Source organism: Loxodonta africana, chromosome 9, assembly GCF_030014295.1.
Source record: "Loxodonta africana isolate mLoxAfr1 chromosome 9, mLoxAfr1.hap2, whole genome shotgun sequence".
Taxonomy (NCBI): domain Eukaryota; kingdom Metazoa; phylum Chordata; class Mammalia; order Proboscidea; family Elephantidae; genus Loxodonta; species Loxodonta africana.
In genome coordinates this window covers 69601832-69673920 of record NC_087350.1, presented here as the reverse complement: position 1 = coordinate 69673920, position 72089 = coordinate 69601832, and the positions used below count along the sequence as shown (strand labels likewise).

At 43.7% G+C, this 72089-nt stretch overlaps 1 protein-coding gene and 1 long non-coding RNA gene across 5 annotated transcripts; one reads left to right on the top strand and one right to left on the bottom strand.

The window, feature by feature from the left end:
- Window positions 1-12305: 12305 nt before the first annotated feature.
- Window positions 12306-24422, top strand: LOC135232459 (uncharacterized). The gene is made up of 3 exons (XR_010323056.1): window positions 12306-12801; window positions 19934-20011; window positions 21944-24422. It is a non-coding gene; the product is annotated as an uncharacterized LOC135232459 (long non-coding RNA).
- Window positions 24423-24628: 206 nt separating this feature from the next.
- Window positions 24629-30228, bottom strand: KLF4 (KLF transcription factor 4). Of its 4 annotated transcripts, XM_010587774.3 has the most exons (5): window positions 30115-30228; window positions 29869-29989; window positions 28256-29246; window positions 27992-28156; window positions 24629-26580 (listed from the first exon to the last, which is right to left on the bottom strand). In XM_010587774.3, the coding sequence occupies exons 1-5, from the start codon at window positions 30117-30119 to the stop codon at window positions 26405-26407; spliced, it is 1458 nt and encodes a 485-aa protein (XP_010586076.1). In that variant the 5' UTR covers window positions 30120-30228; the 3' UTR covers window positions 24629-26404. The 4 variants fall into 4 exon arrangements, with proteins under 4 accessions (XP_010586076.1, XP_010586075.1, XP_023400841.1 ...); XM_010587773.3 differs by having other exon boundaries at window positions 27992-29246; XM_023545073.2 differs by lacking the exon at window positions 24629-26580 and having other exon boundaries at window positions 26616-28156.
- Window positions 30229-72089: the final 41861 nt, after the last annotated feature.

Sequence of the window (72089 nt, the reverse complement as noted above, 5' to 3'; positions counted from 1 at the left end):
CTCCTGATAATATGTCCAAAGCATGCAAGACAATGTCTTGCTATCCTTGCTTCCAAGGAGCATTCTGGCTGTACTTCTTCCCAGGCAGGTTTGTTCGTTCTTCTGGCAGTCCATGGTATATTCAATATTCTTCACCAACACCACAATTCAAAGGCATCGATTTTTCTTCGGTCTTCTTTATTCATTGTCCAGCTTTCACAGGCATATGAGGTGATTGAAAACACCATGGCTTGAGTTAGGAGCACCTTAGTCCTTAAAGTGACATCTTTGCTTTTGAATACTTTAAAGAGTTTGTGCAGCAGATTTGCCCAATGCAATGCATCATTTGATTTCTTGATTGCCGCTTCCCTGGTCGTTGATTGTGGATCCAAGTAAAATGAAATCCTTGACAGCTTCAATCTTTTCTCCATTTTTCATGATGTTGCTTATTGGTCCAGTTGTGAGGATTTTTGTTTTGTTTTCTTTTTTTTTTTAGGTTAAGCTATAATCCGTACTAAAGGCTGTAATCTTTGACCTTCTTCAAAAAGTGCTTCAAGTCCTCTTCATTTTCAGCCAGTAAGGGGAATTAAAGCATACCTGGTAACTATTAGCTAAAATAGAAGATATTGCATAAAGGCCTGGCAAGTGACTGGTTTGACTAGGATTTGCATTCTGCTCAAACCTCGCTGTTCTGTAATGGAGTATTTGTTTGGAAACGTTTACCCTGGAAGCTTACCTATTTGCTTTATAGCTCTCATTTTAGCAGAGAAAAGATTAAGAAGAGGGTTGTGGGTTCCTTGTACCTTACTAGGTTTTGAGTTTTCAATTTTTATTTGGAAATAATTTCAAACTTACACAAAGTTGCAAAAGTAAAAATAGTACAAGTCAACCCAGACACCCTTTGCACAGAATCATCTGCGGCTGCCGTCCCTGGGTAGTGAACACTGTCAGCATACTCAGCTGCTAACCAAAAGATTGGCAGTTCCAGTCCACCCAGAGATGCCTCAGAAGAAAGGCTTGATCGTCTACTTCTGAAAACTCTGGGGAGCACAGTTTTACTCTGACACACATGGGGTTGTCATGAGTCAGAATCTACTTAGAAGCAACTTGTCTTTTTTTTTTTTTTTGAAGTTAAGTTACATGCATGATGGCATTTCACCCTTAAATATTTCAGCTTATATTTCTGAAGGATAGGGATATTCTCTCAGTACAGTTATCAGTCTTATCAATAAATTTACGTTAATGCAGGCCTTTTAGCTCACCTACCATCCAAATTCCAAGTTTGTCAGTCAATTTAATATTAGGTTTTAACTATATGGCATCCTATCTGAAGGTGCCAGATTTGGTCATTGGAATCCTCAATTTGCAGCCATGGTGAGTAAAATAAGTTTCGAGTCTTTCTGCTTTCCAGGCAAGGGATTGAAATAGGATATGAGAAAAATGAAGAATTTGATGATGAGGCCTTCTGAGTTGTAGCTATGACCATACTCAGTGCTTTTAGAGGTCTAGGGCATTGTCTTTAAATGACCACTGGGGGGCTAAGGCCCAAGGGGCAGGTCTCGCCTTAAACTCTAAGGTCACACAGCCAGTGAGTGATTGAGAATGAGAAACCAGGACCACTCCATCAAGCTTCAGAGCCTCTAAGCACTTCCTCCAACAACCTCTTAGAGATGCCATTCATCGGCATCTTTTGGAAACTGAACATCAACTTGTATACCTTTCCCCAGTACCTCGGAAATTCAACCCAGCTAATAATGATTTACCAAGTACTTGCTATGAAGCCGACACTGTGTTAAACACTTTACATGCACTATTCCATTTATTAACAAACTTACTTTTAACAAGCCCTATTCCCATCCCCATTTTACAAATGATGAAACTGAGGCTTAGCTAGGTTAGGTAACCTAACTGAGGTCCTATCTTTTGAAAGTCGATTTGTCAGGACCTCAGTCTAGGCTTCCAGCCTCCCATGTCTTTAGCCACAGTGCCATTGGGAAGGAAGTGAGCATCATGGGCTTTTGGGGGTCAGTGATTTAGAAGAGCTTGGGCGGAGGAGGGGGTCAGGAAAGGCTTCTCAAACATGCTCCAAAGCTCATATTCATATCAGCCAGGTGTGCAGAGACATTGTCCGTTGGTTGTTTCCTTTCTTCCCTCCAACTGCGCAGTTTAATGATGAATGGAAGGCTTAAAGCGATTCACTAAATTAAAGGTTTAAGGGGAATTCTATGACTGAGTTGAGATTTGAACCAGCTTTGCCATGTTATTATTCTGCCATCCATGCAGGCAGATGATATATGATTGGGCATAGAGTGATATACTTAGGGATTTTGGGACGTGTGGTATTTTGTAAAGAAAAGGTCTGCTACCTGCACAAATTTGAAAGCTATCTGTTAGTTTTAACACCTACTTCCTAAATGGCAGAACAGGCCAAGGGTTACCATTGCTCCTAAGTTCTAAAGTTTTCAGATCCCTTCCCATTTCATAGATCGCCTCTGTATTTAATAGTTGCCACCATCAGCAACAATCAGCAGTTGGGGACTAACATTTTAACATCTGGAAGAAACAGCTTTCTAGGTGTGGACTTGGGTGTGACAGAGTAGCTAGAAGGCTGGATTTGGCCAAATTGGGAGCCTGCTGAGTTATCTGATCTCTCCTGTGTTGGTGTCCTTATTCATTCGTTCTTTCCAAATATGTATTAAGCATCTACTATGGCTGCTAACAAAAGGTTGGCAGTTCAGATCCACCAACTGCTCCTTGGAAGCCCTATGGGCAGTTCTACTCTGTCTTATAGGGTCGCTATGAGTCGAAATTGACTCGACAGCAAAGGGTTTGGGTTTGCTATATACTCTTTAAGGAAGTCTGGTGGCATAGTGGTTAAGTAGTGCTGCTAACCAAAAGGTCAGCAGTTTGAATCCACCAGGCACTCCTTGGAAGTCCTTTGTGGCAGTTCTGCTCTGTCCTATGGTGTCTCTATGAGTCGAAATTGACTCAACAACAATGGATTGGGTTTTGGTTTGTACCCTTTAAGGTCCCTGGGTGGTGCAAATGGTTTGCGCTTTTTTTTTTTATTAGGTTAAAAGGAGCCCTGGTGGTGCAGTGGTTATGTATTCAGCTGATAGCTGAGGTTTTTCTAACCCACCAGCTGCTCTGCAGGAGAAAGATATGGCAGTTTGCTTCCATAAAGATTTACAGCCTTGGAAATCCTATGGGGTGATCTATCCTGTTCTATAGGGTACTGTTTTAGGAAACCCTGGTGGCATAGTGGTTAAGAGTTTGGCTGCTAACCAAAAGGTTGGCACTTCAAATCCACCAGGCACTCCTTGGAAACCCTGTGGGGTAGTTCTACTCTGTCTTATAGGGTTGCTATGAGTCAGAATCAACTCAATGGCAACGGCTTTGGTTTTGCTTTTTTTTTTTTTTTAACCTAAAGTTTGGCTGTTCGAACCCAACCAGTGGCCCCACAGAAGAAAAGCCTGCCAATCTGCTTCTGTGAAGATTACAGCCAAGAAAACTCCATGAAGTAATTCTACTGTGTAACACATGGGGTCGCCATGAGTCAGAATCAACTCAAAGTCAACAGATAACATGTATACTCTTTACACAGATTCACTGATATAGATGTTGATACAGCAGCGAACATTCCTGGATGGCACAAATGGCTAAGCGCTTGGCTACTAACTAAAAGGTTGGAGGTTTGAATCCACCCAGGGGTGCTTCGGAAGAAAGGCCTGGCACTTTGCTTCCCAAAAATCAGCTACGGAAAACCCTATGGCGCACACTTCTGCCCTGACACATATCGGGTTGCTATGAGCCCGAGCTGACTGGACAGCAACTGCCCTGGGTTTTTAACAGCAGTGAACTATGTACGGTTATAGGTGCTGATATAGCAGCGAGCCAAATCCCTCTTGTTTTATTTTGTAAAATGCCAAACTCACACAGTTATAAAAAGCAAACAGAGGTAAAAGTTTGGCTTCATTAATTTTTCCATCTTTTGTCTTTCTCCATTCATGCCATTTAAGAGCGAGAAGGGAGGGGAGGGGAAACTGAGCCGCAGTGATCGGAAGGGACCGGTATAGGCCACCCTGCAGAACAGGAGCACAGGTCCCACCTGCAGGAAGGCTGATGGTAAGGCTCACGAGGGAGCCTGGGCTGTCACTTGTTTAGTTTCCCAGGTGATTCCGACACAAAGCAGAGGCTGCCATCTTAGGCCGGCTGTACTGTCTGAGCCTCAGCTGCCTGAGTTCTAGGACAGGGAGAGTCTGCTCATCCAGGGACTTTTGTGAGAATTACCTTATAAACAGCTTTCAGTTTATATTCATTTTTTTATTTGTTAATGTTTTCCTTTGAGAATATTTTTGAGTCTATGCAGTTAGAGGATAAAAGGTAGCACGAGGCCTTCTCCTTATATGTATACATATTTCTTTGTTATAACTTATTTTGTCCCCACAGAACTCAAGATAACTGGTGTATTTGTTTTCTAAATGCAATCAATCCTTTTTGGAGGGAGGGAGGGAAGGCACTTCTTAACTTCCAGGATAAATAGGAATAGAGACTGGAAATCAGATTTCTCTTTCAAGGAACACCATGGAGAAGTGAAATAAAGAGGAGGCCTGGGAAACCACTTGACATGACCTAGAACTCCAATCTACCCCTTGCCTGCCAGTTTGTTGTGCTGTGGTAGCTTCCGTATTACTATGATGCTGAAAGCCATGCTACTGGTATTTCAAATAGCAGCAGGAGCACCCATGGTGGATAGGTTTTGGTGGAGCTTCCAGACTAAGAGAGACTAGGAAGAAAGGACTGGCAATCTACTCCTGAAAATTAGTCAATGAAAACCCCATCAATCATAACAGAACAGTATCTGATATAGAGCTGGAAGCTAAGCCCCCTAGGTTGGAAGGCACTATCCAATAGCCGCAACAGTGGACTCAAACGCATCAGCAGTCATAAAAATGGCTCGGGACTGGACAGTGTTTCATTCTGTTGCACGTGGGGTTGCCATGAGTTAGAGCCAACTTGACAGCAGCTAACAACAACAACAGAACTCCAATTAGCCATAGGGCTAGCATAGGCCTGGGTAAACTTTAATATCCATGGAACAAAGAGATCTAAGGAAAAGATTCTTCAAAGGCTGCAGTGAGGTTCCCTGGCCTGGAAGGGAAAATCAGAAGTTGCTGAAACCCAGTGTAATATAACAGAAAGAGAAGGATCAGTCCTGAATCTGAATCTTGACGGTGCCGTGAACAAGCAAATCTCTTTCCCTCTCAGAACCTGTTTCGTAATCTGAAAACCGGGCTACTGCAACCCCCACCTCTGTGACAGCCTGCCTTTCCACAGCCTGGCCTCACAAGCACCTATGAGCTGCTGGATGACAGAGACCATTAGCATACTCCTTTGCGTGTTACCAAAGCACGGGATTCGGCACACTGCAATTACTCAGTGAAGGCTTGGTGAATAGATTTTTTTTAAAAATAGGCAAGGCATAAAGAAAACCTTAACTTTTCAACAGCCTGCCACTTAGCAGTTTGAAAAGTGGAGCCAACCGCCCTACTCTCAAGGATGACAAACCTTCTCATTTTTAGTTTGGCTACTAAGTGTGACTATCACATGATAGTAACTTATTGTTGCTTTCTGTGAGTCAGAGTACAAAAGACACGTCTTCAAACCACCAGGGCAACCTTTAAACAAACGGCCCCATAATGGGTAGTTTTGGTAAAGTAACAGCTGTCACATACCTTGTCATAATACCTGAAAGCTCTCTAATTTGTCTAGTACTCTGTGTTAATAAAAGTCAAGTCCTATCATTTCTAAAGAGTCGCAGACCGTTCCCTCAGACAGCCGGTGAAAAGTCCCACGTCAGAGCCCAGAGTGAAAAGTCCCACGTCAGAGCCCCAGAGAGGGGAAACTGTCCCACAGCGTGTACATGAGGCAGGACTTGAGAGACAGGCAGCTCTGTGTCTTAGAAATGAGCACTGTGTCCAGAGTCATTACACCTCTCTGAAGTTCATCTGAAAAATGGGCTGTCTTGGGATTAAACGGAGCTAACGTACAAGGAAGGAACCCTGGTGACATAGCAGTTAAGCACTCAGCTCCTAATCAAAAGTTCAGTGGTTCAAACCCACCAGCCGCTCCTCAGGAGAAAGATGTGGCAGTCTGCTTCCATAAAGATTACAGCGTGGAAACACTATGGGGCAGTTCTACCCCGTCCGATAGAGTCACTATGAATCAGAATCGACTCGACAGCACTGGGTTTTTGGGTTTGGTATGTGTGAGAGCAGGAGAAGCCCCAGGAAAAAGGGACCCTGAAATTGCGGGCGTCTCTATCACACATCCACAAAACGTATCACATTTGGATTGCTGGCAGCTAATATGGTTATGCAAATACATAATTCAGAATGACTTTTTTTTTTAATATAATTTTTATTGTGCTTTAAGTGAAAGTTTACAAATCAAGTCATCTCTCACACAAAACCCATGTACACCTTGCTACACACTCCCAATTACCCAGCCCGCTCTCTCCCTCCACTCTCTCTTTTCATGTCCATTTCGGCAGCTTCTAATCCCCTCCACCCTCTCATCTCCCCTCCAGGCAGGAGATGCCAACATAGTCTCAACATAGTCCACCTGATCCAAGAAGCTCACTCCTCACCAGCATCCCTCTCCAACCCATTGTCCAGTCCAATCCATGTCTGGAGAGTTGGCTTTGGGAATGGTTCCTGTCCTGGGCCAACAGAAGGTCTGGGGGCCACGACCACCAGGGTCCTACTAGTCTCAGTCAGACCATTAAGTCTAGTCTTTTTACGAGAATTTGGGGTCTGTATCCCACTGCTCTCCTGTTTCCTCAGGAGTTCTCTGTTGTGTTCCCTGTGATGGCAGTCATCGGTTGTAGCCAGGCACCATCTAGTTCTTCTGGTCTCAGGATGATGTGGTCTCTGGTTCACGTGGCCTTTTCTGTCTCTTGGGCTCGTAATGACCTTGTGTCCTTGGTGTTCTTCATTCTCCTTTGATCCAGGTGGGTTGAGACCAATTGATACATCTTAGATGGCTGCTTGCTAGTGTTTAAGACCCCAGACGCCACTCTTCAAAGTGGAATGCAGAATGTTTTCTTAATAGATTTTATTATGCCAATTGACTTAGGTGTCCCCTGAAATCATGGTCCCCAAACCCCTGCCCCTGCTACACTGGCCTTCGAAGCATTCAGTTTATTCAGGAAACTTCTTTGCTTTTGGTTTAGTCCAGTTGTGCTGACCTCCCCTGTATTGTGTGCTGTCTTTCCCTTCACCTAAAGTAGTTCTTATCTACTATCTAAATATCCTCTTCCACCCTCCCTCCCCCCTCTCGTAACCACAAAAGAATGTTTTCTTCTCAGTTTAAACTATTTCTCAAGTTCTTATAATAGTGGTCTTATACAATATTTGTCCTTTGGCAACTGACTAATTTCACTCAGCATAATGCCTTCCAGGTTCCTCCATGTTATGAAATGTTTCACAGATTCCTCACTGTTCTTTAACGATGCGTAGTATTCCATTGTGCGAATATACCATAATTTATTTATCCATTCATCTGTTGATGGGCACCTTGGTTGCATCCATGTTTTTGCTGTTGTAAGCAGTGCTGCAATAAACATGGGTGTGCATATATCTGTCCGTGTAAAGGCTCTTATTTCTCTAGGATATATTCCAAGGAGTGGGATTGCTGGATCGTATGGTAGTTCTATTTCTAGCTTTTTAAGGAAGCGCCAAATCGATTTCCGAAGTGGTTATACCATTTGACATTCCCACCAGCAGTGTAGAAGTGTTCCAATCTCTCCACGGCCTCTCCAACATTTGTTATTTTGTGTTTTTTGGATTAATGCCAGCCTTGTTGGAGTGAGATGAAATCTCATTGTAGTTTTGATCTGTATTTCTCTAATGGCTAATGATCGTGAACATTTCCTCATGTATCTGTTAGCTGCCTGAATGTCTTCTTTTTTTTTTTTTTTAATTAATTTTTATTAAGCTTCAAGTGAACATTTACCATTCCAATCAGTCTGTCACATGTAGGTTTGCATACATCATACTCCCTTCTCCCACTTGCTCTCCCCCTATTGAGTCAGCCCTTTCAGTCTCTCATTTCGTGCCAATTTTGCCATCTTCCCTCTCTCTCTATCTTCCCATCCCCCCTCCAGTCAAGAGTTGCCAACACACTCTCCAGTGTCCACCTGATTTAATTGGCTCACTCTTCATCAGCATCTCTCTCCCCTCCGCTGACCAGTCCTTTTCATGCCTGATGAGTTGTCTTCGGGGATGGTTCCTGTCCTGTGCCATCAGAAGGTCTGGGGAGCATTGTCTCTGGGATTCCTCTATGAATGTCTTCTTTAGTGACGTCTCTATTCATATCTTTTGCCCATTTTTTAATTTAGTTTTTTGTCTTTTTGCAGTATCGTGTAGATTTTAGAGATCAGGCACTGATCAGAAATGTCATAGCTAAAAACTTTTCCCAGTCTGTAGGTAGTCTTTTTACTCTTTGGGTGAAGTCTTTGGATGAGCATAAGTATTTGATTTTTAGGAGCTCCCAGTTATCTAGTTTTTCTTCTACATTCTTTATAATGTTTTGTATACTGTTTATGCCATGTATTAGGGCTCCTAACGTTGTCCCTATTTTTTCCGCCATGATCTTTATTGTTTTGGATTTTATATTTAGGTCTTTGATCCATTTCAAGTTAGTTTTCGTGCATGGAGTGAGGTATGGGTTTTGTTTCACTTTTATTGCTGATGGGTATCCAGTTATGCCAGCACCATTTGTTAAAAAGACTGTCTTTTCCCCATTTAACTGTTTTGGGGCCTTTTTCAAATGTCAACTGCTCATAGGTGGATGGATTTATGTCTGGATTCTCAGTTCTGTTCCATTGGTCTATGTTTCTGTTGTTGTACCAGTACCAGGCTGTTCTGACTACTGTGGCGGTATAATAGGTTCTAAAATCAGGTAAAGTAAGGCCTCCCACTTTGTTCTTCTTTTTCAGTAATGCCTTATTTATCCAGGGCCTCTTTCCCTTCCATATGAAGTTGGTGATTTGTTTCTCCATCTCATTAAAGAATGTTGTTGGGATTTGGATCGGAATTGCATTAAATGTATAGATCACTTTTGGTAGAATAGACATTTTTGAAATGTTAAGTCTTCCTATCCACGAGCAAGGTATGTTCTTCCACTTATGTAAGTCTCTTTTGGTTTCTTGCAGAAGTGTACTGTAGTTTTCTTTGTATATGTCTTTTACATCTCTGGTAAGATTTATTCCTAAGTATTTTATCTTCTTGGGGGCTACTGTAAATGGCATTGATTTGGTGATTTCCTCTTCGATGTTCTTTTTGTTGGTGTAGAAGAATCCAACTGATTTTTGTATGTTTATCTTGTATCCCAATACTCTGCTGAACTCTTCTATTAGTTTCAGTAGTTTTCTGGAGGATTCCTTAGGGTTTTCTGTGTATAAGATCATGTCATCTGCAAATAGGGATACTTTTACTTCTTATTTGCCAATCTGGATGGCCTTTATTTCTTTATCTAGCCTAATTGCTCTGGCTAGGACTTCCAGCACAATGTTGAATAATAGTGGTGATAAAAGGCATCCTTGTCTGGTTCCTGATCTCAGTGGGAATGTTTTCAGGCTCTCTCCATTTAGGGTAATGTTGGCTGTTGGCTTTGTATAAATGCCTTTATCATGTTGAGGAATTTTCCTTCAATTCCTCTTTTGCTGAGAGTTTTTATCATGAATGAGTGTTGAACTTTGTCAAATGCCTTTTCTGCATCAATTGATAAAATCATGTGATTCTTGTCTTTTGTTTTATTTATGTGGTGGACTACATTAATTGTTTTTCTAATGTTGAACCCTCCCTGCATACCTGGTATGAATCCCACTTGGTCATGGTGAATTATTTTTTTGATATGTTGTTGAAGTCTGTTGGCTAGAATTTTGTTAAGGATTTTTGCACCTACATTTTTTTTTTATTCATGAGGGATATCAGAATGACTTTTAAACAACACTCTGCTCCCCTCTCCTTCCCAAAAAGGGAACACTGGCCACCAAAAAAAAAAAAAAAAAAAAAAAGATCACCATGTTGAATTTTACACCAGTAAATTTTTGAAGTAAATATCCCAGAACAGGTTTAAAGAGACAACACTAGGTCTTTAACTCTGGAAGGATCCATTGCTCTTCCTGTACACAAAGGACCAAATATAGGAAGAAAACGGGAGTGACAGGTCACAGGACATGGCATTGAAGGGCTCTTCACAGACAGAGAGAACATCTGGAAGGAAGTTTTCCTGGGTGCAGAACTCAGCAAAGCGGGGAGCTCAGTTCAATCCAACAAACATTTATTGGTATCTGCTTTGTGCTTGGGACAAATCATAACAAATTTCTATTTACTGAATACCTACTATGTGCCTGGTGGTTTCCTACACACGTATCTATCCATGTTCACACTGGTCCACCCCCAAAGTACATGGCACATATTTTAACAATGCAGTAACCGAGGTTCGGAAAGGTTACAGGATAAAGGTAGCCAGGAGCTGGCAGGGCTGCCCTGACAGCCAGGTCCTCTGACTGCACATTCCAAGGCCTTTCCATTCCTCCATGGGTGGTTGCTCTTATTATTTCTAACCCTACTAACTTCCAGAAAGGATCTGAGAAGGTGTCTGAGGAAGGATTCGTCAAGGGGAAATGATTGAGAAGGACCCCAAAAGTTATGGGCTCCAAGCTGCCTGGTCAGACAGGGAGGGCTACAAGAGGCCCCCCAGGTCAGCTTGGCTCCTGGAGGTAGGTGAGGCTTGCACTGAGCACCTACTAGGTGTTGTAAGAGATTCTGGGCCTGACTGTTGGTGTGCACAGGCAAGGGTCTTGCACTGTACCTACTGGACGCTACAGGCCCAGGTGCTCTGAGACCTGCTGCCTGCCAGTAGGGTGAGGCTTGCTCTGAGTGCCTACTATGTGCCAGGAGCTTTGTGTTTCTTATCTTTCAGCAACTCTGTGAGGCAGTATGATTATTCCTATTTTGCACTGGGGATATTAGGTTCAAAGAGGGGCGCTTCTCAGTCCCAGGTCACAGGTGCAGTTAGAACGCAGCACGGCTGCATTCCAGCCCAATTCCTCAAATAGGCAGAAACCATTCCCTGTTCTCCTCCCTCCAAGTAGCCTGTTCCCTCCCATGGAAGAGCAGAGACTTCAGTGAGACCCCTCCGCCAAAGCCTGTTGTTAGGTGGTGTTCAGTTGGCTCCAACTCACAGGACAACCTTGTATACAAAAGAACAAAGCACTGCCGGGTCCTGCACAATCCTCACAATCATTACTATGTTTGAGCATATTGCTGCAGACACTGTGTCATTCCATCTCGTTGAGGGAGGGTCTTCCTTTTTTTGCTGACCGCCTACTTTACCAAGCATGATGTCCTACTCCAGGGACTGGTCCCTCCTGAAAATACGTACAAAATATGTGAGACAAAGTGTCACCATCCTGGCTTCTAAGGAGCATTCTGGCTGTACTTCTTCCAAGACAGATTTGCTCATTCTTCTGGCAGTTCATGTGTATTCAATATTCTCCGCCAACACCAACACAGGACTCCAGGAGGATCCGCAAAGCCTAGCCTGCTAACAACAACAATAATACTTGCCATTTATCGAGTACCAGTACCAGTGGCCTTGACTCTACTCTGACTCATGGAGGCACCCATGCGTGTCAGAGCAGAACTTAGCTTCTAGGATTTTCAATGTCTGGTTTTTCAGAAGTAGATCGCCAGGGCTTTCTTCCTGGGTGCCTGTGGGTGGACTCCAACCGCCAACCTTTGGGATAGCAGCAAGCGTTTGCATCACCCAGGGACTCCACTTACTACATACCAGGCACTTCATTGAATGCTCTTTTAATTATCACAATGACTCTGTATCTACATCAGGCAAAAGGAGGATTAGAAGTGAATTTTGGTAAAACTGCCCAGAATCACAGAGCTAATAAGTGACAGAGCCAGAATTAGAATCTACACTTTTGCTTGATTTTAAATTTCATAACACTGATTCAGCCTCAGCAGAGAGGAAGAGGAGAGGGACCCGTCTCCCGCCTGCCAGCGGACGTGCGGCGCAGGCGACCCGCGGTCCCGAGCGGTCCTGTACGAGGCCGACCGGCGGGAGGCAGTGCAGACCGCGCGACGTGTGCCGCCTCCAGCTCGCGGCACCGAGGGACGGCCGCGCCCTGGGTTTCCGCGCTCGCTAGTGCTTCGCTTCGTTCCCCGCCCCGCCCCGGGCCGCGCGGCCCCAGCCGTTCCCTGTCGCCGAGAGCGGATCGGCCCGCTTTTCGGGGTGTAGGGCGCGGGCGGGAGTCCGATCTACATATGAGTGCCCTGCATTCGGTTCTGCGCGCGCTCACACACCTCTGCTCTAGGCTGGAGAGGGCTCTAGATACAGGGTCTCCCGCGGAGGGGGACGCGGCTACCCACCCTGGGCTTGTCGGGGGATCTGAGGATTTGCAGTCGTCTGGCCCCGGCCGGGCGGAGGAGGGGAAACCCCGCCTGAGAGCGGGGACTCCGGAAGGATGCCTGTGCGCCCCACTTCCCCACCCCACCCACGCTTTCTCTTTGCTGTGCTTCTGCTTCGCAGATTCCACACCCCACCCTACCCGGCCCGTTCACCGAATCCTGACTTTGAACCCCAAGGTGGCCAGGCGTGTTCTCGGCCCGGCCACAACCAGCTGGCGTTCTCGCCCTGGCCGGAGCCGTCCAACCGGGCTTCGCTGTCCCCGGGGAGGGTGCCCAGCTCGGATCAACCGGGGCGAGGTTACGCTTTCTAAAGTTACTCCCGGGCGAGGTAAGCGGCATGCACTGACCCTCACCCTTCCCTGCAATCACCCAGGACGCAGGCATTCAAGGTGGGCAGTTTAACGAGGTGATAATGAAGCGAAAATGGGCTAGTAGTCCCTTGAATTTCAAGTCCGATTGAGGCTTTTTCTTTAGAAAGAATGTTTTACGAATATATTGTCCTCCTAGAATTCTGTTGTCAGTAATAACCCCCGGGTGCTAATTGCTCTTAATTACCTTGTTAAAAGTCTTGTAGACCCCCGGCAAGTTCCAAGAGGACAAGGGAAAAAAATTTTCTGGGATTTACAGCTGAAGGGGAACATCGTATTACTTTTTGCATTAGGTTTTATACATGAGCAAAGGCACCCTGGTGGCGCAGTGGTTAAGCGGTCGGCTGCTAACCAAAAGGTCGGCAGTTCGAACCCGCCAGGCAATCTGCTTCGGTAAAGATTTACCGCCTTGGAAACCCTATGGGGCAGTTCTACTCTGCCCTACAGGGTCGCTATGAGTCAGAATCCACTCGACGGCAACGGGTTTATATATTAGTATACTTGTTTAATTTTCCCCTTTCTAATATCATTCCAATTTCCAACTAGTCTCTGGAAATTTTTTAAAAGGGGGGTGGGTGGAAGAATCGGGGATGTGTATGCCACAGATGGAGATGGAAAAGCAGTCCAGAACATGCTGACATTTAAAAAAAGTTAACATCCCCCTCCCCCAACACACGTTGAAACTATGATATTAGGAACAGAGTATAATGGCAAAAGTTACTCGGGGAACATCTGTTCCTTCCAACGGGAGGATTTCTTTCCTGCCAAGAATTTATGAATTTTATATAGGCGATCAGTTCTGTTTGGAGAAGGAAGAAGGAAATCGGCCAAAGTGGCCCCTGGGCTGCCCTGAATGCAAGGACACTTTGCTCCTTTCTTCCAGAGGGCTTTCAAGTGCTCCTCAGACTGACAAGGCTGAGAGTTTAAAAAAATATCTGGTGGTTTAGCGTGACTAGAACAGCACAGGAGCCCTGATGGCACAAAGGAAGAGGGACTTTGACCACTAGGTCAAGGCTATCTAGCTCAAGGACCCAGGAGGTTGGTCAAGACTTCCATTCCTGGAAGTCCTAATCCCTTTTGGGGAAGGGAGGAGAAAGTTTATTATAGGGCTAAAGCCTAACCCACTCCTATCAGTTTATTTCCAAGGCTCCTTTGATTTTCACATTGGCCAAGTAGGAGGTCATTCATCCAGCTTAATCTTGTCAGCTACAACTAATTGTCATGGGCAGTTGCTCAATGGAGCTTGGTGATTGGAGAGTTTATCTTTTTAAAAGCACGGTGGGGGGGGGGGCTCAGAAGAGCCACCTGGGTGAATGGAATACTAAGTGGATTAACAGTTGAAATGTTCATGATTCTCTTTTTGTCTCAAAGCAAGTTTATCTAAGCAGATTTCCAATGGTTTCCTCTTCTGCAATCAGAAGAATGCTTTCTTTGCCTTAGAGAAGGTATGTCCAACAGAGCAGAGAGCAAACTTTTTGCCTTTGTGGAGCGGACCATTTTAGGTTCTTGACCCTTGAGTAGAATGAAATTCTGGCTCCTTTTTACTTACAGGATTTCAGATGAAAAGTGAAAAAAATCCAATCTATTTAAGTGTCAAGAATCTAAATTTTTCCTGGTTGACAGTGAGGGAAAAAAAAGACAACATTAAAAGTTTGGTGCATTCATTCAATGAACAAATATTTATTAAGCACCTACCATATGCCAGGCACTTTATTAGGCATTATTTTTTCCCATTGTTCTAGGGGGAGCCAGATCATAAATAGGTCTGTACCTAAGAAGAAAAAAAAAAAAAGATCTAGTATAGGTTAAATTCCAGGTAATAAGTGCCATGAAGGAAAAAATCAAGTAGGTTAAAGAGATAAATAATAGCCGGGTGGAGGCGGAAGGGCTCCTATAGTTAGGGAAGGCTGTTCCAAACAAGTGATATTTGAAAGGTCCTTCCAGACTGTTCCGCATGCAAATATACCCCAAAACACATAAACATGGATATATTTTAATCAAATTAGATCATACGATATAGGCACCGCTACACACCCCACCTCTCACCCGGTTAACTTCTCCTCAGTGAACATTGTCCTGGTTCTGGATGGTATAATGGCTCACAAATAACAGACAGGCCTATAAAATAAACAAGAACATCCGTGAGAAAAGTGCTCCTTAGAACAATCAACCGTACAAGCAACTAAAAGGTGGCAAAATTTGCCCAAACGCAAAGATGAGGAGGCAGGAAGGCAGAGGGAAACCAAAAGAATGGAAACAGGGAACTCAGGGTGGAAATAGGGAGAGTGCTGACACGTTTTAGGGATTGCAGCCAATGTCACAGAACACTTTGTGCATAAATTATTGAATGGGAACTAATATGCTCTGTAAATTTTTACCTAAAGCACGCACACACACACAAAATATATATGGCTGAAGAATGTGGGTCTGAGTAGATTCGGATTTACATGCCAGCTTTACCACTCACTGGTTTTGACATTCAAGGCAGGTTACCTAAGCTCTCTATGCCTTGGATTCCTTATTCTTCACATCAGAAGAATAATAATGCCTGCCTCAAAACCCTGGTGGCATAGTGGTTAAGTGCTATGGCTGTTAACCAAGAGGTTGGCAGTTTGAATCTGCCAGGTGCTCCTTGGAAACTCTATGGGGGCAGTTCTACGCTGTCCCGATGACAGTGGGTTTGGTTTTTTTTTGGCCTCATAGGGTGATTGTGGGGACTGCATGAGAAAATACATTTCAAATGCTGAGTATAGGGACAGGCATAGCGCAGCCCTTAATAAATGTGAGCCCTTGGGTATTATTCTCTGCCAGATCATTTAATGATGGTAGTAGTCCGTTCTAGGGATGTGCCAGGACTTACTTAACCCATGCCCTAATATTAGACAAAAGAATTAGATTTAAATTGAACTCAGATTATATGAGTGACCTAAAGGAGAAAAGTAAAACAACAAAACAAACAAACAAAGCCTATGTTTAGAAAATATCCCAGATCAACACATTTTTTAGGAGACCCCCATTTCCCTCCTGCCTTTCCTGAAAGTGAATCACACCCAGGCTTCAATACCTGTCCATTTACCACCTCTGCTTAGGTTAGGGGACCCTCTTGGCCTTGCTAAGCAAGTCATCGTAAGACATCATGTGCAGGCAGAGGACGAGGGTCAGGGAAAGTCGTAGGCTGGAATAAGGCTCTGCGGTGGCATAACCATGAGTGACTTGGGGCCTTGGCTTCCTCATTTGTGCAGGGAGGACTTAGTGGAATGTGCTTCGGAAGCCCTTCCATCTCTGTCATTCCATTGTTCCTTGAGCACTATCTCCCCGACTCTGCTGTCTTGCTCTGAAGAGCCTTCCCTGCTTCTGAGATCTGAAATGGCTCTCTGAGTCATTTGTTGATGCCCAGTGGCATATACCCAGATCTATTTTAGGTTGAGATCCCGATTAGGGGAAAAGGGATTATCTTTAGATATTGCTAGCATTAGGAGAATGTTGGCAGGGTTGTGGCAGACGGGGCAGAGAAACAGGAGTGTTTCCCATAGGACGTAGCTGAGAACATGGGCTCAAAACACGACACTGGAAAGTGCCACTCCTTTCGGCTCAATTCCCCTCCTGCATCCTCCACCGAAGGGGACCTCAGAGTGTTGGGACCTTCTGCAAAAGATGCCTTCGCAGGCTTACCACCAATTTGCCCAACTATAAAATGGGTTGCTTATCTTGTCTTAATAAACTGAATATGTGTGTAAAATGCTTTGAAATTTGTGAATGAAATACCCAGGGAAAAAGGCAACGAGTTGTTTACTCTTGGTGATTTTATAGAGTCCCTGGGTAGTGTAATGGTTAATACTCTCGAGCTGAAAGGTTGGAGGTTTGAGGCCACCCAGAAGCACCTCGGAAGAAAGGCCTGGTGATCTACTTCCAAAAGACACACACACACACACACACAAACCCTTTGCCGTCAAGCCGATTCCTACTCATGGCGTAGAACTGTCCCATAGAGTTTCCAAGGAGTGGCTCTCGAATTCCAACTGCTGACCTTTTGGCTGACAGCCAAGCTCTTAACCACTACGCCATCAAGGCTCTGCCATTGAAAACCCTCTGGAGAGTGGTTCTACTCTGACACACACAGGGTTGAAATGGGATGCTATGGATCTTCCTTGGTTGTGCAATGGTTAACGCACTCGGCTGCTAACTGAAAGGTTGGCAGTTTGAGTCCACTCAGAGGTGCCTTGGAAGAAAGGCCTGGTGATCTACTACCAAAAGATCAGCCCTTGAAAACCCTATGGAACAGAGGTCTACTCTGACACACGTGGGGTCTCCGTGAGCCGGAATCCACTCAGCAGCTACTAGGATGGGGTACTGTGATGAAGAAAGGATGGTCTTTTCTCAAGTCATGTGAATTTTGAGGATGTGGGTATATTTTAACAAAATGACAGATAAGATTACTTGTCTCCATTAGAAAAAAAAGATGAGTTAGGCCAGTCCTGCCATATAGCTTCAGGTACATGAAACATGTAGCCCTTGTTTAGATAGCAAAACACACACACACGCTCCAAGGAGGTAAGGAGAAGATAACCCCCCAGATGAAATTAGCTTTACTTTATCTGAGAGGCAGTGTGATGTAGCTTTGAAGTCATCCAGCTGTGTGACCTTGAGCAAGTCACTTGACTCCTGTGGACCTGTCTCCTCCACTATAAAATGGGGATAATAATAAACTTGGGAGCCTCTGGCAAAGTTCTTGGCATACCATAGCTGCTCAGTAAATGTGAATCTCTTTTCTACTCTCCATCTACCTCCACCCCACTCAACCAGCAATTCCATGTCCAGGTTCCCAGTATATTCACCCCCCCACACAAGAAATGTTTTCTTGTGGTCAATGACGAAGATAAAAAGAGCGAGAAACCAAAGAGTTAAAAAGAAAACAAATAAACAAACCACAGTTCTAAACCCACAATCTGAGAAATTGTCTCTCCTCACGCAGTTCCTATTCCAGGTTTTATGTTGCCAATATGGGAAACTTCTCAAAGCAAATGTTAGTTAAAAACTGTTTACCAAAGGACAGGTAGTTAAACATCTCCTACAGCTGAGAGTATTGTAATCACAAGCCTAAAATAGTTTTTTCCAAACCTTTATTTGTAAAGGAAGACATTGGACAGAAGTGTTCAAATATACCCTGACGGGGTCAGAGGATTTTTCTTCCAGTTCCTTCTGCAAAGCCACTGTCTGACCAAACTTCTGTAGTGCCTTCTGCAAAGTGCCACGCATTCTAATTAATTAAGGAAATAAACGAAAACGCGCGTACCCGCTTCTAAGAGTTATTCATCTGTTGCCAAATGGATTACCGTCTCGCTACTGCTGGAGCTTGGTAGACTCCACCATTCAGAGAAAACCAATCTATCACCCTTCCTTAATCAGTGCAAACATTCGGCCAAGCAGTTTTATCAATTTTTTTTAACATACAGTATCAATTGTATATCAGGACGAGAAAGTAGAATAAAGAATTCTAAACCTGGGAGAGGTTCCGTGTTTCCAAATGCAAATTGAGACACAAACATTAAACAATATGGATCTTCTAATCCTTTGACAAAGGCACAAATTGCAAATCAGACTCCCCGGCCCGAGTAGCTTTGCCTAACAAAGTCTTTAATGCAAAGAATGCCTTAGGCCAAGCCTCCTCTGTTTCTACAAGCTCCCGAACCAGAAGAGTCAGTCCTATGAAGTCAGCTCTGCTCCCCAGCTATAAAGTGATTTGTGCTAAAACAAAATCATCCTGTTACTGCGGTCTGGATATGCCACCATAGAAACCCAAGGTGTCTTCTTTGTGGATTTAGCTCCATTCTGACCGAATCGTTAATTCCAGCAGAAGTTTGTGATTATTTTATTGAATAAGACCAAAACCTTCGTGCTCAACCTGAATAACGCGTTTTAACATGCCTTAACGTGTACCTGATAAACAAGTTGGATCTATCTAAAATAATAAGTGATGAAGAAAATTGTAGGGGAAAAAATGGTACATGTGGTTGCAGTTACCATGATTTAGTCTCTCAGATAACTATCTGATCACTTTTCAAAAAGAGATGACTTTTTTTGCTGGGGTTAGGATCCTGTATTTCATTTAACTTACTCTTTATACTCTTTGGGGAGCAATTATTAGGAAAATATTGGTAAAAATGCATATTTACATACCGTATCCATCTTTGGTTCCTCTGCCCTTTGCACAGTAACTGGAAAGGAAGGTTCTTGAATAGAATATATGTGTTTGAAGGCGAGTACATGGAAATAGAAAGTTAATAGGACAAAGCCAGAGTTATAACACTTTTAGGGAATGGCTTCTGTGGTTGCCTAAAGAGGGGACACAGTGGTGGGTGAGTAGTACTAGGCTTAGCTGAATGGGAACAGAGCACTACAGAAGAGCAAAGCAGCAACAAAATGTTGTTTGGACATCTGAGCATATTACATTGAATTTAGAACTTTCCTTTTAAAAGTATCCTTTTGGCACAGTGTTTTAAAAAAATCTTAATTCCATCTAAGCTTTCCTTGAGTTGTCAGAGTGAAGTAGCCAGATGTTAGCCTGTTAAGTCACATCTAGGCACCAGTTCGTGCTCAGATCCCAACTTGATGTGACCTTGGGCAGGTCCTTGAGTTAAATGGCCTTGAAGACTCTTCCTACTTCAACATCCTGTACTATTTTACATGCTTCAATGCTTGCAATGTGAGACCCGTTCCTCAGGGAGGCAGTAACAGTGCCTCAGAGGTAGGGACATTTATCAAGTTTACGCTTGCACCTCAGAATCAAAAGTATAGATCGAATTCATGGCATAGTGACTGGCTGGCTCAAGAAACGATTCCATACACTGTTTTCTAGAGTCAGTTTATGTAGGCATTTTCAGAAGTCAGAAAACTACTGTCATCTAAGCAGCAAGGATGAGGTGGGTGGCTTCACAACCACTGAAAGATGACCCCCATTTGGGTCAACTCACCAGGACAGTAGCCTTGAGTGGAAAGTAACTTCTTTAAGACTTTAAAGTGCAATTTTTTGTTTTTGTTTTTAATTTCTTTGTCATACGTTCATACTAATGTCCTTACCCTTGCCCTTGACAGGGGAGCACAATGGGTCATCCAGGGAAAAGAAAAAAATATCTCCACCCTCCTTCTGGCTTCATGGAGGACCTGCGCTTGGTATGTTCAGCCCAGTGGCTCCCTAATGGCTTCCTGTGGGTCACCTGACACTCAGCTGTCTCTCCCAACATACAACAAACTCCTAAATGAACAAAACTCTTTCTAGAATCGGTGCAGAGAATCACCTGACGAGGAAGAGCCCTCCGAGATGTCATTTTTTTTTTTTTTTTGGCTTTAAATAGTCAATAAATGATTAATTTTACCCACTTAAATCCAGTAGGTATGGATATTCAGGGACAAACAAGGAAAGCTCGCAGTGTCCTCCAAAGGCTCATGTTTGTTTGGGGAATCAGATCCATAAAACTTCGTAATATATAAGGATAAGAGTTTAAGGAAAGATCTAGAGAGAATGGAACGGAGGCGGCCTTTTAAGACCTGAACATTGAGGAATATATAGGCTCTTGCAAGGGCATATGGACCTTCCTACCCAGAAGCAGCAGAGACCAGCACCTATAAGCAGAGGCTCAAAGGTGGGAACATGTGTGATGTATAGTGGGTGGACTGGGGGGTGGCCAAGAGTGGGCTGGCATGGTGGGTACACTTGAGCAGTGACTGAAGAGGACACTGGACAAATATCTGGGGTCCACAAGTGGAGAAGTGACTAAGTTATGTCTTTATCCACTAGGCACTGGGGACAGTGGGAAGTTAATGAATAGGGGAGGAACTTGATGAGGTCTGTTTGACCAGGAGCGCTAAGTCCAGGATAGACTAGGCCAGAGGTGAGGACTGCAAGGAGAGCTCACTCTTCCACCTCAGAACAAAAAGTGTAGATGAAATTTACCGGCTCAAGAAACATCAGCAGGAAGCTTGGGCTTCCCTGGCAGTCTACCTTGACAAAAGAGATAGCACTGTGACTGGGAGACAGAAAGTCTGGGGCTTTTGACTCCTAAACAGGTTTACTGGAAGAACCTGGAGGTTGGCAAATCATTCCATCTTGAGGTGTATCCTTTTTGCCTATAGCCTTACCTGCCCAGCTGACTGAAGACAAAAGTGTTAGAAGAAAAGTGCTTTGAGTATGTCAGCAAGAATGAGAAACAAAACCAAAACACTAACTTATAAAGGGAACCTCAGTTTCCTCATCTGTAAAATGGGAATGGGAGAAGGAAATCCTACCCCTACCTCTTGTGCTGAAGATTAATTGAGCTAATGGAGGGTGTAAATGCTTCAGAAGTAAGGGGTTATTATACACCTGTAAAAATGACCAGAGAAGAGCAGAGCATGCTTGTTTGTCCCCCACTGAGAATATCTCTTTCGCCTGTCGCTGCACTCACATGTCTAAGGGACAGGTCCCTGCATTCATGGTTTGTGCAAATTCACCTCTCTCCCGGGCTGTCAACAGTATATCCGGGGTTCCTTCAGTTTTTCTGTAAAGTTATTTATTTATTTTAGCTTTTCAGTGGGTATGCAGGAGCAGGACCTGGGTACATTCGCTTTGCCTGTGTCGTGGGGATTTGGCCTCTATTCATCGATACGTTGATGCAGTGCCAGTTAGCTAGATCCAAACATTAGTAGGTGAGATAGGTATTCTAACCCCACTAAGCTCCTGGTCTCAGCCACCCTGACAGGAGAGGTTAGACTGCTTACACTTAATTGATTTAACTAGACAATTGTCAGATCTGCACAAGGGACTCTATCTACGTACCTACCCACCTACCTAATCTACCTACCTGTCTATTCATTTATTCATCTATCTATAACAAGCTACTTCTTCCTTGCTCTGTTTAGATAACATGAAATGTAGACATGGGAAGGAACATAAAGAATGACAAATGATCCAACGTTCAGGGGGTATCATTATAATTACTGTGGTATGTCAATGACAAACCTGTTCTGTTAGGTATACTCATAGGAGATGTGGAAGGGATCTTCTCAGTGTGAACTTTTTGTTGTTATTAAGCTGGGTTTCTGTTTATTTCTTCCTTTTCCTTTAAGAACAAGTAGAGAAGGATATTTGGGCGGAACAGTTGCGACATGCTGACTCACCTAGTGTGCTGAGAAGACTGAAGCAATTTGTAAAAATGATATTCTATCAAGGGCCTTGCGGAAGACAAAAGGACAGATTCCAGATGTACGTGATTCTAGAGAATCGGTCTGACTGATGTTCCCACCTCCATGCCTCCTCTTCCCCTAACCCAAATAAGCTAACTGGCTGTGCTACCAGCCCGAAAGATTTTCTGTTTATGCTAAAACTTTAGCAGTTGGTCTCCCTTGTATTTTGACTGTGATCATGGCATTCGAAAAAAAAAAAAACAAAAAACAGGTAATTCATAAGAATTTAAGAATTTATCACTTTCTCAGGGATGGTAAGAAATTTACTCAAAATTCACTTTTATGTTTAAGATAGGCTTCCAAAGGCTGCTTATTTCCAACTTTCATTTTACTTTCACTTAATGTAAAAAGAAATGGCTTTAGTTTATCTTCACACAGCATTCTAATTGTAACAGTAGTTCCTTTGGGTTTTCACGTATAGAACGGTCCATAGTACATTCCACAGCATTCGTTATATAGAGCGATCTTGGTGGCTTTATATGAAATATCGAATGACTGTGTATGTGAACAATGAATGATAGTTTCGTAAATAACCTTCAGGAGACAGACATAGCTTCAGTTGAGCACTATAAAAGCGTGTTGTTATACAACAGCCTGTAGAAGGTGCTAAGAAAATACAAAGAAATTAAATAAATACATAAATTTAGAATAAAATAATAAATGAATAAAATTATTAAAAAATACACAAAATAATAAAAAGGTTTCTGTAGGATTGTGTGGTGTGTATGTATATATGAGAGGGAAAAGGAGGGAGGGAGGAAGGCAGGGAGGGAGGAAGAGAGAATCTGGTCTACAAATCCATTTGCTTGTCTGATGCGTTGAATGGAGCTTCAGAAGCCAGAAGACATAACAGAGCAGGTGGTTGACATAAGCTCCCAAATTTAGATACTCCTGTGTATCCAAGGGAGGTGATAGGTGGCACAGTGGTTAAAATGCTTAGGGCAGTGGTTCGAACCCACCAGCTTCTCTGTGGGAGAAAGATGTGGCATCCTGCTTCCATAAAGATTTCCAGCCTCGGAAACCCTATGGGAACAGTTCTACTCTGTCCTGTAAGGTTGTTAAGAGTAGGAATCAACTCGATGGCAGTGGGTTTGGGTTTGGTGTATCAAAGCACAAGTACTACTGCTTGTTTTAATATTCTTTCTATGTACTTGCTTCCAAAGCGTCAGAATTGCTTCACTTGGACTTTCTTATATATAAAAATTGTTAATCCCCAAATATGAAATAATATGCTTCTAAAAATTGGAACAGTTTTTGAAAGGAAAAGAATTTTCCCCCCAACTATCCTACTCGAGACAGTGGGATAGTTTTGTTTTTACAAACCAAAACAAGATTGAAACGGTCAAACATGGTCTTGGTTGGGAGGAATATTTTGCTGGAAAAGAGGTAGACTAACAGTCTATTGATGTGTAGGAAACACTATTGTTAATCCTTTGTGTGTGCCTGCGTGCAGAAGTTAAAATCTAGGGTATATAAAATTAAACGTCATAAGGAAAATGTAATAAGCAGGCATCTCAATTACTAGGTACTCTTTATTATACAGTATAAATGGCTTTGTAACTCCATAATGACAGTCCACCAAAGAGCTCAGAACTGATAGGCACTAGAGTAAATAGTTTAGCTATGTGTGCGTGTCGGCTAGTGTTTTGTCCTCTTAGATTTTTGGAAAATCTTTTTCATTCAGTATATATATGGAAGCTTTCTTTCTCAGGTTAGAGAAAGTTAATGCAGTGACATTTCCCCATGACTTCAGAAAAATTGGAATAAATGTGAAATCTCAATAGTTTATGAATGAGGTTTTTTCTATTTGAGATAATAGGCACTTAGCAAGTATGAAGATGGCAACCACCATTGAGTAAATCCTTTGTGTGTACCTACTGTGTGCCAGAGGCTCTGTATTAGAAAGGTAGGTTACCAGAGCAACCAACCACAATTTTTTGGGTAAATAGCTTTCACTGCTCTTTTACAAATAAAACCTACTTTCACCTTTGTGCTTGAAGAGAAACGTCTTCATTTTAAATAGATGCTTGTTTTAGAACTTCTGCAAACTGGAGAAAAGAACATTTCAACTGAGAAAACTAGGATTAATATTTTGATATTTCCTTCCGGTCTTTTAATTTCCTATTATTTTCTCTTCCCTTCAATGGGCACACACACATTTAAATGTACACAATGGGAATCAGACTGTTTATAGTCGTATGTCCTGCTTTTTCCACTTAACATACCGTGAGCATTTTTCCATGCCATTAAATATGCTTTGAATATGTTCTTGGCCACATAAAATTCCATCCCATTGATGCACCTGTTTTCTTTTAAGCAAAGACACATGCCATTTTTTTTTTTTTCCAGTCATGCTGGACTCTTATAAGCCAAGGAAAATATTTAGTGTTGATCTACCATGAGCCTCATGAATTTCTATTTTTTTTATTCCGTTTATAATGTGCACCCACAGTGCAAACACACCTCTGGACACTAGATATAGAGGATAGTTACTAACTTTAAAGGACAGCCAGCTTCTGTTCTCTTGATGTTAAATATTAGTCACCCATATCACTATTACACATATATTGGTGTCAACAAATGTCACAAATGCTTTCTCCATTTTGTGACAGCTACAATGAACTTCGAACTCTTGGGTATCCACCTTAAAACACGTAACTGTAATACAGTGTCCCAAAAGTCTCAGGGCTATTTTAAGCTTTAATAAGCTCAAGTACAAATATGCTACAAACTTATTAAAAAAATAATCACTTAAATCTACTTTGCACTTAGTTTTGCGAATTTTGAATGTTTAAATTGTCTGTTTGCCTTCTTCCACCAGACAGACTGATGAAATTTGGTTCTGACATCTTAGGGCTACCTTTAGTAGAAGTAAGGATATCAATAACACGCACAGCACAATGAATCTTCCAGTCCTCAGGAGGGCACTGTGGAACTACACTCTTACAGATGTCTGCCATGGGAAGGTTCTTTACTCAAATTGTTTTGTAAGTGCAAAACCAGGCCTCTGCAGAGACATGATTTTTATATTTTCATTTAATTTTAATTAAGGACAAGCTATAAAGAAGTTTTAACATGTAAAACGGGAATGTGTATGTTTATTTTATGAATATTTTCATACTAAACTGGGCAAATTAAAGAATGATTAAGCTGTTTTGACCCGGAAGATCATTCAGGTAAGGAAACTTTTTGATGTACCTTTAAAATACCAATTAACAAGTATTTGTCTGGGAAGAACAGACATGAACCAGGTTAAGTTTCAGATAATTCTGTAATTTCTAGAAAGACTTTTTAGCACTCTATTTTACACTTCCCTTCCAAAGTCTTTTAAGCTCTGTTGACAGAAAGTAAGCTTTTCACATCCCTTCCCCCAGTGTTTAAAAATGAAGTTTGTTACATGCTTTTTCAGGGAAAACAAAACAACAAAATCATTGTTCAGATAAAATATTATAGGTTTATTTAAAACTTAATTCTCACCTTGAGTATGCAAAATACAAACTCCACAAAATGTTCATTTTAACTTTGTAGTTTACAAATATACAAAATAGAAGTTCGCTTAAGTTTATATTACATATTTATTAAGGCAGGAAACTATATAGAAAAACACATTTGTTCTGCTTAAGGCATACTTGGGAATAAACCATTGTACAAATTATTGCACATCTGAAACCACAGTGCATAACAGACTGTCTGCATAAAAAAAATGTTAAAGAAGTAAACCAGGTGTATTTACCTGACTTAGGTCATAAATGTAGATCGGAAGACAAAAATAGATTTTCCTTGTCAAAGTATGCAGCAGTTTGAGAACTTTGGCTTCCTCGTTTGGTACCTTTAGAACCAAGACTCACTAAGCACCATCATTTAGGCTATTAAAACACATCTTCTGTACCTGAATTTCTTCCTTTTCTTCTAATATCATAATAATGGCTTTTAGAAGGCAAAAAGAATACAAGGTGATCTTTATACTTATATTGCATCAAACACAATTCAAGGGAATGTGCTCTTCCCTCCCCCCAACACACGGATCTAACTTATACCCTGATATCCACAACTTCCAGTCACCCCCCACCCCGCTGGTGTTTTGTAAGTCCAGGAATATTCAAGTTGGATTTAGTTTGGAATGATAGAAGATCCAGTCACAGACCCCATCTGTTCTTTAATTTTTTTTGTCTTTTGGTTTCCTCATGTCTCCTGATCATCCATTCACAAGTTGACTCTTTTGGGAACTTGACCATGATTGTAGTGCTTTCCAGCCGGGTTCCTCCCCTCACCGGGTAGACAGTGTGAAAGGTAAAAATACTGAATTCTCTTCTGGCAGTGTGGGTCATATCCACTGTTTGGGATTTAAAAGTGCCTCTTCATGTGTAAGGCGAGGTGGTCCGACCTGGAGAATGCCCGGTCACACTTCTGGCACTGGAAGGGGCGGTGCCCGGTGTGTTTGCGGTAGTGTCGCGTCAGTTCATCTGAGCGGGCAAATTTCCACCCACAGCCATCCCAGTCACAGTGGTAAGGTTTCTCACCTATAAAAGGAGGTTTTAAAAAAAGCCGTTGAAGCCATTGCGATAATGAGGAACTGGCCTTTTTAAAACCTAAAGGCCAACCATTAAACCAACTCCCTGTACCCCATTCAGAAAGAATCTAGGAATGTCTTTATACTGTTTAAGGCCGCATTTAATTTTCTAACCGTTAAATAGGAAGAATGCATAATGAGTTTTAAGTTTCTATTGCCCTTGGTATTTTTTAGGGCAGCATTACAGAGTTAAGCAGCCATAACACAAGCACCGCCTAAACCAATACCGTGCCTCTTTATGCCCCAGATTTTCATTCTTTTGAGCAAAGACACCATATTGATGGAAATAAAGTTGGAAATTATGACTGGTAAAGTCTCTCCCTGCCCAAACTGAGCAATGACATCTGATTCCACTACCAAACCTACCAAACCAACCAAACCCGTTGCCGTCGAGTCGATTCTGACTCATTGCAACCCTGGAGGACAGGCTAGAACCGCCCTATAGGGTTTTCAAGGCTGGAATCTTTATAGAAGCAGACCGCCACCTCTTTCTTGGAGTGGCTCGTCGATTCGAACCACTGATCTTTCGGTTACCCGCCAAGCGGTTAACCACTGTGCCATCAGGGCTTCTTTTGATTCCACTACAATCCAACCTAAAATGCTATACCAAACAAAACAAAACAAAACAAAAAAACCCATTGCTGTTGAGTCAATTCTAACTCACAGCAACCCTACAGGACAGAGAACTACCCCATAGGGTTTCCAAGGAGCCACTGGTGGATTCGAACTTGCGGACCTTTCGGTTACTTGCGGACCTTTTGGTTAGCAGCCTAACTCTTAACCATTGTGCCACCAGGGCTCCAGTGTAATGAAAACTACATCTAAATGACCTGATACACCTACTTTCATTAACCAGGAAATACTCTGTAGTGCCAAAATTTCCTTAGTGATCGTAAGCATTAAATTATTAAAACTTAAAATGTAATAAAACCTTACTATTAATACTTTTTTTTTAATTAATACTAGAATTAACAATAAAATGAGGAGTGACTCTGGGAAGGAACAGTCAATGAAAATAGTCTAGGAAACTCAAAAGTGATTTTTAAAAAAGTCATTACGCTTGCGTACTGCAAAGTATAATTTCTTGATTATAAGGGCAACACTTTACTCAAGCCAAGAGGCCCACACAGGGCTTTTTAAAGGCCTAACAAAACTGCACATTCAAGCACTGATACCATCCATCACGCAAAAGGCTCCTGGGCAAAAAAGGAGGCGCCAGCTTGCTGTCCTCGCCTGTGATCCCAGGAGATGAAGGAGATAGAGTGCACCCCACATCTCCAGGGAAGCCTGAGGAGTGTCCACAATTAGCCTGTAGGGCTCCACACCAACCTTCCTCCTTTCAGCACTTTCTGCACACCTACCTGTGTGGGTTCGCAGGTGTGCCTTGAGATGAGAACTCTTGGTATAGGTTTTGCCGCAGCCAGCATAATCACAAGTGTGGGTGGCCGTTCTTTTCCGGGGCCACGACCTTCTTCCCCTCTTTGGCTTGGGCTCCTCTGGCATGCAGGAACCCGGTGGCATGAGCTCTAGGGGTGAAGAGGGTGGGGTCAGCATCACCCCGTGCGCCCCAGAAGGTCGGCGCACGCTGGGCTCCCCAGCCCGAGCCACGAGTCCCCGGGACTGACCTTGGTAATGGAGCGGTGGGACCTGCGTCTGCAGCTGGTCTGGCAGGAAGGGTGGGTAGTTGGGCCCGGGGTGGGGATGAAAGCCAGGGGGGAGCGGCAGGGCGGGGTGACAGTCCCTGCTGCTCAGCAGTTCCTCGGCACCCAGGGTCGGGGTAGTCCTGCTGGGGAGCTGCCGCCCCAAAGGGAAGTCGTGTGTGGGAGGCCGGTGGCCGTTACTGAGTGGGGGTCCGCCGCCCAGGTGTGCCTCCAGGGGCCGGCCGACGGTGCACGAGGAGACCGCCTCCTGCTTGATCTTGGGGCACATGCGCGGCAGTCCGCCGCTGTAGGGCGCCACTACCACCGGGTGGCTCCCGTCGGGGCTGCCTTTGCTAACACTGATAACCGACGGGCTGCCATACTCGCTGCCGGGGGCGTTCAGCGACGACTTCAACACAAACTTGCCGAGCAGCCCGCCCCCTGGCGGAGGCGGCTGTTGCGGCGGAATGTACACTGGGTCCAATTCGGGCCTTAGGAGCTCAGCCACGAAGCCGCCCGAGGGGCTCACGTCGTTGATGTCCGCCAGGTTGAAGGGCGCCGTGGGAGGGGGTGCAGACTCCCGGCCATAGAGTAGGCCGCCGGCTGAGCCGCCTGGCGCCACGCCCGGATCTCCCCCGGCCCGGAGCGGATAGCTGAAGCTGCAGGTGGAGGGTGCACTGGCTGGGCCGCTGCTTGACGGGGAGGACGAGGATGAGGCTGAAGCCGACGAGGATACTGTGGCGGCCACTGACTCCTGATGGGACAGGGAGTTGGAGAGAATAAAGTCCAGGTCCAAGAGATCGTTGAACTCCTCCGTTTCCCTCCGGTGTAGGAGCGCTGGGTTGCTGCCACCGCAAACTGCGCCGGCTCCGCCGCTCTCCAGGTCTGCGGCCACAGTCGCCGCCGCCAGGTCGTACGGGCGGCCGGGAAGCACCGGGGGAAGTCGCTTCATGTGAGAGAGCTCCTCCTGCCAGCGCTGCGGGGACAAGGGGAGAGAGAGACCGTCATTGGCGCGTCCCCTGGCACCACAAGTGCTGGCCAGCCCGGCGCGCCCACATCACTCAGGCCCGGAGAATGGGCAGGCCGACAGCGCCCAGGGACTCCCGGTGGCAGCACGCAATCTCGGCCCACACCCGGCTCTGAGCGGAGATGGGTGCCTTGGTGCCAAGGGTGCTCCCTTGTGTCTGCCCGAAGGCGCGTGAGCTAGTGCGGCTGCTGGCCAATCCCGGTTCCTCCCCCTCCCGACCGCGGGGACGCTCCCACCGCCCCCATAATTGGGACACCGCGGTTCTCCCGGTGTACCCCTGCTACGGACCGCCTACGCGCCAAGTTCACTAGAGCCTAGCTTGTGTCTGGGGACCCAGCCACGTCCGGACGTGTGCTGACCCGGTGTGCTTCTCACCGGCTCGGCAGCGCTAGGACCACACGCACACAGTCGAGCTAAGCGCGGGGAAGCCGTGCGGGTAAAGCCGTGGAGCCCGCGCGGTGGCCACCCCTTCGCCTCCCCCGTGCTCCTCGAGGACCCTAGGGCTCCAATGGCCTTCCACCCAACTCACAAGCCCATGGGGGAATTCCCGGCAGCCTGGGGCGACACTCACGTTATTCGGGGCACCTGCCGGACGCAGTGTCTTCTCCCTTCCCGCTGGGCCGGACGCGAACGTGGAGAAGGACGGGAGTAGCGCGTCGCTGACAGCCATGTCAGATTCGCCAGGTGGCTGCCTGCGGGACCGGAGGGGCGTACACAGAGGACAGGAGTCAGGGGGGCCTGTGCCTGCCGCTGCCTCGGTGCGTCCCCCCACCCGGCCTTCGCCCCTCTCTGCCCCCAGCGCCAGCACCGCACCTACCTCATTAATGTGGGGGCCCAGAAGGTCCTCGGGAGCCCGAAGCAGAGGGGGTACCCGAACCCCAAAGTCAACGAAGAGAAAAAGACTTAAAAACGAAGCCAAAATCAAAAACCCCAAAATTGCCCAAGATTCTTCTTCTTTGATTAAAATAAACTGGAGACGTCTTTTTAGAAAAGTTCCTTTGTATACAAAAGTTCTTAGGAAAATTGTAAACTCTTATAAAAATAGACAATCAACAAGGCGAGTAAGTAGGTCCGGTGGCCGGGCTGCGTCCTCCTCGGCTCAGTGGCGTACCCCGCCGCTGTCGCGGTCGCCGCAGCTGTCGCTGTGGGCACAGGGGCTGTGGCCGGGGCGGCGGCGGCGGGCGGGCGGCGCCACCAGGTGAGACTGGCCGCGGCGGCGCGGAGTTGCGGACTGGGCGGCGGCGCTGGGCGAGGAGTCCAAGGAGCTGCGCGGGGCGCGCGCGGCCATGGGCGCGGGCCGCGGGCGGGTGAATAGGTGGGTGGGGGGCCGGAGGAGGGGCGGGGAGGGGCACTCGGCGGCTTCCTGTGCCACCGCCGCCCGCCGCCGCCTCTGCTCCCCACGCGCCCGCAGCCGCGTCCACTCTCTCGGGCCGGGGAAGTGCCGGCGGTCGCCGCGCGCTTCTTACTTATAACTTCTCTGCTCCCGCCCACCCTGCCTTCTCCCTGCGGCGCGCAGGGGCCCGCCGCCAGGCCCCGCCCCTGCCTTTCTTCTCTCCTCCCTCCCCCGGACCCCCCCGCCCGTTGCCATGGCAGCTAGATAAACAAACTCGGGCGCACGTGGGGGCGGGGGGAGGGAGGGGCGCGGGCGGGGCGGAGCCGGGCTGGGTCGTGACGCCAGCCCGGCAGCTGGCGGACAGGAGCCGTGCTGACGCCGGCGGCGGCGGCGATAGCAGTCCCAGCGCGGGGCGCGGGGTGTAGGGTACGAGCCCAGTCGCCTCACGATGAGGGCCGTTCGCGCTGCCGTGGTTGGCTGCCTGGCTTCGAAGACCCAGACAAAGACGGTGGGAGGTAGGGGGAGGGTGGTGACGTGCCCCTGCGCCTGCCCCTGCTCCCGCACGCGCCCGCCGCGCCGTCTGCGCACTGGAGAAGGCGCGATTATCGGGGTGACTCATCCAGCCCGCCCTCTCACACGCACGCAGGAGCCGGCTCTAGCTCGGGAGCGCCGGTGCGGGCGCTTGGCCTGGCCTCGCACGGCTCCTCGCGGCGTCTTCAGCCTGGGGGAGCAGTAAGAGGGAGAGGGTGGGTGAGGGGACTGGGAACCTGAGAAGGCCAAAGGGACGTTACGCGCCTGGAAAGGGCGGCAAGAGGCCGGAATGGGAAGCGGAGATACCGTTTTGTATTGATATTTAAAGGAGCTTGGAAGGGAGTGAAAAAGCTCAAGATGTACTTAGGAGAGGGAGAGGCGTGGGGGTGGGAATAGAGGGGGCGGGAGAGGGCCTGTGAGGCGCAGAGGTACCTTTCAACCAAGGATCTCAAAGCACTTTACAAGCCAAGCATTCACCTCTCCACTTTGTGGATGAGAAGACAGTCATAAAGAGGCGAATTGGTGAGGTAAAGGTCAAACGGCAGCGCACACCATTCGGCTCAGGCTCCAGGCAGATCCAGCCCACCGAAGGAACTGGGCTGGAGAGTGGTCGCGTGCCTGGAAATGGAGCGATGCAGTGGGAGCCGGACTCCCGAAAAGTGCACCCGGAGCTCGCCACAGCCATCATTGCACACCAGGAGGAGAAAAGGAAACAGCGATCGTTATTTCAGTCTTTCAACGCTGCTTTCCCCACCCCCATCCCCGTTCTCAGTTTGTGATCGGTAATTTTCCAGCCGGGAAATGTTTTTGCCCTCTTCTCTGCAAACAGTACTTCTCCCCCCCCCCCCCCCGCAACGTGAGTGTGGTGTTCGGTATCACTTGCTTAAAAGTAGGCTTGCTAGGTGTTTAGTTTGGATTCAGGCGCGCATAGCGGGGCTTCACCGCCTCCACCGAGCCCCTTCACCAATAAATGCTGCCACTACCCGCGGGATATCAGTCAAGGGGAGAAAAGAAACGAGGGGGACTGGGGAAAAGGTCAAAGCCCTAGGACCAGGCAGAATGTGAGCTGACCGTGCTTGAGCTCTCATTGCCTCGTACTTTCTGTTATTGTCACCTGCTTGTTTGAGTTCTGCGATTCTGATACCTGTTAGGTTTCCTCGGGATATTTGTTACCCCCGATTTTTCACTCCTTTCCAACCACAAAAGCATTCTTGGAATGCATCTCGCCGGAATGAATCGACTTGGCCCCACTCTGCCAATGCCAGAAATCCCTCTAGGTCCAGAGAGTTAGACGTCTTCGAGGATACCTCCTGCAGCTGGGGCCGGTGGGCGGCGGAGTGGGGGGCACTTTGGCAGAGAAACTGGGTCCCTCTCTCCCACAGCCTTGAGGGGCTCAGCCTCACCAGATAGGACCAGGGCAGTTACTTTAACTGTTTGGAAATGTTGCCCTCTTAAAAGGAGAGAACCAAAAAAGGAAGACACCTGCTACCCCTCTCCCCGAAAACATCTTTCACTGTGATGGCAAGAAAACTTCTTGGGTTGCTAGGACTTGAGGGTTGCATGAAAAGTTTCCCACTTTTCCATCAAGGCCAGGGTCCCTAAACCCCAGTGAACTTGAATGAGCCCTTGGTTAGCAGCCATCTCTCTCCACACGTACACAGGTAAGACTTGAAATTTCCAACCCAGGTAGCTAACACGCCAGTTTTTTTTTTTTTTTTTTCTACCTTGCTTTTACATATGGAGACAGTAACCTCTTCCCCACCCCCCCAAAAAAGTAACAACCACCACAATGAAAAAGTATTACACAGATGAATTGGGAAGCCACTATTATTATGTCATATAATCAAGACAAGATTCTGAAACTCAATTTGAAAAGATGACCTTGTAGTTCCCAAACAGCCTTCTGCAGAACAAAAGCCAGTGTCTCTTCGTGGCAGGCAACGATCTGGTTATTCTTCTGCTTGCATCACAAAGAGAAATCTCTATATTCACTCCAGATTTCTAAAAGAGGTAAGGAACTTCACGCTCACAAATCATCTCCTTTCAAGGCAAATGTCTGGTGTGACAACAGGGTTATGACTCTCCCTCTCTGAGGCCTTCAGAACAGGTAGGTCCAGAAGAGTTAAATCCTTGCCCTATATAATTTATAAACATGAGGCTGAGTAAACCTTTGATGACTAAATTGCACTCTAAAATAATAATAGAAGACACCCTTTAAAGAAGAATTAAATACTTACTGGTGACTTTATTTCAGCAAACTGATATTACAAGTTCTGTGGTAGAGAAGTTAATTATTAATGTCTTTGGAGTTATAAAATAGAATTTTTTTTTCACAATGTAAACTGCGTTAGTTGGCAAAAGATGTGATGGCAATCATTATTGCTAGGAATTAATGTGGAGCCGTGCAGGGGAGTGATAGGTTGAAAAGGCTGCGTAAATGTTTCAGGTGGAGGACTCTGCCCAAAGAACCGGGTACAGGAACTGGGCACAGTACACACTCTGGGAAACTGGCTGCCCCCGAGTCTGGGGTATCTGTACCATCCTCCCTGAACTCAGCCAAAGCTGCTTGTTAAAGAAGGTGAAAGCAGGATCTGATTTGAAGTATCTAAATTGCTTTGAAGTTTCATCTGTACTTATAACTGTCAGAGAGGCTTGTAACTTTCATATGGTGGCAAAACTTTTCTCAGCCTCTACTCCCATCTTGCCAAGTCCAGTCTCTTTTTAACCTCATTGTTGTATAGAGATTAAGAAAGCTGGCTTTGGTGCTAGGCTGCTAGGTTTGTAATCTGGCTCTGCTGCTTTCTGCCTGGGCAAGTTACTTGACCTCGCTTTGCCTGTTTCCTCTTTTATAAAATGGGGATAATGATAGTACCTACCTTTTAGAGTGGAGGATCAAATGGGATCATCCAAGTATCAAGCACTGGACTTGACACTCAATATATCGTAGCTATTAATATCACAAGTATTCTCCAGGGCACCATAGCTTCATGAGGATAGGGGTATTGTTTTGTTCACTGTTGTATCCCCAGGTCCTAGTACACTTCCTGCCTGGCACATGGTAATACTCCCTAGGTGTTTATTGAATGAATGAATAATGTACTTTTCCTTTTTGAATCCTCCACTACCAGCAAGCTGATCATTCAGTTCTCACCCGAAGGCTCATTAATTCCCTTAGCAGGAATTCTTACCAGTGCCCCCTCCCACAACAGGTTCCAAACTGAACACCTTCTCTATTCTTGTTCCTCCCAGAGTCTTACCATAATTTTCCCTGAGTTATTTCATCACTCTTCCCCAGCTTCCCAAGCTAGACACTTCGGTTTCCCTCAACTCTTCCCATACTTTCCTGACTCTGGGCATCCAGGTGTCTGCAGAGTTCAGCCATTTCCATTACTAAATAGCTCCATCATTCTTTTCCTGCTACGCAGGCATGCTGCCTTGGTACAAGCCCTTCTCATTTATAGCTTTTAATTATTGCTGTAGCCTCTATCCAACTGCCCTCCCCCACCCCCAGGACCCCACTGGAATTTCCCTGCTCTAGTCCGTTTTGCTTACAGACCACAGTAGTTCTGCTTCTGTTCCCTTCCCACCTGCCAGTCTTTCAATGGCTCCCCTTTGTGCAAAGGAGCAAGACAAAACTCCTTAGCCTGATGTGCCAAACTCTTCCTAGCCTAGCCCCAGATAAACTTTCTAGAATCATCTCTAGAGACTGACTCCATCTCTCTCAATTCCAGCTAACTAGGTGTTCTCTTCATTCTCTAATACACCGTGTGAATTTTCATCAGCTGTTTTTCCTGTCTGACATGCCCTTTCTTTCCTCAAGGCCATCATCACACTCAAGTGCCGAAGGCCCCTTGATTGTCCCCTGGTGTATAGGGGCCCTTTTAAATTAGTCCTCTTTCCTCTAATCTCTAATAAAGCAGTGTAGTGACTGCTGTGACCCTGACTCAGTGGGCTACCCTTATCTTCTCACTTGTTCATGGCTCCAGTTCCACAGTGACATCTTTAGGACAGGTGCTCAGTGACTATTCATTGTGGAATGAATGAAGTGGGCAAACCTGCCTTGATAAAACTATTCTTCCAGTGAACCTTGTCGTTATCTTGTCAGTAATATCCCTCTCTGGCTGAGAGGTCACTGGCTTGGTACCCTGTTTCTACTCTTTTCTTCCTTTATCTTGTTTTCTTTCTTTGAAGTTTTCTGAAGGAGACAGAAAATAAAGTCCCTCATAACTTTGTCTTCACAAAAGAGTTGTACAAAGTGCCTGGCCAAGACACTGTAATAAAACAAACTAGAAGACACAAACAAAAATTACCAAAAGCCAAACCAAAACCAAATGGAGAAAGAGTCAGTTCTTGTCTGTAGCCAATTGTATTGCTTTTCAAAACTCAGACGAGGGGTATTGAAGTTTTTAGAGCAGAAAATGAATCACAGACATTTAAAAATCAATTCTCAGAAGTTTAATTAAAATCTTTCTCATGAACTCTTAGGTTTGATCCCTAGGTTACACTCTTCAGTCCCAAAATCTTAGGCCCAATACAATCTTTAAGCTATTTAAAAAAGAAAATGGAAACTTAATGGGATTATCTTAAGGACCTTTGAACTGTTCTGACGGCATTATTGTTAAATCCGGCTATTCAATGTTTTCAGCTTGTTCTGAGATCTTTAAGAAGATACAAAACCCCCTTTTTGGTGGTGCAGTGGTTAAAACACTTGGGTGCTAACCAAAGGTCGGTGGTTCAAACTCACCAGCCACTCTGTGGGAGAAAGATGTGGCAGTCTGCTTCCTTAAAGATTTCCAGCCTTGGAAAACCTATGGGGCAGTTTACTCTGCCCTATGGGGTTGCTGTGAGTTGGAATTGACTCAATGGCAGTGGAACTTTTTTATTTTTAAATGTCTGTTTAAATAGAAGGTAATATATGGGTATACTTTAAGAGTGAGATAAAACCCAAAAAAACCAAACCCAGTGCCGTCAAGTCGATTCCGACTCATAGATACATATCAATAATATTTATTTTAACAAAACAAAACAAAAAATTAGGGGGTAACATTTGCTACCTTTATCTAGTGTGACTGTTTTTAAGGTCAGGAGAAGAATCCTTTAACTCTATATGCATTCAAAGAGAAATACAACATTGAAAATTAAATAAACCAGCAAAGAAGGCAGGTCAGTAGAGAAAACTTATTGCTGGAATTTTCTACTTGACTTGGCCCACCACATTTTCCCTACTTGGTAAGCACTTCCCCAGGAGAGAATTAGCTCTGAAAGGAGGCCTGAGACGTAATACTCTCAAAAATCCTGCTTTATTTTAAAAGCCTTAGTGTCTCAGATTCTTAAACCAGGACAACGTCACCCCGTCTGAGGAAAACATAGTTCCCTGGCTCGGATCAGAATGGGGGTGAAATTTTTACGTTATGGTAAGTGTAGGGATTTTCGAAGATTTGAAAATGAACACTTCACACCCTGAGAAATGCAAACAAGAAACAAATAATTCTGTGTTTAATTTTCTTCTCAGTTTGTGGGCCGGACAAGAGAGAGGTTATTTTTGCCAATTTGGCATTATGTACTCTGAGCCAGGGAAAGGATTAAAAAAAAAAAAATTACAGTGCATTTGATTATCCTGTGGTTGACTCTGTTTCACAAACATTGTGTTTGTTAATCGATTTGAAATATACTGGTTGCTGGGGAGAGTCCTGGGAGGGGGGCCAGTGCCAATGTAAAAAAGAAAAAAAAAAAGGGGGCCAAAATATTCTGGCAGCACTCAAGTATCTCACATTGTGCTTGATGCATTGTTTCAGTCAGTAACTCATATCTAGAAATGTATGTGCTCCTTGTGTAACCAGGGACAATTAGAAGCTTCTTGGCAATGGGAACCCCTTGAATACCTACCTAATCTTAAAGGAATTCTCATCATCATAATAGATGGTCAAGAAAGTAATCTATTCTACGAGTGAACTCAGTCTATGTCATCAGTTACTGAGGAATTTTTCTGATTACTGCGTTTACCCAACAAAGCTCACTGGGTGAAGTGTTTGTTGGAAACACTAAACTGTTGAATTTCAACATTTTGATGTTTTTTTTTAGCAGTTTTCCATTAAAATAGAAACTCATTTGGATTTCTTTAAAGACAAGACAATATCTTTGAATTACCTGACTACAGATTGAAGCTCTGGTGGTACAGTGGTGAATAGCTCAGCTATTATCCACCAGCTCCTCCAGGGAAACCCTATGGGGCAGTCCTACTCTGTCCTATAGGGTCACTATAAGTCAGAACTGACTTGATGTCAGTGGGTTTGGTTTTTGGTTTGAGCACAGGTCATACATACTCATTGCCATCGAGTTGATTCTGACTCGCAGTGACCCTATAGGACAGAGTAGAACTGCCCCATAGGGTTACCAAGGAGTGGCTGCTGGATTTGAACTGCCCACCTTTTGGTTAGCAGCTGAGCTATTAGCCACTGTGCCACCAGGGCTCCAAGTATAGATTAGAGTGTCATTATCTGAGTTTAATTCCTTAAGCCATCCTACTGTAACTCAATTATAGAGGAAACTAGACAGCATTCACATCAGCAAGGTATCAAAGTATGCTTCCCAGCAATGAGTGTTATGGGGCTATGAGAAGCGAAGGAATGACAGGGAATAAAAGCAGTGTCGAGACTGTGGGGGAGATAGCTGGAACTCTGCCACCCAAAGATTTGAACTCCAGGCCTTGTGTTGCTCCCTACTAGCAGGGTGGCCTTAGGCAAACTATGTCATCTGGCTACACTCTGCTTTCCTTGTCTGTAAAATGGGACTATGAATGTGCTGGCCTCACAAGGCTGTGGTGAGGATTAGGTGAGATAGTGGCTGTTCAAAGTACCAGCAAAAACAGCTATTAGTGTTAGGTCCTCCCCTTTGTCAATGAAATTTGACATAACTAATCCCCATTTTGGAGTCCCTGGGTGGTTCGTACAGTGAAGTGCTCAGTTATTAACTCTAAGGTTGGCAGTTTGAATCCACTCAGAGGCACCTTGAAAGAAACTGCTGGCAGCCTACTTCCAAAAGATCACAGCCATTGAAAAATGGAGTGCAGTTCTACCTTATGTGGGCATCGACTCCAGGGTAACTGATTTTAATCCCCATTTGATAAATTGCAGTTCTACAGTATTTTAGTGATATCCAATATCTTAGATTTTAGATCAGATTACTTTGTCATAGTATTTTCTTTTCTCCCAAATATCCTAGCATCACTGTAGATGCAGTGACCAGGGACCAGGCTCATCTAAGACCCCACACTGTTTCAAATAGGGTGAGAGATAATAAGCTTGGGAACCACACTTCATGCTTTCCCAGCATGACTTGCAAAGACCTTTCTTGGCTGTGCCAAATCTTGAAAGGCAATGCCATTGACACTCCATAAGCCAGTCACCAATTAGACTGGACATAGGGAAATTCCAAAGTCAAGTCCACTACTGAAGAATTATACACTCCTTGACAATGTTGGCAAAATTCTAATCCTGTCTCTCCTAGAAAAATAATAGCACTGGAAGGGACCGCTGTGTTCTCCCTCCAGGAATCAGAGGGAGCAAAGAACATTCTAATAATTGACATCGCAACCATCAGACACTGTACCAAGTACTGTGCTAGGACCTTATATACAATAAGCTATTTCATCCTCCCAACACCCCTGAGGCTGGTGCTGCCATTTTAAGGATCCAGGACTCTACCTGGCTTATTCTTGTTCCAGAATAGAATGCAGTTTGCTGGCACATAATAAATACTCAAAACATATTTGTTTAATAAGTGAACCTCACTTTACAGTTGAAAAAAGTTGCAGTGTGAAGTGAATAGTTAAGCAACTTGCCCAGGGTTGTACAGGTAAGTTTTTGAGGCTATCAGTGTTCTCGGAGCCAACACAGGGAAGGAGGCCTCAGTATCGTTTAATCCTCCTGGCCTGTGCTATGCCTGGCTTCCCTGAGCCTGGAGTTTCTGGTTCAAGTTCTCCAGGGAGTAATCCACTAGTCTTCTACTCAGGTTGAGGGAAAAGCAGTCACCCAGCTGCATGGGGCTATGGAGGGATTTTGCGCCTCACTGCTTGTATGTATGTATGTGTCTTACTTATCTAGTGCTGCTATGAAAGAAATACCACAAGTGGATGGCTTTAACAAAGAGGATTTATTCTCTCACAGTTTAGGAGCCTCCACCACCACCACCCACTGCCTAGAAGTCCAGATTCGGTGTTTCAGCTCTAGAGGAAGGCTTTGTCTGTCGGCTGTGGAGGAAGGTCATTTTCATCAACTTTCCCTGGACTAGGAGCTTCTCAGTGCAGGAACCTCGGGTCCAAAGGATGCGCTCTGCTCCCAGTGCTGCTTTCTTGGTGGTATGAGATCCCCCACCTCTCTGCTCGCTTCTCTCTTTTATATCTTAAAAGGGTTTGGCTCAAGACACAATCCAGTCTTGTAGATTGAGTCCTGCCTCATTAACGTAACTGCCACTAATCCCATCTCATTAACATCATAGAGAGGTTTTACAACACTTAGGAAAATCACATTGGATGACAAAATGGTGGACAACCACGTAATACTGGGAATCATGGCCTAGCCAAGTTAACACATATTTTCGGAGGTCACAGTTCATTCCATGACAGTATGTGTGTATGCATGTATGTATGTATCTTCTAACCACTTCTAATGTAGGCTTTCAATCAGTTATCCTGTTTTCTTCCCCACTTGCACATCACTTTCTGAGTTACCTGCTAACTCTACTTCCTGAACCTTTCAGGGGTCCTGTGTCTTGAATTCAGTCTATTTAATTTTCTCCTTTCTCTGATCTAAGTGTGTGGACATTTGTCCATCTGCTTCGCAGCTCCCCCTCTTTTTGTTCTGTGGGTTTCACCTTTTTAATTCTTTTATCAACACTTTAAGGAGGCTCCAGAAGGGAGCATCTCAAAACATGTTTGTTGAATGCACCATGTGTAACCAGAAATGCCTTGCTCCTTTTATTTTTTAAAAGGTAATTTTTTTTCTCATTTAAAAATTAATGTATGCTTACTTAAAAAAAAAATACATCAATAAATACGTGTTTCAAGTAAAAATCCCATTATGTACAACCAAAAACCTCATGGGATTTTCTTCCTCGGTTTGGAGGTTTAGGGTCATGGTTTCATGGGACATCCCATTTAATTGGCCTAATACTCTAATGTATTTAGTGCTTCTGTTCTACATACTAGTTTACTGAGTAGTGCTTGGGGTCTTAAAAGCTTGCAAGAGGCCATTTAAGTCATGACAATTGGTCACCATTCACCTGGAGCAACAGAGGAAGAAGGAGAGTCTAGAACAGGAGGAAGATATGGACTGTGTGGCTAATTGCCTCCATGAAAAACTACCTCCTTTGTCATGAGACCTGAACTACATGGTGCCAGGCTGTGGTTACTGAACACTTTGATCAAAGATTCTATAGAATAATCCTGATCAAAGGGGGGAATATGCAGAACAGAATTTCAAATTCTCATAGACTCCAGACTTTCTAGAGCCATGGGGGCTGGATGAACCCCTGAAACTACTGCCCTGAGATACTCTTAAAATTTAAACCAAAAATATCCCCTGAAGTTGTCTTAAAAACAAACAGTAGTTTTTAGCTAAACTAGTGGAAAATGTCTGCCTTGAACATTGTGCTCTTTTAAGAACTATCTCATATGGGATCAAAATGACAACATCAACTCAAAATATTAGATAGGAACTTCAGGGGCGGTGGATTTATGTTAGTTGGGGGGAACAACTCAGAAAAGAAAGGTGAGAATGATTGCACAATGAGAATGTGATCAATGTCACTGAAGCGGATGTGTAGAAATGATTGAATTGGTGTATGTTTTGCTGTGTATATCGTCAACAACAATAACAACAAAAAAGACCATATCCTACATCTCCAGAGACAACCATAATTAACAGTTTAGCATATAAACCTCCAGAGTTTTCATGCCTATGTGGCTAAGCAATCGACTGCTAACTAAAAGGTCGATGGTTGGAAGCCACCAGTGGCTCTGCAGGAGAGAGATGTGGCAGTCCGCTTCCATAAAGATTTACGGTCTTACAAAACCTTATGGGGCCGCTATGAGTTGGAATTGACTTAACGGCAGTGGGTTCTGGATGCTTATATGAGAATCTTAAAATTTCTTTTTAAAACAGGTTATCATTTGCACACAGCTTTGTAAATTTGCTTTTATTTTCACTTGGCAATATATCATATTTTGTTGTTGCTGGGTGCCGTAGAGATGATGGTGACCACACGTGACAATGTGGCAGAACAGAACTGGCCAATAGGGTTTCCTAGGCTGTAATCTTTTTTTCTAATCTTTAAGGAAGCAGATCACCAAGTCTTTCTCCCACAGAGCCACTGGGTAGGTTCTAACCCCTAACTTTCAGTTACCAGCCGAGCACTTAATCATTGTGCCACCAGGGCTCCTTGTATCACATCTAATCGTGTTAATAAATATACCTTATATTTTTAATTACATCATAGTATTTCCTAATAGTGGTATATTTATTTGTTTAATCAATCCCCTTTTGATGGGCATTTCAGTTATTTCCAATTTCTCACAATTACAAAATTTCCACGAGTACCCTCTGACATATGTGATTGCTTTCTTAGGTGAAATTTACAAAAATTTATTTACTGGGTCAATGAGTGTGAATATATGTTACTCTCTTAATACCCATTATCAAATTGTTCCTCAAAAAATTTCATCCATTTACGTGCCCATTAGCAAGGTATCAAGCATTGGTTTCCTTATGTGCTCCCCAGCACTGAGTGTTATGGTCTTATTCTTTCACCACTCCTTTTAAATACCTGCACCTGCGTATATCAGCTTTTGGGCTAAACTTTTAGCAGTTAGTTTAGACTTCCTCTAAGCTTTGAAGATGTGGAAATTGTACCATGTTAGATTGTAATTGGAGGCCCTCACTTCGCACATATGGAAATAGAGACCTAGAGCACGGGGGTAACTTACCCATGTCACACCTTGGCAGAGCTGGAATAGGAGCACGTGTGTCTGACTCCTGCCAAGTCCACGCCTCTTTCTCTGCATCAAACTGCACTAACATAGGAACCCCTATAACCTGCCCTTCTGCGATCCCCTTTCCCTTCTGAAACCAGAAGCATGGACCTCATTTTTCTGAGCACATTCTAAAAGTCTGAACCCATGCTAGATGCTGTGCATATGTTATACCCTAATAATCCTGGCGGTCATTCAAACAGAGCAAGGGGATACTTTGTGGTATAAAGTCAGGAAAGGTGTGCATCAGGGTTATGTCCTTTCGCCATACTTATTCAGTTTGCATGCTGAGCAAATAATCCAAGCTGGACCATATGAAGAAGAACAAGACATCAAGATTGAAGGAAGACTCATTAACAATCTGCGTTATGCAGATGGCACAACTTTGCCTCCTGAAAGTGAAGAGGACTTGAAGTACTTACTGATGAAGATCAAAGACTACAGCCTTCGGTGTGGATTACACATTAACATAAAGAAAACAAAATTCCCCACAGTTGGACCAATAAGCAACACCATGATAAAAGGATAAAAGATTGAAGTTGTCAAGGATTTCATTTTACTTGGATCCACAATCAATGCCCATGGAAGCAGGAGTCAAGAAATCAGATGATGTATTGCATTGGGCAAACCTGCTGCAAAAGATCTCTTTGAAGTGTTCAAAAGAAAGATGTCACTTGGAGAACTAAGGTGAGCCTGACCCAAGCTATGATCTTTTTCAGTCGCCTCATATGCTTGCGAGAACTGGACAATGAGTAAGGGAGAGACTGAAGAATTGATACCTTTGAACTATGGTGTTGGCAGAGAATATCGAATATACCATGGACAGCCAGAAGAATGAACAAATCTGTCTTGGAACAAGTATAGCCGGAATGCTCCTTAGAAGTGAGGATGGTGAGACTTCATCTCACGTACTTTGTACGTGTTATCAGGAGGGACCAATCCCTGGAGAAGAACGTCATGCTTGGTAAAATAGAAGGTCAGTGAAAAAGAGGAAGACCTCAAGAAGATGGATTGATACAGCAGCTGCAATGACGGGCTGAAGCATAGCAACGATTGTGAGGATGGTGCAGGGCCGGGCAGTGTTTCATTCTGTTGTACATAGTGTCACTATGAGTTTGAACCCACTGGCAGCACCTAACAGTAACAACAATAATTCTGGGAAGCAGGTATTATTATGGAGTCCCTGGGTGGTGCAAATAGTAAACAGTTACTAATCGAAAGTTTGGAGGTTCAAGTCTACCCAGAGACACCTCAGAAGAAAGGCCTGACTCTCTACTTCTGAAAAATCAGCCATTATGAACCCTATGGAGCACAATTCTACTGAGACATACATGAGGTCATCATAAATTGAATTGACTCAGTGGCAACTGGTTTGGTTTATTAATTCATCACACGAAGAAGGAAATGGAAGAATGGAGATTAACCCATTGCTGTCAAGTTGATTCCTACTCATAGTGACCCTATAGGGCAGAATAGAGCTACCCCATGGCGATTCCAAGGCTGCAATCTTCTCGGAAGCGGACTGCCACATCTTCCTCCCACAGCGCAGCTGGTGGGTTCAAACTGCTGACCTTTTGGTTAGCAGCCAAGCACTTAACCACTTCACCACTAGGGCTTCTTGAGCCGGAGATTAAGTTAATCAGATTAGTAATCTGCACCCAATACTGGGCCCTGGATTAGATTAGAGTCTGCACTGAGCTCCGTGGCAGTGTGGGAGTTGGATTTAAGGGGAGAGAATGGTATCAGCACCACCAGTCTGCCATGCTTGGACGAGGAAGATGCTTCCTGGGAGACTGAAGAAATTCTGACACTCTCCCCTGACATGCCCTAGTTCAGGCATAAACTAAAAAATAGCAGCATAAGAAACTTCTCAAGATACTGTCTAGCTGTTTCAGGATTTTGTGTTTCTCAGGATTGAGCACAAGTGGAACACAATGCTTGCTGGCTGAGCCCCTGCTCTGGAATGACTGAGCTGTCCAGCATGGCCAGTGTGTAAATGTCAAGTAAACACCAAATGCAAGTGCAATCTAACTATTGTGCTGGGACTGTTTGCTTTAGATATAATAGCCGGCAGAAAAGGAGAAAAAGGGGTGGGGGAATATATGTCACCTCACAGGCAAATCATGAACGTCGTGAGCCCTCCTTTAGCCTACTTGCATGTCGGAGAGACCAATGTCAAATACATAAAGAGGCTGCACTCCACGTTTCGAAAATAAAGCATGTCCGTTTGCTTGAAAAAATTTTCAGATGAGGGAACATTTTCCAGTCAATCACACTGCAGCAAAGTCATCCTGTTGAATTTGTGACTCACAGGCTTTCTGTGTCAATAGACAGACAGAGTGAGTCCAATGCTATGACTTCACTGGGAGATGAAGCAGAAGTCGGGATGAGGCAGGGCTGGTGTTAAAACAAGGCTCTAAGCTCTGACAATAAATAGCAAAGGAAATTCTGACTGTGCATAGGCTGGGCAATCGCATTTGGGTTCCTTTTTCTTCTGGCTTGTCTCCAAGAATAGAAGGAACATTTAAAATTTGACTTACTTTATCCTTTGGTTGCATAAACATTGATGGCAAACCCATTGCTGTCAAGTCGATTCTGACTCATAACCACCCTATAGGACAAAGTAGAATTGCCCCCCTAGAATTTCCAAGAAGCAGCTGGTGGATTTGAACTGCCTACCTTTTGGTTAGCAGCAAAGCTTTTAACTACCGCACCACCAGGGCTCCAACATTGATGGAGAGCATGGTAATTGTCAGGGCTACAATTTATGGAGCATTTCCATTGCCTGGTGCTCTCATCTCGCTGTTATCTCATTCTGTCCTCATAGTAATTCAATAAGATAGTTGATATTCATATAATTTTACAAGTCATGATACTGAAGCCCATAAACGAGGAACCAGTTGTGGTTGAGTGGATTCCAGCTCATGTGTGTCAGTGGAGCTGTGTTCCAGAGAGTTTCCAATGGCTGATTTTTCAGAAGTAGATCACCACATCTTTCTCCCAACTGAGGCCCACAAAGAGTCAGCAATTGTATAAGCACCTGGTCAAGCCAGGATTCTAGCCCAGTTCTCTCTGGTTTTAATTTCAAATTCTGTGCAATTTTTGGACAGTCTCCCATTTTACTGCCCTACTGTGAGCTAGACACTAAACTTGACACTGGGGCCCCACAAGTAAGAAGAGTTAGTTCCTGCCCTGTAGGAACTCAGGGATACCTTTTCCGATTTTAAACCATGCAGTATCCCCTTGTTCTGTTCGAACAATTGCCTCTTGACCTATATGCAGGTTCCACATGAGCACAAGTAAGTGTTCTGGAATTCCTATTCCTGGAAATGTTACTCATAATTTGTTATGATCCACACAGTCAAGTGCCTTTGCAGAGTTGATAAAACACAGTAAACATCTTTCTGGTATTCTCTGCTTTCAGTCAAGATCCATTTGACAACAGCAATGATATCCCTTGTTCCACGTCCTGCTCCTTAGAAGGGAGGATGGCAAGACTTTGTCTCATATACTTTGTACCTGTTATCAGGCAGGACCCTGGAGAAGGACATCGTGCTTGGTAAAGTGGAATGTCAGCGAAAAAGAGGAAGACCCTCAGTGAGATGGACTGACACAGTGGCTGCAACAATGGGCTCCAATATAGCAACGATTGTGAGGATGACGCAATACTAGGCAACATTTCGTTTTGTCATATGTAAGTTGCTATGAATCAGGACAGACTCAACAGCCCCTAACAACAAACGACAGGAGCTCAGGGGCAAGCCAAAAATACTGTTGTCTTAGTACTCAAGACCTCTGTGACATGATCATTTTAGGTTGCCCGAAGTCAGTTGACATTTAAGTAACGATAGTAGTAGTAGACTCACTGCTTGTTTGCCAAGTTGGTATTTGCAGATGCCTCAGGGATGCCTAAGGGATGTAAAAGTGGCACAGTGGTAAAGCATTTGGCTGCTAACCAAAAGGTCATCAGTTCAAATCCACTAGCCACTCCTTGGAAACTCTATGAGGCAGTCCTGCTCTGTCCTATAGGGTCGCTATAAGTTGAAATTGACTCGACGGCAATGGGTTAAGACATAACAGACCACGGTCCAAGCTGAGTATATGTGAAGCTAAAATGGCTAATCGAAAAGCAAAACTTGCAGCAATCAGTTGGCACGCTGGTTGTGGGGAGTCAGAGGCTTGAGGTTTGGTCTTACGGAGCCACAGAGCAGGGTGGGCAGGAACGAGCCTTGGCAGCAGGGCTAGAAGACTGGGTGCAGTCTGGGCTCTGCCTGCACACCTGTGAACCAGCAGGTCATTCTTTCTGCCTACCTTTCAGGCTCTGCAGAGGTAAAATAAGGTGAGAGTGGAGCAGGTCCCTTGCAGCTCAGAAGCGTCAGGATTGATCTGGATGATCGAATCACTCTGGACTTCCGTATGTTGTTAGTTGCTGTGGAGTTGATTCCAACTCATGGTGACCCTAGATGTTCTCAACATGAGAGGTGAAAAAAGCAACAGATCTGCTGCCTCTCAATGCCTAGACACTTTGTCCTCAACTCTCCCTGCAACTCTGCTGCAAGTCAAGCTTATAAAGCTCATAGAGCTTTGACCCTTTAAAAAGTTTGTTGTCTGTCTAGACAAAAGCCATTCTTAGAGTGCCTTGCCTGCCTTTTGCTGTAATGCCAACTCTTTCTTCTTCCCTCTGTGGCCTCTGCATTCTTCTAGTTTTGAGAAGCTGTCAGCATCTATAATATATCACTGCTTGTCTCAGTCATCTCTTCTCTTTAAGCTTTCCCTTCTTGATGGCTGTGAAAATTCTTGAAAGAACATGGTCAATACTCCTTTACTGTGGTATACTTCTTAAAAATTTATTTTGGCTCTGTGTTGTTTGTCAAGCCCTCATCGAGCCCTGCAAGTGAGAATGCTCCATTTACCATTTTGAATCTCTCCCCTTCTAGTTGATAAGCATTGTGTTTCCACTGTAATCTGCCTGGAAAACAAACGGGAGGGTTTACACTGGTCTCTGTATCAACATCTGCCCCCTCTGTGATCTGTATGACAATGTAAGAGCCAGAAGACCACTCTGTGTGTGTGTTTCTGTGTAGGGAGAATTCATTCATTCATTCATTCATACAGCTGATTTTTTTTTTTAAACTTAATTTTTGGTGAAAATATCCACAGCAAAACCCACTCCCATTCTGCAGTTTTTAGACATAATGATCAGTGACATTGGTTACATTCTTCACATTGTGTCAACATTGTCATTATTTCTGTTCTAGTTATTTCACCATACAGCTAATTTTTTTAATGGGGGTAAATATATAAGTAACAAAATATTTGCCATTTCAATAATCTTCACATGTACAGTTTGGTGACATTAAATATGTCATCATGTGTTCAACCATCACCATTCCTGAGTTTTTTCATCACCTTTAACAAAAGCAAATAGTTGATATTTAGTGAGCTTCAGGTATGTGTCTGGCTCAGTGCCAGCCATTGAGAACACGATAGCGAACAAACATAGATGCACTTCCTACCCACAAGGAGCTTACAGTGTATTGCCTGGAGAAAGACATTAATCAAATAATCAAGGAAATAATAAAGTGGGATAACTGCTGTGAAGGAAGATGCCCAGTGCAGGAAAGCTTATGAAAGCTTGGGGGAACTGGCTTAGTTGGAGTGTAGTGGGGAGAGAAGTCATGTTCTCTTTGTGAGCTCTGAACCAGGAAAAGGGATTTTTAAGAGAAGTATTTATGCCTTTAAATTTCTAAGCTTAGCATGGTCTCCATGACATTTATTTCTTTAATCATTCAGTGCTTTAATCATTTAATCACTGAATCATGAAGAAGTTAAGGGCACAGAGATAAAAACACATTGCCTAAGACATTTGACAAAGTCCAACACCCATTCCTGATAAAAACTCTCAATAAAATAGGTATAGAAGGGAAATTCCTTGACATAATAAAGGGCATCTCTTCAAAACGAACAGCCAGCATCATTCTTAATGGAGAGAGGATGAAAATATTCCCCTTGAGAACAGGAACAAGACAAGGATGCCCTTTATCACCAAGCTTGTTTAATATTGTGCTGGAAGTCCTAGCTAGAGCAATAAGGCAAGAAAAAGAAACAAAGGGCCTCCAAACTGGTAATGAAGAGGTAAAACTGTCCCTATTTGCAGATGATATACTATACATAGAAAACCCAAAAGACTCCACAAGAAAACTACTGGAACTAATAGATTTAGTGGATTAGCAGCATATAAGATTAGCATACAAAAATCAGTTGGATTCCTATACACCAATAAAGAGAACAATGAAAAGAAAATTAGGAAAACAATACCAGTTATAATAGCCCCTAAAAGAAAATACTTAGGAATAAATCTAACCAGGATATAAAAGACCTATACAAAGAAAACTACAAAGCACTACTGTAAGAAACCAAAAGAGATCAACATAAATGGTAAAACCATGCTCATGGATAGGTAGACTCAAGAATGTGAAAATGTCAATTATACCAAAAGCAATCCACAAATACAATGTAATCCCGACCCAAACACCAACAACATTCTTTAAAAAGATGGAAAAACTAATCATTAACTTTATATAAAAAAGGAAGAGGCCCTGGATAAGTAAAGCACTATTGAAAAAGAAGAATAAAGTAGGAAGACTTGCACTACCTGACCTCAGAACCTACTATACAGCTGCAGCAGTCAAAACAGACTGGTACTGGTACAAAAACAGATACATTGACCAATGGAACAGAATTGAGAACCCAGATGTAAATCTGTCCACCTATAGTCACCTGATCCTCAACAAGGGCCCAAAGTCCATCGAAAGGGCAAAAGACAATCTTTTTAACAAACGATGCTGGCAAAACTGGATGTCCATCTGTAAAAAATGAAACAGGACCCATACCTCACATCATACACAAAAACTAATTCAAAATGGATCAAAGACCTAAATATAAAACCAAAAAGTGTAAAGATCATAGAAGAAAAAATAGGATCAACCCTAGAGGCCCTAATACATGGCATTAACAGGATACAAACCATAACTAACCACACACAAACTCCAGAAGATAAGCTAGATAACTGGGATCTTCTAAAAATTAAACACTTATGCTCATCAAAATACTTCACCAAAAGAGTTTAAAGAGAACCTACAGAGTGGGGATATTTTTATGGCTATGACAAATCTGACAAAGGTGTAATCCCTAAAATCTATAGGAAAATCCAACGCCTCTACAACAAAAAGACAAATAACCCAATTAAAAAATGTGCAAAGGAAATGAATTGGTGCTTCACCAAAGAAGACATTCAAGTGGCTAACAGACACATGAGGAAATGCTCCTGATCACTAGCCATTAGAGAAATGCAAATCAAAACCACAATGAGATGCCATCTCACGCCAGCATTAATGGCACAAATCAAAAAAACAAAAAATAACAAATGTTGGAGAAGCTGTGGGGAGACTGGAACTCTTATGCAAAATGGTACAACTATTTTGGAAAATGATATGGCACTTTCTTAGAAAGCTAGAAATAGAAATACCACATGATCCAGTAATCCCATTCCTAGAAATATATCCTAGAGAAATAAGAGCTGTCACACAAATAGACATATGCACACCCATGTTCATTGCAGCATTGTTCACAATAGCAAAAAGATGGAAACAACCTAGATGCCCATCAACAGATGAATGCATAAACCAACTATGGTACATACACACAGTACAGTACTATGCAGTGATAAAGAACAATGATGAACCTGCGAAGCATCTCACAATTTAAATGAATCTGGAGGGCGTTATACTGAGTGAAATAAGTCAATCACAAAAGGACAAATATTGTATGAGACCACTACTATAAAAACTCATGAAAAAGTTTACACACAAAAAGGAACAAACTTTGATGGTTACGAGGGAGGGGAGGGGTGGGGATGGAAAAACACTAGACAATAGATAAATGGTAACTTTGGTGAAGAATAAGACAGTACACAGTACTGGGAAAGCCAGCACAACTTGTCCAAGGCAAGGTCATGGAAGCTCCATAGATGCATCCAAACTCCTTGAGGGACCGAATTGCCTGGCTGCAGGCTGTGGGGACCATGGTCTTGGGTAACATCTAGCTTACTTGGCATAAAGTAGTTTATAAAGAAAATGTTCTGCATTCTACTTTGGTGAGTAGCGTCTGGGGTCTTAAAAGCTTGTGAGCAGCCATCGAAGATACTCCACTGGTCTCACCCCATCTGGAGCAAGGGACAATGAAGAAAACCAAAGACATAAGGGAAAGATTAGTCGAAAGGACAAATGGACCACAACTACCACAACCTCTACCAGACTGAGTCCGGTACAACTAGATGGTGCCTGGCTACCACCACTGACTGCTCTGACAGGGATCACAATAGAGAGTCCCGGACAGAGCTGGAGAAAAATGTAGAACAAAATTCTAACTCACAAAAAAAGACCAAATTTACTAGTCTGACACAGACTGGAGAAACCCTGAGAATATGGTCCCCAGACACCCTTTCAGCTCAGTAATGAGGCCACTCCTGAGGTTCACCCTTCAGCCAAAGACTAGACAGACTGATTAAAATAAAAAAAAAGGGACCAAAGGGGCACACTATGCCAGGGGCAAGGACTAGAAGGCAGGAGCGGACAGGAAAGCTGGTAATAGGGAACCCAAGGTAGAGAAGGGAGAGTGTTGACATGTTGGGATGGTGACCAATGTCACAAAACAATATGTGTACTAAGTGGTTAATGGGAAGCTAGTTCTTTAAACCTTCATCAAAAGTAAAATAAAAAAAATTGTCACTGGGGAAAAAAAAAACAACAACACATACACACACTGCCTAGGAGATACACCCCTCAAAGAAATTGTACTACAAAGTATGAAATGTCATGATAGAAAAAGAGAGTGCAAGATTGAATGACAGTCCAAAATTGAGAGGGATTCTGCTCGGGGTTTGTCTGGCAGGCAGAGTGTCCAGGGAGAAGATTCACATGAATAAGGCATGGCAGTGCCAGAGTGCAGGGTATGTAGGTGGACTGGCATGGAATCTGGTGAAGACTCCATGCTCTGACCCTACGAGACTCCATGCCAATCCACAGAGTGTGTCGTGAGATTGGTGAATCTTTGGAAAAGTAGTTTGGGACAGTCCAGTGAATGACATGAGCTGTGTTGTCAAGAAGCTTATAGCTCCCATGAATTGTAAACAATCACTATGTTTTGATTTAATCAATTAATTTTAATTAATTAATGCAAGCACACTGCAAAAGATTCAAATAGTTTATGGAAAAAGTAAAATAAAAAGCAAAACTCTGATTTTTGACAAGAGTGCTAAGTCCATCAGATGGGGAAAGAAGAGTCTTCAATAAATGGTGCTGGGAAAATTGAATTTCCACATGCAGAAAAATGAAATAGGATCCATGCTTCACACTATATACAAAAACAAATTCAAAATGGATTAAGGACCTAAATGAGCAAACTGAAACCATAAAATTCTTAGAACAAGTACGGGCAATGCTGTCAGGTTTAGCTTTCAGCAATGGATTATCTAATATAATAGCAAAAGTGCAAAACACAAAATAAATAAATGGGATCTCAAAAAAATTAAAAACTTTTGTCCCTCAAAGCACTTTACCAAAAAAGTGAAAAGACAAGCTACCCACTGGAAGAATATCTCTGGAAATCACATAACCAAAAAGAATCTATAAAACTGACAACTTAAGAGCAAAAAGACAAATAACCCAATCATAAAATGGGCAAAGGACTCGAATAAACATTTCACCAAAGAGGACATTCAAATGGCCACCAAAAACATGAAAAGGTGCTCAGCATCATTAGCCATCAGAGAGACGCAAATCAAAACCACGATGAGATACCATTCCACTCCCGCTAGGATGGCTAAGTTAAAAACAAAAAATAGAAAGTAACAAATGTTGGTGAGGATGTGGGGAAATTGAACCTTTATCCATTGCTGTTGGGAATGCAAAATGGTACAGCCGTTGTGGAAAACAGTGTGGTGGTTCCTCAAAAAAAGAAAAATAGAATTACCACATGACTCAGCAGTTCCACTCCTAGGTATGTACCCAAAAAACTTGAAAGCAGAGATGCAAAAAAAGACTTGTACATCAGTGTTCATTGCAGCACTATTCACAATAGCCAAAAGGTGGAAACAGTCTAAATGCCCATCAGCAGATGAATGGATAAACAAAATGCGGTACATGCATACAATACTACTCAGCAAGTAGGAGAAATGAAGTCTTGGTACGTGCTACGGTATGCACAGAACTTAATGATATTATGCTGGGCAAAATAAGCCAATCACAAAAGGACAAATATTGTCTGACCTCACTTATATAAAAAGACAAGAAAAGGCAAATGTATAGAGACCAAAGTTTATTGGTGGCTACCAGGGGTAGAAGGGAGGGGAAGAAAGGGGGCTAATGGTGATAGAAAAATCTCATTGATTCAGGGTAGGGTTGCACAGCCGATTATCTTAATTGCTGTCCATAAGTTGTACACCTGTAAAAAGTTGAACTGGTAGAAGTTCTGTGATAGATATATTTACAAAAATGACCAAAAAAAAAAAAAGTAGCTGCCGAGTCTGCTCATGTACAACCAAACACCTCATGGAATTTTGTTCCTTGATTTGGAGGTTTAGGGTCATGGTTTCCCGGGACATCCCAGTTAATTGGCATAATAGTGTGTTTAGTGCTTCTGTTCTACCTCCTAGTTTGTTGTGTAGTGCCTGGGGTCTTAAAAGCTTGCAAGCGGCCATCCAAGGCACAGCAAATGGTCTCTATTCACCTGGAGCAACAGAGGAAGAAGGAGAGTCAGGAATAGGAGAAGGAGGATGTGCAATGTGTGGCTAACTGCCTCCATGAACAACTGCCTTCTTTGCCATGAGACCAGAAGAACTGGATGGTGCCTGGCTACCATTACTGAACATTTTGATCAAAGATTCCATAGAAGAATTCTGATCCAATGGGGGAAATTGCAAAATAAAATTTCAAATTTTCATGGACTCTAGACTTTCTGGAGCAATGGAGGGTGGATGAGCCCCTGAAGCTATTGCCCTGAGATAATCTTTAAACCTTAAACCAAAAATATTCCCTGAACCCTTCTTAAAACCAAACAATGCTGTTGTTGTTGTTAGGTGCCGTCGAGTCAGTTCTGACTCATAGCGACCCTATGCACAAGAGAACGAAACACTGCCCGGTCCTGCGCCATCCTTACAATCGTTGTTATGCTTGAGCTCATTGTTGCAGCCACTGTGTCAATCCACCTTGTTGAGGGTCTTCCTCTTTTCCTCTGACCCTGTACTCTGCCAAGCATGATGTCCTCCAGGGACTGATCCCTCCTGGCAACATGTCCAAAGTATGTAAGACGCAGTCTTGCCATCCTTGCTTCTAAGGAGCATTCTGGCCGCACTTCTTCCAAAACCAAACAATAGTTTAGTTTAATTAGTAAAAAAAAGTCTGCCTTGAGCATAGCGCTAGGAACTATTTATATGGGATCAAACTGACAACAGAAACTCAAAAGATTAGATAGGAACCTTACAGGGCAGTGAGTTTATGTTAATGAAGGAGGAACAATTCAGAGAAGGAGGAGGAGAATGGCTGCACAACTCAAAGAATGTGATCAATGTTACTAAATTGTACATGTAGAAACCATTGCACTGGTGTATGTCTTGCTCTGTATATTCTTGTCTTAGTCATCTAGTGCTGTTATAACAGAAATAACACGAGTGGAGGCTTTAACAAAGAGAAATTTATTTTCTCACAGTCTAGTAAGTCCAAATTCAGGGTGTCAGCTCCAGAGGAAGGCTTTCTCCCTCTGTCGGCTCTGAAGGAAGGTCCTTCTCATCAATCTTCCCCTGGACTAGGAGCTTCTCTGTGCAGGAATCCCGGGTCCAAAGGAAACACTCTACTCCTGGTGCTGCTTTCTTGGTGGTATAAGATACCCCCTTCTCTGCTTGCTTCCCTTTCCTTTTATCTCTTGTAAGATAAAAGGTGGTGCAGGCCACACTCCAGGGAAACTCCCTTTACACTGGATCAGGGATGTGACCTTAGTAAGGGTGTTATAATCCCACCCTAATCCTCTTTAACACAAAATTATAATCACAAAATGGAGGCCAACCCCACAGTCCTGGAAATCATGGCCTAACCAAGTTGACACATGTTTTGGGGGGACACAATTCAATCCACGACAGTTCTAAACAGCAACAATAAAATAAATAAAATTTAGGGGAAAAAAATGAACTTACAAAAAAAGGGCAAAGGCCTTTTCTTCATATTCTCAATATCAGACCCCTTCTACAGATGCAACCATGATGAATTGTTTCTTGATATTTTTACTTTTTTTTTTCACTCTGCCACTTTCTACAAAGACTTTGAAGAGACTCATAATGAAGAATATGTTTTTTCTTTTTATAAAATTATTTATATAGCAATAGAAAGATCAAGACGATGAAAAAGAAGGAAGCGAGCGTGTAATACAGTTGGTATGAATGAGCACTAAATCTGACTCAGTTTCCTGATAGCCAAGACCAAAAAGGGAACTAGCTGAGTTCCATAGCTCTCCTCAGAGAGAAAGAAGTCCATGGTTATTTTGGATCCTCAAGCCTCAAGTTCACTCCTCACCTGGAAGCTCATGTAGGGACATCAATTGTTGTTAAGTGCCCTCAAGTCTATTTCACCTCATAGCAACCCCATGTGACAGAGTAGAACTGCCCTACAGGGCTTTCTTGGCTGTAATCTTTATGGAAACAGATGTCAGGTCTTTCTCCCACAAAGCCACTGGGTGAGTCCAAACCTCCAGCCTTTCAGTTAGCAGCTGGGCACTTAACCATTGTGCCACCAGGGCTCCTTAGGGACATCAATAAACACAGCAACTAATGTTTTTGGCAACAGCTTAAGCACAGATACAATTTTCTTGTCTGACATTTCTTGTATAGGCCTTTAATTAAGGTCAAGGGCTTAATGCCATAGCAGAAATACTGAGGACTAAGCTCATATATGGTTCAACAACCAAGTGTAACACAGCAGAATGGAGTAATGGCCAGTTAGGGCTATAAGTGAAGTACCACGGGAGCTCAGAGGATCCTATAATGATTTACAAATTGGGGGATGGAGAAAGCCTGCACAAAACGGAAAGCCTTTGGACTGGATTTGGAGGAGGAGGAATCAATAGGCAGAGAAGTAGGTAGACGGGAAAGGCTTCTGAGGTTTAGGCAGCACGCGTAGAGAAATGAAAACGCTTGGCCTGTTTGGAAATTGTCAAGCTGTCTGGGGTTGAGAGAAAGAGATTCTAATAAGGCCTCCATTAAAGAGGCTGGATTTGCTGCTTGGACATTTTCTAGCTCTTCTGAGACAACTTTTTGTTGAGTTAAGCAAAAATGAATGAGAATCAGATGGGCCACATTTCTCTTGAATACTCATGGGCTTAAAAACGAAGGGGAAAAGAACTTGACAGAATGTGTCTTGGCTCCTGCCAAACCCAAAGTATTTGAAAAATCACACAAGACGCTTCTCGAACCCAAACACATGCCTGGGTTCTCCCACTCCTAATTGCAGCTGCAGCCATTTAATAAAATGAATTGTGTACAAGAAAAAGGGGTCTGAATGGAGGAGCCTCTCTAAGGGAGAATGACTGATGCATGGCGGGCAGCCATTATGCCCTTGAGAAGGTGCCTATCTCATTGCTCTTGCAGAGACAGAGAGAGGGACAACGTAGGGTTTGCAAACCAAGCTATTGTATTGAGCTCTCTTGTAGAACAACTAAAACCCCACATTATTTAACTTCATTGTATCATATGTAGAAAAAATTCATCCTCTCTTGTTTCTCTGTCTCTCAATTTTACATTCCAGAATGTAAAAATGAAAAGAAATATGTTTTGCATCAGTCTCTATTCACATGAGTGGAGACCAAATGAGAGATGGTGGAAATAGAAGAACAAGATTGCTAACATGCTATTTGTTTCAATTCTAAACTCTTGGCTTAAGGATCATGGATATACGAGAAGTTAACTGATTGGAGCATGGGCTACAGCTGGTCAGTTGTGGAGATGGAACTCAAATCTGGGGTCTCTGATTCCCGTTCCTTTATAATGAACATGTTTTTGTCAGTTTCAGGAACTAAGAATAAAAGTAAATTCTCTCGTATATTGATTCATTTCCTTTTTCCTTCTTCCCTTCCTTCTGCCTCCCTCCCTCCCTTCCTTCTAAAACAGACACTTGCTGAGAGTTCAGTGCTGGGAATGGGATCCAAAGATAGTTAAGGTGTACTCAAACTCAATCTGGAGAGACTATAAACTGTGCTGTTATAGTACTTAGAAAAAAAAAATAGTGGTTGAAATGCGGTGAAAAAGGAGCAGGGACGGGGGAAGGAGAGTGGAGGATAAAGGTTTTACAGATGAAGGACATTGGAATGGGACTTACGTACTGAGATATAATTTTCTGAATGGAGATGTGAATATGTGTGGGAAGGCATGAGAAGCATGGCAAGTGTGGATTGGTGGGGAAAGAGTTGGGATATGGGAGACTGAGGCTCAGTGAGCTTGGTCTGGTGGGATTTGAGAAGGGGGTGGTGGTGTTGCCAGTAGGCAAGGAAGAAGAAGTGAGCTGTCAGATCCCAAGAATCTTGTGTTCCTTGTGAAGTAGGGTGATTAGATTTTATGATGTGCTCATCCCAGTGGCTGCTCAATGTCTATCCTGAAATGAAAGGTCTTAAAAGTAATGGAGAAGGGTCTGCCTTCTGTTTTCATATGAGTCTCTCTCTCTTTTTTTAAGTGGGTATTTTTAAGGTCTTTAATATAATCAGAGTGGATGCTTGTGGAGCTGTGTATTGAGGATTTGTGTACTCGTCTGAATATAGGTTGTACCTCAATGACAATAAGAAAAGCAACAAGCTTGGCAGAGTCCTTAGTAATTTTTTTAAACTACAAAGTTAAACAAAGATCCTTAAAACAAAGGGTATGGCAAAGTAATTGGAATCCATAGAATTTTATGTCTCCTTCTAGGGCTATCCTTGCACTATCAGAGTGTGTGTGACCCAAAGCAAACCTTGGAAAACCAGCGGGGCTATTAGGAAAACCTGCCTACTAAACATCTCCACTTGATGCCCCACAGACTTATGCACCTTGCTATTTGCTAAACATCCTTCCCCCTAAACCTGCTCTTATTTCTCAGTTTCTGATCTTGGTGACATGTCACCTCTGTATCACTCAACCAGAAACCTGGAGTTTCCCTTGACCACTGTTTCTCCCTGTTTTTATTTAATCCATCTCCCAATCCATCTAAATATTTCTTGAATATGTCACTTTCTCTCCAGCCCCACAATTCACTGGCCTAGTTTTGGCTCTAATTATCTCTCTCTTCCACTTAAAAAACAAAACCAAAAAACAAACAAAAAATCTCCATTTTTTTTTATTCTACCAATTTATTTTATGCCTCATCACCATTTATCTGTGTTATTGCAAAACCAAATCCAAACCCTCTGCTGTCAAGTTAATCCCGACTAAAAAAAAATTTTTTTTTTTTTTTTTTCATAACAACCGTGTAGGACAGAGTAGAACTGCCTCATAGGGTTTCCAAGGCTGGAAATCTTTACGGAAACAGACTGCCACGTCTTTCTTCCGAGGAGCAGCTGGTGGGTTCAAACTGAAGACCTTTTCATTACCAGTTGAGCACTTATCCACAGTGCCACCAGGGCTCCCTGTGTTACTGCAATTGCTCCCTAAATGGACTCTTTGTCTCCACTCTTAGCTCGTCCAAACCATTCTCCCCACTGGCGCCGGAGTGACGACCTTAGTGTGCAAATAATCTGTCCCTGCCCACCTTTGACTCCCAACGTGGCAACATTCAACTCTGACAAGACTGTCCGTTATCTCTGTCTTCATGAACCCCTCTCTTGCTCCTTCTAGCCTCAATCTTAACACACAGCACAAGCATAGCTTGCAGCTTCCTGAACAAGTTAGGCTGCTTTTTGTTTGTACGTTTCGTTTGTTTGCCGTTGCTTTCTTTTGTTTTTTGCCTCTGTACGTTTACTCACTGAAAACTCCTCTAGGGATGCCCTTTCCATCCCATCACTTACTGTCCCAAGGGGCACTTCCAGAAGCCCCAAGAATAGGTGAGGCTGCCCAACCTCAGCACCCCCAGAATACCGGTGTTAGCTCTGTTATCACTATCATTGCACTTACCGTATGCACGTTACCGTATTTATCAATTTACATGTCTTTCTTCCCTCTAGAGTCAGAGCTCTGTGAAGTCATGGTTTCTTTCTGGATCAGCTTTTCATCCTCAGCACCTGGTATGAAAACTAGCACATAGCTGATGTTCAATAAATGTTTACTGAATGAGCACCATCCGGGATACCCATTCAGTCACTCATTCGTACATTTACATAACCTCCTTTCATCTTTGCAGAAAGCCCACAGGTAGGGTGGCATTCACATGATACACACTGGTACAACCATACTACTTATTATAACATTGAACTATTTTTGTATCCATTGGTAAATAATAGCCACTCTCCTGAGACCCCTGAGTATTCCCACCACACTCACCACACCTCTAGAGCCCCCTGGTTCTCTCTAAGACCCAAGAAAGAGCTGACTCTGGTCCTGTGGGGGGAGGGCAGGGTCCGCTCCAGTCTCCCCATTCCAGCCCCAATGTGTTGTTGTCGTGAGGTGCCCTCGAGTCGATTCTGACTCATAGTGACCCCATGTGGCAGAGCAGATCCACCCCATTGTATTTCCTGGGCTGTGATCTTTATGGGAACAGATCCCCAGGTCTTTCTCCCACAGAGGTACTGGATGGGTTCAAACCACTAATCTTTTGGTTAGCAGCCAAGCACTTGACTGTTGCACCACCAGGCCTCCTTGCCCCTGGCATATGGATTGTTAAATCCTTGCACTGTCAACCCTGCCCATAAGGGAGGATTCCCAGACTTCATGTTATACATGAAGCTTGGAGAGGTTAAGTGACTTGCCCAGGTCACCCAGCAGGCTTGCAGTTCCCCTGCCTGTGAGTCCAGTGCTGTCCCCAGGACACAGTCAAGCCTTTTTTCTGCCTCTTCTATTCTGTGTGATGTGGAGCAACCTGGCTGGCAGGAACCTCCTGAGCTTTGACACTCTGACAGCCTACAACCACTCCTCTGTGTGCAGGGAGAGGCTCAGGGTAGCCAAGTGTCAGGGGCTTGAGAAAGGCCTCCTGAATTTACCTAAGCTTAAAATACAACAACGAGCAATTGGGTCGGTCTTTTTTTTCCCCTAGGTAAAGGTCTCTGTGTGTGTGTGTTTTGCTAATTCAAGATCAGCCAAATTAAATTTAGTTCAAGTCATTCAAACAAAATTACATTCACGTGGAGACACAGTGGGGCGTTTTTGGCCTGAAAGCGTAATTCTTTTCCTCGGTTATAACTGTTTCCCCTTCTCTCTCTATCCAAAAAAGAGACTTCCTTTTCCAGCTCCCACTGCACTGGGGGAGAGCGGGGCAACTGGAGACAGAGCACGATGTATTCATTGCTGTCCCTCAACGTGGGGTCCAGCAGTTTACATATAAATAAAAATACATTTTGAAGGGCCAGGGCTTTGTGCTCTGAAGTCCATAGTCTCAGCCTGCCTCTGCTGAACGCCAGAGGGTTTGAAGGACTTCACACCTACCTCCTATCTGCCAACACAACCCATTCCTTGTTCTCACCCCCTCTTAGGCCCCACGCTGCTCCTTTGCTCCCTGCTCCTCCCTGGTGACCTACAGCCTGGCCCTAGTGTCAACCTGTCATTCTAAAAGCCTCGGATGCATGCGGGAGGTCCAGGGCAATGCAGAAATGGCCCCAGAGAATATCACACACCAACAGCAAGCCTGCAGACATTTATTGAGCTTCTACCCTGTGCCAGATGCCAGTCTAGGAGAAACAGTCTGTATTTCATTGAGCCTAGAACATGTGTTTTTTTTTTTTTTTTTCCTTCCATATTTTAACATCTTGGAATCAGGCTCCTCTGCCATCCATGCAACCCTTCTGGTCCAGGGACCTGAAAGTGGGTCAAGATAGATCTGCAAGTTCTAGAAGGATGGCATCATGGGGATGGCACAGGACTGGGCAGTGTTTCATTCTGTTGTGCTGGGTTTGTCATGAGCCAGGGCTGACTTGATGGCAGCTAATAGTGACAACAGAAGTGAGGCAGGAGAAGGTTGAGTGAGAGGCAGAGGGCCAAATAACTGGGAGCAGAGCCATTTACTGGGGTTGGAAATTCAAGAGAAGCAGCCTGTTGTTTGGGCAGTATTGTGGCTCTGACAGATTCATTCTGTAAGGTCAGAGTTCACTTCATAGAAGTGAACTCCAATCAAGCAAATGATAGGTAAAGTGGTTTACAAGGGCAAGGGCAGTTGGGACCACAGCCCTACAGCCTTACTCGAGGTGACCTCTCCAGGGAGGGTCAGAGGACTTGCTGAGTAACCCGCTCCCAAGCTGCAGGCCTCCCCAAATGGAAGCAACTCACTGCCTCCAGAGAACCTTTACTCTCTGAGCTGAAGAAAGGCCAGTCTGAGACACCTATAGCTGCCTGCGTATGGCTTTGTAACTGCTTGTCTATTTGTCTCAACTAGACAGGGAGAGCTGTGGGACCAGGAGAGTTTCCATTGTCCTTTTTCTCTCATGTCCAGAGTACTGGGTAGATGTTCTATGAGTGATTAATGGAAGAACCAAGCTCCAGAGGCCCTTTGAGAAGGTCTGGATGAAGGAAGGAGGAGAGTTGAAGAAAACTCTTCCCTTGAAGTAGAGGCTGCTGTCCAAGGAAGACTTCTGGTCACTTCAGAGCAGGGGGTGCTGGCGAGTGAATCTGAAACCTCCATCACTCGCCTGCATGTTGGCTTCTATTGTCTCCTGCTTCCAGCAGTGATTAGAGCCACATCCTCTACACTCAAAGGACCTGTTTTGAGGGAAGACAAGTGTCTTAGTCATCTAGTGCTGCTATAACAGAAATACCACAAGTGGATGGCTTTAACAAAGAGAAATTTATTTTCTCACAGTCTAGGAGGCTAGAAGTCCAAATTCAGGGCATCAGCTCCAGGGGAAGGCCTTCTTTTTCTGTTGGCTGTGAAAGAAGGTCCTTCTTGTCAATCTTCCCCTGGACTAGGAGCTCCTCCATGCAGGAAACTTGGGTTCAAAGGACTCGCTCTGCTCCTGGTGCTTCTTTCTTGGTGGTATGAAGTTCCCAACTCTCTGCTTGCTTGCCATTCCTTTTATGTCTTGAGAGATAAAAGGTGGCACAGGCCAGATCCCAGGGAAACTCCCTTTACATTGGATCAGGGATGTGGCCTGAGCAACGGTGTTACCTAATCCTCTTAAACCACAGGCAGAGATTAACATTTATAACACATACGAAAATCACAAAATGAACGGCAACTGCATATGGCCTAACCAAGTTGTCACATATTTTGGGGGGACACAATTCAATCCATTCCAACAAGGAAGGGGAGGACTGGGGCGTGTTCATCCCATGCTCAGCTTGCTCCAGGAAGGAGGCCCAAGGTCAAGTGCAAGAATCTAGCATTTGTTATGCACCCATGGGAACCAGACACTGTGCTGGCCCTAATCTGTCTGGTTTTGCAGATTCCTCCTGACAAGCCTATGAGGTCAAGATGTTCGTCCCCATGTACTTTGTGAAATCCAGAGGGGGTCATAGCTGGTCCCTTTTGTGGTTGGCATTTGGAAAGTATTTGCCAAATTCCAGGCCCAGAGCCCAAGGCCTGGCCCCGCAGAGCACCCGGGACTCGGGAAAGATCAGTCAGGATGGTTCCTGATATGTGGTCCTACAGTGAGCTAGGTGACTTGTGTGGCTCTTCAGCCAGGGCCCCTTAGCTAAGTCCTGGCAGCTTCTTGAAGTGAAGGATCGTAGGCGCAGAGGCCAGTGGGTCTAGATCTCTGTCCTCATTAACTGGGCACCCCTTTGCCTCCTGAAGCCAGCGAAGAGTCTTGGATAAATTGGAAATGATTCTTAGAGAATTCAGTGCCTTATCTCCTGAATTTCAGCCCTATTGCTGACCCCTGGGCATCTTCTCAGGTCCCTTGGTAGTGCAATAAATGGTCAATGCACTTGGCTGCTAGCTGAAAGGTTGGCAGTTCGAGTCCACCCAGAAGAAAGTACCTCAGAAGAAAGCCCTGGCAATCTGAATCTGAAAAATCAGCCATTGAAAACCCTAAGGAGCACAGTTCTGCTCTGACACATGTGGGACACCGTGAGTTAAATTGACTTGATGGCAACTGGGTTTATTTTTTGGCCCTCCCTCAGACATCGAGAATGCAGGAGTCACTCCAGCAGAGTTCTCATTTTGAATCCTGCCACTGACCAGCTCTATGTCCTTGGGCAAGTTACTTATCCTTAACGTGCCTCAATTTCCCCTTCTGTTAAATGGAGATAATTATCGTACCTACCTTCTAGGGTTGATGTTCGATTTAAAGACGTTAATATGTATAAAGAGCTTAGCACAGAACTGGCATGATACTGGCTCAGTAAATATTAACCATCATTGTTATTAATCTTTTTAGGTATGCCTTTTCACCTGGAATTCCCTTCCCATCATCTCCACTGCAGGCTTAGCTCCCCTGTAACCTCCTACAGTAAGTCTTCCCTGAGCCTGGCCAGAGGTATGGAGCTTTCTGCAAGACCCCAAAGTGCTTTTCACCCTCTTACTCGTGGTGTTTGTTATTTGTGGACCTGAATCCTCTCCTTTGCTGATTTGCATGTTTCTTTGAGCCTGGAGGATGTCTTTTTCACTTTGCAGGCCATGCAGCACCAAACATGTTTCCCTTCCTTCTTCTGGTCCTTTGATCTTGAGACAAAGTAGTGTTTACAAGCACTGCACCAGGGTCAGGAGATCCAGACTGGCATGGAAAACTCACTGGGTAGTTGCCTGGACACATCTCATTTTCCTGGGCTCCAGGTTCTCCAGCTGAGCCATGAGGAGTCTGGATTAGATGACTTTCAAGGTTCTTTCTGGCTTGGCCACTTTTTAAATAAATCCTTTAGAAAGTAGTTCCTCACATAGTTCGAATCTGCCAGGTGCTCCTTGGAAACTCTATGGGGCAGTTCTACCCTGTCCCACAGGGTCGCTATGAGTCGGAATCGACTCGACAGCACTGGGTTTTGGGCCAAGCTGGAATTTCCAACATTCTAACTCAATATCCCTGTGCTCATCATTGTGATTTAGAGCTTGGGTGTGGAGTCCCAGAGATCCAGAGTTGGATTTTGGTAATGGTGGCCACACGCAAGTTACCTCATCTCTGGGAACCCCCCTTTCCTCATCTGTGTACTGGAAGTAACAATAACAACCCCAGAGCGTTCTGGTGGGCATTACATGTGATAATTTTTAAAGGGCTTAGCACCGTGCCTGGCAGAGTATGGGAATAATCACTTAGTGCTATTGCCCCAAACCAAAAAAACCACATCCATTGCTGTTGAGTCAATTCTGACTTACAGCAATACTATAGGGCAGAGTAGAACTGCACCATAGGGTTTCCAAGGAGCCGATGGTGGATTCGAACTGCTGACCTTTTGGTTAGCAGCAGAACTCTTAACCACTGCTTCACCAGGGCTCCAGCTATTATTACTCCACCCCCCCCAAAAAAAAGAAAGGAAGAAATAAAACCTCCACTCTCACAAACCTGCACGCCTTTCTTTAGAAGTCACCCTATGCTGACACTCCCCACCTTGACGTTTTTCATGTTGTATTCTTATCTGTTGTATAATTGTCTGTTTTGCTCTCTAGACCTTTTTTTTTTTTTTGCTCACCATTGCAGCCTCCTGCCCAGCCTGGCCCAGAGAAAGCTCTTGGTATGGACAGCTTTGAATTTTACTTCAGGTCACATTGTTGCGTCACCTGAGGAGAGAAGGAGACAGGAAAGAAAAAGGGTAGAGCAAGCAAGCAAGGGAGGCTGTCTGCCTCCCACCTGGAATCTGGACACACGTAGGCTCCTGTGGCTCCATCTTTGACAAAAGGTGCTTGTTTTACATAAACCAATTGTTTTACATTGCTTTACATAAAATCATTTGTTTTACATAAGCAAATGAACAGTGGTGTTGAAGGGGGTGGGGAAATACACAGTCTCATTACTTAACACACTAATTTATTTTACTAATGGTAGTCCTTACAGGCAGAATGCTCCTTAGAAGTGAGGACGGTGAGACTTCATCTCACATACTTTGGATATGTCATCAGGAGGGACAAGTTCCTGGAGAAAGGCATCATGTTTGGTAAAATAGCCAAAACCAAAACCAAACCCACTGCCGTCCAGTTGATTCCGACTCATAGCGACCCTGTAGGACAGACTAGATCTGCCCCATAGAGTTTCCAAGGAGTGCCTGGTGGATTCAAACTGCCGACCTCTTGGTTAGCAGCCATAACACTTAACCAGTACTCCACCAGGGTAAAGTAGAGGGTCAGTGAAAAAGAAGAAGTCTTCAAGAAGATGAATGGGCACAGTGGCTGCAAACAATGGGCTCAAGCATAACAAAGATTGTGAGGATGGTGCAGGACCGGGTGGTGTTTCATTCTGTAGTACACAGGGTCTCTACGAGTTGGAACTGACTCAATGGCACCAAACAACAACAATGACAATCTTTAGTTCTCACAAGTTTTACTGCATATCTGAAGGATACAGGTCTTCTAACCAGTTGTGATCAAGTCAATTCCAACTCATGGCAACCCCATATGTGTCAGAGTAGAACTGTGCTCCAGAGGGTTTTCGGTGACTGAATTTTTGTAAGTAGATCACTAGGCCTTTCTTCTCAGGTGCCTCTGGGTTGACTTGAACCGCCAACCTTTTGGTTAGCAGCCTAGCGTGTTTACTGATTGTACCACCCAGGGACTCCACAGGTCCCCTAAATAAAGAGTTTTCTAGATCAGTGGTTTCAACCATTTGCCCTAGAATCCCTCCCCAGCACCTTATCCTTTCCACTCTTAATGCTCTGTTTCAGGCTTAGTCCTCCATAGCCATCCAAACCTTGTTGTTGTTAGCTGCTGCCAAGTTGGCCCAACTCCTGGTGAACACTGTCCAGTCCTGTGTCATCCCTGTGATGAGTTCAGATCAGACTATTGTGATTCACAGGGTTTAGATGTAGGACTGACTTTTTCTTTGATTGGGAAAAGCAATGTTGCAACTTTACTTAAAAATAAACAAGTTGATAGCAATAGCTACTACATTGACACCAGTCTATCTCAGGATAAGAATATCATGTGGATTAGCTCATTAAATCCTCCCTGGTACTTCTGCAATAGCTGTTACTATTATCCTTATACCACAGGTGGAAGAACTGAGGACCAGAAATATCAAGAAACTAGCTTGAGATCACAAGGGTGATTGTAAGTGGTCAAGACAGGGTTTAAGTAGTCACCTGGCTCCAGATTCCCCAAGGTTAACTTAACCAAAACCAAACTTGTGGCCGTGGAGTTGATTCCGACTCATAGTGACCGTATAGGACAGAGCTGAACTTCCCCAAAGGGTTTCTAAGGCTGTAAATCATTATGGAAGCAGATTGCCACATCTTTCTCCTGCAGAGCAGCTGTTGGGTTTGAATCGCCGACCTTTCAGTTAGTAGCCAAGTGCTTTAGCCACTGCACCAAGAGGGCTCACTCAAGGTTAACTACCGGGCTTTACCTGTCCCCTAACAGTGGAAGGAGGCTTGGAGAGCAGGGGAAGGCAGTACAGTTAAGTGATTGTAGGGGCAGAGGGAAGAGCCATATGTTCTGGGGCCATTAGTCCTTTCTCTTGCTCCTCCTCAATGTGCCTGTTGTAATTCAGGCATTCACTTTTTTCCTATTATTGCAATGGCTGAGCCATCCACCTCCAGTCTGGGCACTCCAGTCAGCCTGCCATGGTGGGCTGCCAGGGAGATCCTCCCAATACCAAATCTCATTATCCCACAAGTGTATCATCCAAACACACACTCACAAACACATATAAGTGTGAGAAAATACACGTTCTTCCATAAATGGTGTTGGAATAATTTTTCAGTGAGAAAAATAATACATATATACATACACACATATATACATATACATACATACATATATATGTATATAAAAGAAAAACACCCAAACCCAGTGCCGTCGAGTAAATTCCGACTCATAGCGACCCTATAGGACAGAGTAGAACTACCCCGTAGAGTTTCCAAGGAGTGCCTGACTCTTTGGTTAGCAGCCGTAGCACTTAAACACTATACCACCAGGGTTTCCATATATATATATATATATATATATATATATATATATATATATATAATTTGGAGGAATGGATTCCTGGAGAAGGACATCATGCTCGGTAAAATAGAGGGTCACTGAAAAAGAAGAAGACCCTCCATGAGATAGATTGACACAGTGGCTGCAACAATGGGCTCAAACGTACCTACTAGTGTGAGGATGGCACAAGAAAGGGTAACGTTTTGTTCTATTATACATACAGTCATTATGAGTCAGAACTGACTTGACGGCGCCGAACGACAGCTTGTGTGTGTGTGTGTGTGTATAAATGTATATAGGAATCTTGGTGGTGCAGTGGTTAAGAGCTTGGCCGCTAACCCAAAGGTTAAGAGTTTGAATCCACCAGCCACTCCTTGGCAATGGGTAGTTCTACTCTGTCCCATAGGGTTGCTATGAGTCAGAATCAACTCGATGGCAATGGGTTTGGTTTTTTGGTTTATATATGTATATATATATATATATATACACACACCCCTCTATTCCTATTTCACATCTCATCCAAAATAAATATATAATTTAAATATATAAAGATAACAAATGCAACCATATTAGAGAAAATGTATTATAACCTTTCTTATAATTTTGAGGTGAAAAAAGCTTTCCTAAGCATCTCACAAAAATACAGAAGTTATAAAAGGTTGCTACACTTTACTATGTAAACATTTAACATTTACATATATAGGGAAACACCACCACAAAATTAAAGTGGAAAAACCAAATATTGGGAAAACTATTTGCAATGGACATTACAGATGAGAATATTTTTGTTATATAGACCATTGTTTCAAAATTATAATAAGAAAACGAAAAGTGGACAAAATATATGAACTTCCAATTTACAAAAGAAGAAACAAGAATGACCAATGAACATATTTTAAAAGTTCAGTTTCACAGAGAGCCCTGCTGGTGCAGTGCTTAAGAGCTCGGCCGCTAACCAAAAGGTTGGCAGTTTGAATCCCCCATCAGCTGCTTGGAAACCCTATGGGGCAATGGGTACAGGCAGGGTAGAAGGGTACAGATTTCACCATGACTTGACAACACTGGAAGTTCAGTCTCACTACTAATCAAAGAGATGCTAAATAAAGTGAGATGCTGTTTTTATCCATTATCCTGACAAATGGGCGTGTGTATATGCCTTGGCGGGAGTGTTGGTCCAATCTTTTGGAAGGACAATTTTGCAACTTAAGATTGCAGAGAAATAAAAATGAGTACAACCTTGAATTCTAGGAATTTATTTTGGAGGAACATTTAAGAATAGTCAGAAAACTTTGACTCTATGGACGAGATAACAACTGCAAGCCCCATGGAATTGTGCCTGCTTGTAGCCCAGCCTAGACAGAAATAAGTCTTATTCCCACTGGTGGCCACGGGCTCTAGGCAAGGGCCAAGCAGAAAATATGGCTCAGAGAGTGTTTGATGTTTCTGTGACTGAAAAGAAAAAATGGAAGTTTTGTCCTGTGGATTGGGACAGGAGTCTCTTGCCAATAGCCTGAGGTACACATGCTTGGTGTTAACAACTATGGAAGCTTCCTAGCCACCACCCACCCACACCAGACAATTCCTCTGGGCACTGGGGAGAGAGAGAAATGTGGGCAGATTCTGTTAATTTACTTTCTGGACTTCAGTTAGTCCAGCATAAAACAAAAAATTCAATGGATGTACCAATATTCACTCCCCACAGCAGCGGATGAGTTTGGGTTGCTCCACATTCTTGCCAACACTGGGCATTACCATGCTTTTCCATTTTAGCCACTCTTGTGAATGGTGGTTTTAATTTGCTCTTCTCTTATGCACCTTCTCGTATGTATATTGGCCATTTGGATACATACATACATATTTTTGAAGTGCTCCTTTAGGTTTCATTTTTCTTTCCTTTTTCGCCCATTTTTTCCATTTGGTTCTCTATCTTTTTGTAACTGGATACAAGTCCTTTGCTGGATATATTTTTGCAAACACAGTACCTTCTCAATCAATGTCCTGCCTTTTCAGTCCCTTAATGGTGTCTTTTGATGACCAGAAACTCTTATTTTTAAAGTAGTCTAATTTCTCAATGTTTTTCTTTATGGTTAGTGCTTTTTGTGCCCTATTTAAGAAATCTCTGTCTACCCTAAATTCATATTCTTTTATGTATTTTAAAGAAGCTTTATTGTTCTAACATTTAGATCTGTAATACATCTGGAATTGACTTTAATGTGTGGTTAACATGTTTTCTCAAGTGTCTATTCAATCAATCCTGTTCCATTTATTGACAAGATCATCCCCTCCTCCTTGCATGGCAGTGTCAATTATGTAATAAATCAAGGGATCTATATTTGTGAGTCTGTTTCTAGATGCTCTTTTTATCAGTTGGTCTATTTGTGCCCAAACCATACTGTCTTAATTACTGTAGCTTTATACTATGTGATAGTGTAAGATACCTAGCTTTGTTCTTTGAGATCATCTTGGCTATGTTTTAGCTCTTCGGATTTTTTTCTGTAAGTTTTAGAATCAGCTTGCCAGTTTCTATAACCACCTTGCAAATGGTTTAGCAGTATCCACTAAAGCTGAACAAAAGCGCTCTTTGGTAAATACTCAACAGAAAAAAATATACAAAAATATTCATAGCAGCTGTAGGACCAGCTCTAGGCATAATAGCCCCAAATTAGAAACAATCCAAATATTCGTTAGGATGAATAAATAAAAAGTCACACAATGGAATGTTATTCAGCAATGAGAATGAATTCACTTTTGTTGTGTGTTCTCAAGTTGATTCCGACTCATAGTGACCCTATATGACAGGGTAGAACTGCCCCATAGGGTTTCCAAGGCTGTAAATCTTTACGGAAACGGACTGCCACATCTTTCTCCTGCGCACCACTGCGCCACCAAGGCTGAGCAGATTTGAACTACTGACTGTTTTTGGTTAGCAGCCAAGCTTTTAACCACTGGACCACCAGGGCTCCATGAATCAAGTAGTGCCACATAGAACAACGTGCTTAAATCTCACGAACATAATGTTTAATGAAATAAGCCAAAACCAAGAGAACTGATACTGTAATTCCAATTATATAAGTTCAAATCCCAGCAAAGTTAAACTGTAGTGTTGGAAGTCAGGAAAGTCACCACTTTTGGGGAGGAGGGGTCATGGTGTAGGGCTTCTGGTGTGCTGGTGATATTCTCTTTCACTCTGTGAAAATTCCTTGAGCTATAACACTTATGATTGTTTACCTTTCTATGTACATATTCTGCTTCAATAAAAAGTTTACTCAGTAATTCATTCAATGTAACAACAGCATATACTGAAGGCTTCCAATCCTGTGTGTAGGAACCACAGTCCTACACCTGTGTTGGGGGAAATATCAAACGGGAATACAATGCGGCAACTTCCCCCCGCCCCCACCCCAGGGAAGTTCAAGGATTAGTCGGGGCTGAGGGGCAAAGAAACAAGCCTAGAAAAATTTTCAGAGCATTGTGGGAGAAAAGGACAGCTCAATTTGCCTTGCCTGGGGGTTGGAGGAAGTTGTGTTGGGAATTCAGTGCTAAGTAGGATTACAACTACTGCAGTCAAGGAGCTGTTAGTGTTTTTGAGGCCAGGAAATAGAAACATATGAAACTAATGTGCTAAAGTGTATTTTTAATTTGAAACAAGGTTATAGTTTAATTTAAACCCTGACTAATTTCCTTGGAACTCTAGAGCGGAGGGTATGTTGTAATCTGGATGGTGAGTATAAAAACGCTAAAATCTCTAATGTGAGGAGAACTGGTAGATGGATCCCTTTATCCTCCATTCCAGGTACGCTGAACAAGTTATTAACCAATGATATTGGTTAAATGTGGCTTCACTCATGAGGCAGTGAAATGCAGTTATATCTGTAAAAAACAAACAAGAAACCACCAATTCTGACTCACAGCGACTGTATAGGACAGAGTAAAACCGCCCCACAGGGTTTCCAAGGACCCACTGGTGGGTTTGAACTGCCGGCCTTTTGGTTAGCAGCTGAATGCTTCATCACTGCACTACCAGGGCTCCAACCTCTGAGAGAGGTATATTGAGAAGTAAAGTGTGTGTGCGTGTGGGTGGCTGGGGGGGGGGTTGAGGACAGTGGGTACTGTGAAAAAATCAGGGAGAAGGTGACGGAATTTCTGCCTAATCATTGGCAATTTTGGGGAAAGCCCCAAGGACCATATGTCCTGGAAGAAATTTTATGTAGTAAGAAAGTCCCCAAATTAGACTTCTCAGCTTAATTCAGGCTTTCGGGAACCCCCAGCTTTGTGAAGGTTGGTTGGATTGCTTCCTCAGAAATCTAAGTCCGTGTGATCCTACCAAGTGTCCGTCAGAATCAGGCAGGGAAGGACTTACTCAATGCAGACTGGCCCCAGACAGGTTGAACTAACTGCTATTTCAAAGCTACTTTGTTGCAAAGCATCTCAGCCCTGTGGAAAACGTGTATAAGGGAAAGGACTCCAGAGATGGACAGATAAGAGCTCAAATTCTGCCATGGCCATTTACTGGTTTGATGACTTTGGAACTCTACCTCACAACTTCCCTGTGCCTCAGTTTCCTTTTCTGGAAAATGAGAATAATAACATATACCTGGAAGTATTCTTGTGGAGAAATACTATATTTAAATCAATTAGCATAGAGTCCAGCGCATAAGAGGCCCTCACTCGATAATCATAATATTGTTATTTTTCCAGTGCTTTCTGGCTGATGTCATACAGGAGAATAAATGCAGCATTGAGTATCTCCATTTCTAGGTCACTGCGTCCAGCAGTTAGAGTCCAGCCAAATCTCCTGTTTGCTTGCAGCTAGGCTTAGTTCCCCGGGGGAAGAGTGAGAAATAGACAACTAGGCAAAGAATAGTATCTACCTATCATTAACATCACACAGAAATGAAATTTAGCTGAAGATAATTCAAAAATGGTTACAGCAGTACAACAGGGAACTGTCAGAAATTCAAGCCAGATTCAGAAGAGGACTTGAAATAATGGATATCATGCGGATGTCAGATGGATGTTGGCTGAAAGCAAAGAATACCAGAAGGATGTTTACCTGTGTTTTATTGACTATGCAAAGGCATTCGACTGTGTGGATCATAACAAATTATGGATAACATTGCGAAGAATGGTAATTCCAGAACACTTAATCGTACTCATGAGGAACCTGAACATAGTCCAAGAGGCAGTCATATGAACAGACCAAGGGGATACTGTGTGGATTAAAATCATGAAAGGTGTGTGTCAGGGTTGTGTCTTTCACCATACTTCTTCAATCTATATGCTAAGCAAATAATCCGAGGAGCTGGACTATGTGAAGAAGACTGTGGCATCAGGATTGGAGGAAGACTCATTAACAATCTGTGTTATGCAGATGACATAACCTTGCTTGTTGAAAGGCAAGAGGACTTAAAGCTCTTACTGATGAAGATCAAAAACTGCAACTCAGTTTGGATTATACCTCAACATAAAGAAAACAAAAATCCTCAAAACTGGACCAATAAACAATATCATGACAACAGAGAAAAGATTAGAGTTGTCAAGGATTTCGTTTTACTTAGATCCACAATCAATGCCCTTGGAAGTAGCAAAGTAAAAAAAAAAAAAAAAAAAAGCAAAGTAGCAGTCAAGAAATCAAACGACGTATTGCACTGGACAAATGTGCTGCAAAAGATCTCTTTAAAGTG

Coding starts and splice junctions, on each gene's coding strand:
- KLF4 (XM_023545072.2), bottom strand. Junction 29,247..29,868: donor CGGCAGGTGCCCCGAATAAC/GTGAGTGTCGCC, acceptor TTGTCCCCGCAG/CGCTGGCAGGAGGAGCTCTC.